Consider the following 60,948-nt stretch of genomic DNA (forward strand, 5'->3'; position numbering starts at 1 on the left):
AATAAATATTTTTATAATTTTAATAACATCAATTAGCTTACTATACCAATAGCATAATTGAAAAATGTGAAAACATAGGCAAAGCTAGAGGAAAATTGTTGAAGAGCAAGCGTAAAGAGAAAAAATACTTGTATATTATAATCCAATTAACTTAAATTCTTACGTAGTCTTAAAAGTTTTCACTCATTTGGAATTGAAATAACGTCATTACACTGTTATTCTACCAAGTCAATAAGTCAGTAACTTAAAACAGATACTCTAATGTGGATAAACCAGAAGGAGCTGGCCATGGAACATGAACAACGACCATGTTGTTCTCGAACTCAAACCCAACATCTTTCCCATCAATTTTGCAAGCTGTCGGCTTGTCCGAAGCAAAGGCTCTCATTTCACCGGCTCCCTTCAATTCAATTCGAACTGAGCTTTCATTGAAGGCTAATGACTGGATGGCACCACCGGCATTCAGCATGTTCACTGGTCCAATAGGGGCGAATTGGACTGATTTTCTACCAAATACAGTGACCGGCGATACGGTTATAAGCTCGAAATCGAATGGTTTCAGCGAGATTTCCATGTTTTCAGCCGGTTTTGAGAGGACTAGTTTCTTGGACTGAGAAAAATACATGGCGAATACTTGGACATCTTCAATGGAAATTGGGTTCTTTCCACTGTTCCACTCAATGCTTTTTGGATTCATCTCGGCCTTTACCGTATGCGAAAACTCGGAAAAGCATTGGTTTCTTCTAGTTTCTCGGCACCATCCGCCTCCTTGGCAGTTAAATGCGCCAATCACACCAGTATACTGTAAAATACAGAAAGCAAAATCGTTATATTTAAGCAAGTTTAGATAAAAATATCAAGTCCATTTCGATGCTTAAATGACTGACCTTATTCAAGTTCCAGATTTTGAGCATGGTTTTTCCATCATGGAGAGGGTCCTCAAATAGGCAATCCCTGGTTGGAAGAGCGTAGTACTGGCAGCGGAGGATCGAACCATCGGGTAAAACGAGGCGTTTGAGGAGAGCAAAGTTGTGGTTGCCAACGGTGTCACTGATGTAAATTGGGCCACCGGAGATGGCCCTTGAAGCAGCGTGGAACTCAGCACAAGGGTGGGAGGACTGGAACATGTCCCAATCAGGGTGGATAAAGTTGCCCATCCATAAACTGTTGTAAGCACAGTGCACCATGTGACAACCTTGGAGCCAAAATGTCCCATTAGGGTCACCTGATGGATCAGTGCACCAAAAGTCGTCCCCTATAAAAGCAAACAAAGCCATCAGATTAGATCAACCAGGCCCAAAGCCCAAAAATTAATGAACACTATTTATTTATTTATGTCAAAATCAAGCTTACCCAGAAAACAGGCAATGTCCCAATGCTACGTTAATTATACATTTATGTCTTTGATTAGATGAAGAAACATATATTTGTCAATTAATTACTTACCGACACGACCAAGACAAATGGCTTCTGTTCCAAGAAACATGAAATCGTTGCAGTGTTCCATACTGGCAATAACACCATTGCCTTTGAAATGCTTTTTAACTGAATCTGTTAAAGCTTTATAATAAGCTCTTGCAAGATCAACTCTTCCACCATAGTTTTCACACAACATTTCCAACAGCTGTTTCAAAAAGCACAACATAATTAAATATTTAAATTATGATAAAACCAGATTAAAAGATGGAAAAAAATATTTGTTTTAAAATTTTGTGACAACGATTTGTTGAGAAATAACCAAAAATAACGTGTGGCAATAAAATTATTAGGAGCAGTTACGTGCCGACCAAATGCGAAATATGTCAAAGTAACTGAACCAACCGAAAGTTTGTCTGTATATTAAAACTCTAGTCAAAGTAAAAGAAAAAACAGAAAAGAAAAAGTAAAGGATTAAGATTTGGTCGGTCATAGCATAGACACTTTCAATTTTTTATTTTCATGAATTTTCTAGAAATCTTGGATACCTATTAAAACTCATATTTAAAAAAATCATTTTTTTAAGAAACAATTACATCTAAATATTTTTAAATAAATCAAATTCTTTTAATTAAAAAAAAGGTAGTAATCACTTACATGAATCACGTCAACTTTAACTCCGTCAATTCCAACATTTTCCAAATGAGAATGGATTCCTTCATAAAGTTGATCAGCCATCTCCGGCGGCACCAATCCAATACCTGTATTGACAATCTTATCGACGGCAAGATCCTCCATCGTTTTCTTCAATCCCGGAGACAATTCCGGCTTAATAACCTTGGTTTCCGGCAATCCAGGGACATTAGGCCTTAAACCACCCCAATATCCACACAGGGCATGCCACACATAAACAAAGTCTACAGTGTTGAATTCCTCCTTAAGGTCCTTGATAAAGGCACCCATGCCCATATTAGTGGAACCATTAGCCAAACTCCTTGGGCTAACATAGTCCCTAAACTTGTAATTCTCTTGAAACTTCAAGAGCCTGCATGGCATTTGCTCCCCGGCCACGGCACAATTCATGCCTTCTTTAGTGATGGGGTCCTCATCATGGCTAATGGATTGCCACCCATCATCAATCAACACCAGCCCTGGTGGGCACCCACCGTCGACAAGACCTTTCACACCTTCCCAAACACCTTGAGGGTGCACGGTAAGGTAAAATGCGTCCCACGTGCACCAACCAAATTTGTCCACGATCCCTGGTGGGGTTTTCTCTTCTAACAACTTGAAGGTTCCAAGGTGAGTCCTAATCACTTTCATGGCATCCTTCACCAAAATGAACGGATCTTCGCCGACGTGAACGTAAACAACACTCCGGAAGCTGGCTGCGGCCACCTTCGTCGAGCCGCTTTCGACACAAACGTCGACGTTGTTGTCTGTTCCGGGCTGAAGCGAAGCCCTGAAAGGGCCCTCGATGAGAGGGAGGAGGAGGATATAAGGCCTGCCGGAGTCTGATCTATCGAGGATCACCATTTGAGTTTCGTTTTCAAGGTCGCTCCCGTTGGAACCAACCCAATGAGTGGTCCACCAGACTTTGAACCTGAAAATGCTCATGAACTTGATGTTCTTCAGCTTCCCAATGGGAACAACATGGCGGCTGTTGGATTCAACAGTGTCGAACCCTACAAAGGATCCAACACTGGGAATTGATTTGTCAGTGGTGGAAACATAAGGGGAAGGAGTAACAGTGATGTTAGCAGGGACATCAGTGAGAAAAACGTGGCCATTGGCAATGAAGTTTGAGCCTTCCAGTGAGATTAATGACTGGTTGTTATGGCCATCAACTAGGCCTGAAACACCAGAACTAACCTTCGTCAAGCTTGGAGCCATAATGAAAAACCAAACCAAAATAAATAAAAAAAAGGGTTTTTGCTGTTTTGTTTTAAGAAATCAAAAGAGATGGAAACAGTCAATTGACTGAGGTAAGGAAAAAACTGAGATTTTGAAAAGGAAAAAAAAAGCAGTGAAAATAGTTTGCTTTGACTCTGTGTTTTTAAAAGCTTCAAAATTTGCTTGCTTTGGTTGCTCAATCGAACTGGCCAATGCTCTAATTTATAGGCTTAATTCAGAGCGACGGTGGAGAAGTTTCATTTGCAAAAAAGAAGGAAATATTAAATTTAAAATAAATAAAAAATATAAAAAGGTGAGGGGGTGATTTGAAATTTACTTTATTTAATTAATTTTACTTTAGATTACCCAAGATACTTTTTTTGCTATTATGTATCATGTCAAAAGTTTGAAAGTCCAGAAGGATCGACAAGTGTAAAATATAGAGGCTCCCTAAATCTTGGTATTATGTTTTGACTAGATTTCCAAAAATAATAAACAATACTAACAAAATCAGTCTCAATAAATATGGCTCCATTTAAATTTAATAAATTTACAAAAATATAAAACTGCTATTCAAATTCGAAAACAACTTATTTATATTATTGTTTTGTTTAAATCATCAATAAGTTGTAATTAAACCCAGAAATGATTAAAATATTGTATTTTTTATAAAGTAAATTATGCTGTAGGTAAGCCATAGCATTGATCACTTATTAGCCATTTGTAATGGTCTCGTCGCGCTAACTAAGATCAATTTAATCCACTTAAATATGCTATGTGAATTTTCTAATTTCCATATTAAATGAAACGATGCGTTTTACACCAATAAATTTAAGCTTTTTTGCGCAAACCTAGCATGACACTAGAGTAGATGGAATAGATGTTGTCAAATTCATTATCGGTTTCGTCATTCATTTCGTTACCTTATAAATGTATAATTTTAAAAATTATTGTCATCTCCATTAATATTGGATACATTCATTTCTACCATTTTTTTAAATACACATAAATATTTAAATAAAAACTTTAAAAATATATTTATAAATTATAATATCTTCTGTTTTTTCTTTAGTATTGGAAACTGTGATTAAGGAGAGAAAAAAAGTAAAAAATAATTGGAAAGCTAGTGATGGAAATTAAAAGATCATCCCTCCAATATTTTGTTTGAGTAAGCATTATTTGCGAAATTGTATAAATATTTCATTTTCAATAGTATCTTTAAATCCGAATTTATAGATAGCCACGTTGCCCTTGGAAACAAAATTGAAGAAATTTCCGATGGGACGAAGAGGGATTACGAGTAAAATATAACTTCAACTTTGTTTCTACTTTCTAGAGCATTCATTCAAAACCTCCAAGGCTCTTTATTCCTAAGGCAACTTTATTTTTATTTAAAAAAAAAAAAAGAAGAAAGAAAAGAAAGAGAGAGAGAGAATCTGTTGATTAAAGGAAAGGAAAATTGAAGCAAACGATGTGAATTTCATAAATGGTTTGATTTTGTTAGTAATTCGTACGAAATTTTGTTATTAGGAAGAAATTTAATTTTTCAAAAATCTATTGTTTTATTGAAACAGTTCATATAAAATAGTAAAAGAGGAAAAAATATATATTGTATTAATATTGGTTATTTTGTAAATTTATTGATTGAATTAGTGTCCTAACTAAATAAACTAAATTATATGGTACTTTCACTATGTTATTTAGATATTGATTTGCATTAGGAAGATTGAGATTTTAAAATATTTTGCACTATAGAGTAGTTTTTATTTTTAAAATAAAGGTAAAATATCTAGTTGGTCATTTAATTTTTAGGGTGCTTTCATTTTGGTCACTCAAAATGAAATAATTACAATTTCATCACTCAATTTTTAGGGCATTTTCAGTTTAATCATCCAACCATTAAATCACTAGCAGAGATTAATTATACATGCCATATCATGTTTGTACTTTCATTTTGGTAATCCAACTTCTAGGTCACTTTCTTCTTGGTCACTAAAAAAAATACCATTTTTTAAGTAATGTTTGGGGTAAGAAAAAGTGATAGAAACTAAAATAATGTTAAAAAAAAAGTTAAATTGTACTTATTTACCCCATTGCGAAAGTCCTAAATTTATTTTTTTATATTGAAATTTACATTTCAAAACATAAAATTCAATTAAATAAATTATTAAAAATTATCCCTTGATAATATCAGCTAATTTATTACCATAATATTGAAATTAATTAGTTCAATGTCCTTGAATTTTAAATTTTTATTTTATGTTTTCAAATAACTCATCTTTAATAATGGTCTATGAAACCCAAATTTCTTTTGATTATATAATCTTAAGTTTTTCATGCTAAGCTAAAACAAAGAAAAATCATTACAATTATAATTGAATTAATTTTGTCTTCCATGTCAAACGAAACTCGAAAATTTTTCATCACTTCTTTACCCAAACAAAGAACTTAATTTAATTAACCGTAATGATTTTTTCTTTGCTTTTAGTTTAGTATGGAAGATTCGAGATTATATTGTAGATAAATAAAATTTTAGACCAATTACAAAGTGCCATGTGTCAAGAAACATACATAAAATAAGTCGGTACTTATCATTTAATGTAAAAATGTTAAGTTGATTTTATTTTACTAAAAATTGAAATATTTTTTAAAAATTAAATATTTAAATTACCATATGTATCTTTCCTTAATTAATAGAACATATAAATTAATAACGATTAACTTTTGCAGCTTTTACGATTTCATCCTTTTTCCTTAATTAACTAAGCAAACTTTAAAATTACCAAACTAAATTTTAATACGACACTCTAAAAACATTGTAAATATTAAAAAAATAATATTTATCAATTCACTGGTCAAAATTGTGGTCCTGAAACCACTGTTTCCGACACCACTGAAAATAGGTTGTTACATAAATGATGAGGTAATATTTTACAAAAAAAAAAAAAACTCTCATCTACTTGATTTTTGGTCTATAAAATGGGGTCACTGTCAAACTATTCACTACACATTCACAAATTCAAAAATCTAAAAGGTCTCTGAAGAAAAGATCTTGCAGACTCAAAGCTCTCTTCAAAATCTCAAGAAATTTATCAAGAACTTGAAGAAACCTGGAAAAATGTCATATCAATTTTGAATAAAGCTGCCTTCCGATCTTATTTAACCAATGAATGGAGGTAAAAACTCGTTTCAAGAGAAAGTCATTACAACACTTGAAGCATCCTACATTCTTTCAATAACAAGTCGAGATGACCCTTGAATCAAGGCTCTTCCCTATTTCGTTGCATTAGCACAAAGAAGATAAAACCCATTCTTCAATATCAAGACCAAGTCTAGAAGACCCTTGAAGCAAAACTATCCATCCAACATCAAGTCTTAAAGACTCTTGGATCCAACATCAAATAGGAGGAATGTTCTAATTCGAACTTTTCTTTAGAACTAATGCGATGTTCTTCAGAATTTCTTCAAATTCTTTAGCTTCTTCAAAGGTTTTTTGTGGATATTCTTTGGACTTTTTGAACTTGTGTATGTGTATAATTGTTTGGGGTGACCCCTTGTTATAGTGTCAATTACTTGAATAAAAGAGAGTTCTAGTATAATTTAACATTTTCATTTGGTTGTTCTACAATATTATTAACATCTTTTATTTATTATGTATTTTTATTAATTTGATTATTTAGAAATAACATAATAATTTAATATTATCACTTAACTATTTTATTTTTAATTAGTGATCATATAACCTTTTTATTGATTATATTTTAATTAATTTAAATTAATTAACAATAAATATTTATGACATAGTATGTAATGTCATCATTTTGTCATGGTAACTCTGGCTTTGACCCATGATAATTTCAGTTTGACACATATCATTTTGTAATTAATTCAAACATTTCATTGTCTACAAATACGAGTCACCTTTTTAGTTAATTTAAATGTGAATTTTCAGAAAATTCAAACCATTATAAAAATTCTTAAAAGAAATAAAATTATAACATATAAAATTAGCTAAAATTTTCTAAAAGTACAGTATTCAACTTTTGAATATATTAATTTTAAAAATATATTTTAGGTAGAATTTTAAAAATAAAAAAATCCTGAATATTGAAATGTTCTTTTAAAATTTTAAAAAATTCAAAAAAACAAAAATGTTGGAAGTTTAATGGTGTTTGCCGAGTAGACTGACGGTCAGAGTTTATTGCAGCAACACCGATCAATGACTCTCAACTCTGGTCAGTTTTCATTACTGGTGAAGGTTAAATTTTTATCAATATAACGAGTCAAATTATTTGATTTAATAAATTAAAATAATTAATAATATTCCTTAATTAAAATCTTTATTTGTTGATAAAAAAAAAAACTAAAGCATTTGTTTTAAAAATATCGTTTTGATTTTCGGAGAACTCGATGTACCTTTAAATCGACAATTGCCACGAGTAAGCTTGAGAATAAAAGAAATAAAATTATCCACCGACAGAACCAGATAAGGTTACGTGGAGGCTCATGTTAGTACCGCGTGGGAATCTTTCCCCAGTAAGAAACCAGTATTGGAGGGACGAACGTCATAGGAAACGTTAATGAAAAGACGGTGACCGTTGGCTCCTAACGACCAAATTATTCAACTACCACTCCACCCAATAGGACATTTCCACGTGTACGTCAGTTATTTGTACACATGTTATCAGGATAAAGGATTTGGTGACGAACACTCCCGCGGATAAAGCGTAAAAACGCAGGAGACCGGGCAACGGGATTTTCTTTTACAACGGTTCTTTGAAAGAAATTCTGATAATCTAGAAATTGGAATTATATTTTACTCTTAATTTTTTCTTTTTAATATATAACTGTTTCTTTACAGGAAAACAACGAGAATATATATTTTTAATTTTAAATATAATAAAAGCAAAATTGAATAATAAATTTATACAATGCATTCAAATGTACATTGATAATATGAAAGTAATATTCTCATAGATTATCAAGTTTGTTTCTACTCTGGAACCCTTAATGAATGGATGATAGAAAACCTCCAAACAATGTTATTTTTTTGGTTAAAATGAAATTGACTGGTCTTATCTTTTTGGGATGATTTCTTGGCATATATGAAAAAATTATAACAGTTTTATTTTTCAGGATATCACTTGGAGCATGGAAGAAATCATTAAAATCTCTTCTAGTTTGGCAAGACAGTATGTGTCTGTTTCGAGGCTGCCTTCATAGAGGACTCGTAACTCCCCTACTAGTCCACACTTGGCACATAATTGGGTGCGTTTGAACACAAATAGGTCGATCAAAATTGAGGATGATTTTGTAACAGCTAGAGGCTTAGTATGAGACTGCAATGGTGAATGGATTTTCGATTTCTAGAACTATGGGACATTTTAGATAGGTTGAACCTATCACTAGATCGGGGTTTTGAGAATATCTTAATTCAAATGGATAGTCGTAAAGCTATGCAAGCCATTCAAGATTAACAGTGTTAAAGAAATAATTTTTTTTTCACTTGAATAAAAAGATGTGTTAAAATAACATTAATTCAGTATTATATTTTATATTTAAAGAAACAATATAAAATTGATATTAATTGATTATGTTTTCACGTGTTTTCCATTGTTAACATCCACTAAAGAGTTTTAATTTTTAAAATTGACACATTTAAAATATTGTGATCGTTAATTTTATTTAGTTAAAATAATGAAGGACTTTAATTATACAAAAATTTGAAGGCAAATGAATAGTTGGTTGCTAGCCTACCCCTAATTTGCAGCAATGAAATTTAGACAGTTTACAAAAAAAAAAAAGGCCAAATGTGTACCAGCAATGGTAGCGTCACTATAAACAGAGTCGGTGCTTGGTGTTGGGTGACGCTTTTTTGAGAAGGCCCAATCATGTGTTGGAAGTTGGAACCCATAAAATTCTTTCAAACAAGAACAGGTCACTAACTACCGTCACCTAAACATTTTCCTAAATGAGTCGGTTGGAAGCACGGAATATTCGGTATTCTTTTATATTATTAATACTAGTCTTATTGTAAGGTGAAAATATAAAATAATGTTAAACATTTTACAACTTCATAATTATTAATACAATAATATTTAAAATTTGTTGAATGCAAATGAGACCAAATATATTTTAAAAATTGTTTAGTTGTTGTGCACTAAGTTTATTTTTTTAAATGTTTAGAAGGTGCGTTATTGTTTTAAAAAAATAGATTAGCTTTTATCCTCTCCTTAATTATTAAATATTTAATTTCGATTTTTAATTTTTAAATAAAGTGGTGTTGGATTGATTCGTGGTACTAACTCAATTAGAAGTTTAAATAATAGTATAGATCAATAGGCACAATCGGAGGAACATTTTCTTGATACCAAAATTAAATTATAAAATTTTAAAATGGTTAAAATAAAATTTACCATTACATTAACTTATAAATTTATAATTTATGGAGGGCTAAACTAATACTTTACCATTTTTGAAAGAGCTATAGTTGAATTATATATTTTAAGGTCAAAATATAAATTTACCTTTATATTAACTTATCAAATTATATTATTTTTATAGGGGTATACTAACAATTCACTATTTTAAAGGCCAAAACTCTTGTTTCTCATAAACTTGTTCAAGAACAAAGCTAGGTTCGGATACAGAGATTTTATATTCACTTTCTTTACTTAAATTTAACCTGACCTGAATTATGGGCTCAATTTTTTACCCAAACCCAATTCGCATAAAAAAAAATTAATGTTTAAGCCTTACCAGACCTATAAATATTTTACTGGTCTTCTTTAAATCTACTTTTAAAATCTACATTTTCAATATACTATCATAATATTACGTTAAATCTAATAACTAATAATATTAATTGTACTAATTAATAATATAATTATATACTAGAAATTCTATCATATATATACATGTAAAAATTACATATTTAAAATAGAAGTATGCATTAAAAATACAACAAATAATAATATGTATGATTCAAAATTAATAATAATAAATATATAATATGTACGAAATTTAAAAAGAAATTAAGTTTTACATAAAGGGTTTGGATAAAAAAGTTATATAGAGAAAGATTGGTAGCAAAATTTGGTGAGATGTTTCTAATAGCGACCACTTATTTACATTAATCAATGCATAAGTTTATTAACCATATATAATCACAAAATCTAAATGTTATTTCAAAGTAGTTTAGGTAACTAGTGCTAAATATCAAGCATATTGAAACCCACTTAAATATTTAAATATCAAGTCTTAACTTAATTAGTACGAGTATTATTGATAATGTAGGAGGACGTGAGTTTGAGTGTACTGAAGTGCATTATCCTCTTATTTATGAATTGGGGAGAAGCTATAGGTAGTTTTAGACATTGTGTCAAAAAGAGCTGATATGATCAAAACATATAATAAGATTATTCAAAAAGAAAAACAAAAATCTAAACATCAACCCTATTGCTCTCCACCAACACTCCCCACTTAAGCAACTGGATTTTCGAAATTGAGAGAGATCAAGAATTCTTACTATTTTTAGATTCATGGACCCAATTCAATTCAGTGGGATCTTCATTCACATTTTTTTCCACCCAGAACGTTTTATAAAACTCTTAGACCCTCGAATTTGGAGTATCCTACTTTCATGCAATTCACAGGGTTCAACAAGCAATCGATATTTCACGATCAATGGTGTAGTACTATTTGTAGTAACGGTCTTTGTAAATCGTATTAACAATCGAAATATGGTCGAAAGAAAAAATCTCTATTTGACAGGGATTCTTCCTATACCTATGAATTCCATTGACCCAAAAATGATACATTGGAAGAATCTTTTGGGTCTTCCAATATCAATAGGTTGATTGTTTCACTCCTATATCTTCCAAAAGGACAAAAGATAGTTGTTTGCTGGCTCTGAAAGAGAGTACTTGGGTTCACCCAATAACTAAAAAGTGTATCATGCTGAATCTAATTGGGGTTCGCGGTGGTGGAGGAAATGGACAACAAGCACTAACGGGGCTTTTGCTGTATAATTATGCAGTCGTAGATATATTTTCTATTAACCCTTGTTTATAATTTAATACACACATCAAGTTTTCTAATAAAATCTTATGACATTAATTTCATAACAATTAAAAAAAAGAAAATAGTGAATGTACGTGAAATGTTGTTTTATTATAGAGATTTGATTAAATTAGTTATTCTATTATTAAATGGATCAATTTAGTATTTGTATTGTTAAAAAGAATTAAATAAGGCCAAATTTGAATAGAGTTAACATTTACTATTTAGCGAGTTAGTATTTTTAAAGTTTTTTGGTTACGTAAGTGAAATCTTTTGTTTAGAATGGAACTGTTATTAAAAAGAAAAATAAAATTTAAGACATTTTTATATAGTAAATGTTAACTCCGTTACAAGTTGGACTTATATGATTCTTTTAATAGTATATAGACTAAATCGATCTATTTAATAATAGAGGAATCGATTTGATCCTGCTCCTATAATACATAAACCTCTTAAGTACTTTAACCTATATAATTATTATGTTTTTATAAATATATTTATGTTATGATTATCTTATTAAGTGGATGGTCATCAAGATCAACATAAGTTTTGATGTACTTTAAATTCTAATAGTTATTAGAAGTAGATCTCTACTTCATTTATACTTCTTATGCCTATAAATAAAGACTTTGGAAAAGCTTTGTAAATATTTCAATTGATCAATAAAATATGTTTCTCTTTTGCTCTCCTATTTTTTTTGTTCTTTACTCCCTGTTTATTTATTTTATAACACATTATCAGCATGGTTCTCTTTTAATTGTTTTTCTCCATAAGTCACAAAAATATCCCAAAATTTACTGTTGTCGATTGCCTCCTAGAGCTGCTGCTATTTCAATTGAGGTCTGCGCACCATATGTAATCATTAGAGCCTTGAACCACTCAGGTATATTTTACTATGATTTGTTTATTATATCATGTTTATTATAATTGGAGACTAATTGTGAGAACATGAATAGATAGATTTTGATTTGAAATCCACACATATTTGCGATGGTGATTATGAAATAAACAATCTATTGGGACGTTTATAAGTTCGTCCTAGTAAATCTATTGCATTCCCCAAAGTGAACGCAAGCATAAAAGAAAATAAAAACCAATATTATTCCAATATTTGGTAGTACAAAATTAGTCGAAAACTCTGAAAGAGTTAATATATTAGTATTTTGTGATGGTTAATCCATTTGTTTTAAAATATATTCATTATAACAGATATCATATTGTGATTGTGAATGAAGAAAAGATTATATTTCATATGAAGCAAAAGAGGATTGAGTTTTTGATTTATATTTATTACTCTTGTTATAAATTGAATTGATCGTGACTATTTTTGTGATCTTCTTTTGCCATCATCCCCATTAAGAGGTTGAAAGCAAAATATTTAACTGTGAAAGATCTACTTATGAGGAATAGAATATGGTAATCTATCTAAAACTAGTTATGGTTGGATGCACTTGAAGTTGCAAGTTTTTTTGAAAATTGTGAGTATAATTCTACGGTATTCAGAATAAATTCTCAATTAAAATTACATGAAAAAATATTACTGATGAGAACTTAAAAGAGAGAAAACTTATCTATGAAATGTAACAGCCCGTTTTCAGTGAAATCGGAACAGTGGTTTCGGGACCACAAATCCGAGTCCGTAAGGAAAATTATTTTTAATATTATTGCATGGTCTGCATTATGATAGAACTTTCATATAAAAATTTCGTTAAGAAAATTTTACCGATTACATGTCTAATTTGAAAAAGAACCAAATTTCATGAAATGAAAAAGTTGAGTTCTAGTAGCTATAAGTATCAAATAGCTATGGAATTCAAAATTTGAGGTCCTTATATGGAAAATAGACCATTAAGAGGAGTTAGTAGATAAGTTTGACGATTCATCCATGGAAAATTAGAAAAGAAAAGGATAAAATTGGAAAGATGAAAATAAAGATGATAAATAATAAAATAAAGAAAATATCATCATTTTATCACCATTTTTCCCAAATAAAATATGAAAACCCTAGACATGGAGAATTGAAGAAAGAAAACTTATTTGGCCTAATTAGGTGAGTATTCAAGTCTCGCTTTTAGTAATTTTATATTTTGAGATCGTAATAACTTAATTTAGCTATCTCGGGATTAATTTGCAAAGTTATTAAAGTACTAGAGTTTTTCCATGGATGAATATACAAAATTATGAAATTTATGGTAGAAATTGAAAGGTTGTTGATAGATAAACAACTTTTGTAAAGTGAATTTTCATGAAATTGTGATTTAGGGACTAAATTGAAAAGATGCAAAATTCATGAAAAAATTCTAAATTTTATGAATTTTATGGGCTGCAAATGTTATATTTAAAAATCAGTTAGGCTTGGAATAAGGATTAAAATACATGAATTTTATTTTCCGAGGCTAGGGACGAAATTGAAATTAAATAAAAGTATAGTAGCAAAATGATAATTTTTCCTAAGATGTGAATTGGATTGAATTGAATATGAATTGTATCTCGTATAGATCAGGATAGACCAAATACGGAGCTAGATCGAGGTAAAGAAAAAGTAACGAATTAGTAGCATACAAGTTCATGAACATTGTCGAGGTAAGTTCATGTAACTAAATTGTGTATATTTATATGCTTGAATTGAATCTTGTGTATGTGATTGTATTGTTGCTATGAATATGAAATTAATATTATATCTGACAATGCCTGACAAACATCAAGTCTCAATTGAATAAATGAAATTGGATGGATACATGATTTCTTGTATTGGTTGTGGTCCTACATATGTTGTGGACACACCACAGCTCGAAAGAGCGTCCCGTTATTAGCCCTCTTGAGCTTCCCTTTATATTGTTCTTGCGAGCTTCCCGTTATATTGCTCTTTGTGAGTTCCCGATTAAAAGCTCTTTGTGAGCTTTCTGATTAATGGCTCTCTGGAGCTTCTCGATATGGCTCGCTTAAACTTCTCGGTACATGGCTATCAAGAACTTCCTATTTAATGGCTCTTCGGAGCTACCTATTATTGGCTCGCATGAGCTTCCCGATTATGGTTCTTATGAGCTTCTCGTTATATAGCCCGGATAAGCTTCCCTTTATACACCTCACATGAGCTTCCTGTTATATGACAAATTGCCAAATTTTTTTTGGATGAATTTTACATGCTTACTTTAAATATAAATGAATGGCAAGTTAAATTCCTATTATACGAACTTACTAAGCATAATATGATTACCCTGTATTATTTTTCCTGTTTTATAGTAATTCAGAAGCTCGAAGTGGTTGGAAGTTGGTCGGAGTATCATCACACTATCCTTCGGCTCATTTTGGTATATGTAACGAACTAAATTTTGGTATAATGGCATGTATAGGTTCAATTGGGCCATTGATGCAAATATGTGTCTTGATTATAAATAGCCATTGGAATGGCTTGAGTTGGACATACTGTTGTTAAGTATGTATTTGTGTGGCTTCTTTATGTTTGTTGTGTTTGATGTGGTTGAGTGATGGATAAGTTATAGGCATATTGCTGTATGAGATGAGATAGTATAGTTGGTATAAGTAAACAAATAGATGTTTTCATTAATCTAGTAAACTTGAATGATGAGAAATGAGCATATATGACATGTTTGTGACTTGATTTTGGTTAATTTAAATGTCTTGGATTGGCTTTTGTATGTGTTAAAATGTTAGTGTAGGTGGAAAACCAAATGGGTGAGGAATATGGGTTGGAAATAGTCTTATTTCGTCCACATGAGTAGTGACACGGGCGTGTGTTTTGGCTGTGTGTCCTCTACATCTTTAAAATTTTAAAATAGAATGCTTAGAATTGATCACATGGCCTGGCACACGGGTGTGTAGCTTGGCCATGTGACCCCTGCACATATACACGGCCTAGCACATGGGCGTGTGACTTGGTCGTGGACCCAAGTCAGAGAGTTACACGAGTACGGACACGGGCTGGGACACGGTCGTGTGTCTTATTTTGAATGGCCATACGGCCTGGGACACGGGCATGTCACACGACCGTGTGAGCCACACAGCCTGACCACACGGGCGTGTGTCCCTGCACATTGGAAAAATTTCAAGAATTTGTGAAAAATTCTCTGAGTACCTAGTTTAGTCTCGACTTGTTTCTAATGTATGTTTTGGGTCTCGAGGGCTCATATAAGGGACTTTATGAATAATTTCTGACATGAATATTAAATAATATGAAATGACTGTATTTGTTCTGTATATTCTGATAATGCTCTATAACCCTGTTCCGGCGATAGATATGGGTTAGGGTGTTACATTTATTGGTATCAGAGCTACGATTTAGCTGATTCTTAGACTAACGTAGCGTATACGAGTCTAGCTATACATGCCATTATATAACATGCGATAATGTGATATCTCCTGACCATTTTAAATATGTTTTTCATATAGTAATATCGTCCAACCGAGCAGAATTTGAAGAAGCTGAGAGTAATGCTCAAACTTTAGTTCAAAGAGCAGCCTCAAGTAGTAGAATGCCCGTATCTGAGAGCCGAGGAGGAGAAGCTAAAGCCTTCTTCCAAATGATGAATGAATGGTTTACCTAATATATAAGAACAAATCCGGCTGTATAACAACCTCCCCCTCCTGTCTCTCAACCGGTTTTGATATGCTAAAAGGTACAAAACTTGTAAGAACTGGTAAGCCTACTGTAGATAAAATTCGCAAATATAGGGCAAAAGAATTTAGAGTAACAGCCGAAGATGATCTTGAAAGGGCTAGATTCTGGCTAGAAAATAATATCAGGGTTTTAGATGAATTATCTTGTACACCAGCTGAATGTCTGAAATGTGTTGTATCATTGTTAAAAGACTTAGCCTACTAGTGGCGAAAAACCTTAATTTCTATCATACCGAAGGAAAGGGTCACATACGAATTTTTTGAAACTGAATTCAAAAAGAAGTATATCAGTTAGAGATTCCTTGATTAGAAGCAGAAGGAATTTTTAGAGCTTAAACAGGGTATATAACAATATCTGAGTATGAAAGAGAGTTTGTCAGACTGAGTAAATATGCCAGAAAATGTCTCGACTGAAATCGCAATGTGCAAGTGATTTGAAGAGGGTTTAAATGAAGACATAAAGTTGTTAGTTGGGATTCTGGAATTAAAAGAATTTGTGGTACTGGTCGACTGAACCCATAAAGCTGAAGAATTGAGTAAAGAGAAGAGACAAGATGAGATGGAAGCTGGAACTACAAGTAAAAGATTTACGGTGAAATCATAACAACCGATTTCAAATAAATCAAAGAAATACCACGAGTTCCCCAAAACCCATCATCCGAACTCTAAAATATTATGGGCTTAAGCCCGTTGTGGTTAAAACCACCGATAACAATATGCAGAAATTTTGCCAGTAAAAATGTGATAAATCGTCATTCCTGTAACACCCCTTACCCGAGACCGTCGCCGGAATCGAGTACGAGATGTTATCCAATTTAACTTACCGATTCGGAGCATAAAAATTTGCCTTTAAAATTAAATTCACTGTTCACAACAAAACTGTCTACCTGCGTGACTTTCACTAATTTAATTATAACTCGAGTTACAGAACTCAAAATTTAAATCCGTAAATTTTCCCTGAAACTAGACTCATATTACTACTTACCATAAAATTTTCAGAATTTTTGACTTGGCCAATTAGTACAGTTTATTCATTAAAGTATCCCCTGTTTCACAGCTCGACAGATCTGACCTCTCGGCACTAAAAATCAATTATCTCTTTGTACAGAATACATATAAGGTTATTGTTTGTTTCTTTTGAAAATAAACTCACTAAGAAATCTACACATATAAATTATGACCCATAATTCTTTCTGTACAATTTATAATGATTTTCTAAAGTCAGAACAGGGGACTTCAAAAACCATTCTGACCCTGTCTCACTAAAATTCAAATATCTCAAAATACAGAATTCGTTTTCCTACATCGTTTCTTTCATATAAAAATAGACTTGATAAGCTTTAATTACATATATAATTCACTCTCTAATTCCATTTCTACTATTTATGGTGAATTTTACATTCACGTCACTGCTGCTGTCAAAGAAACTGCTTCTTTGAATTAGTTACCATTTACACATACATAATACCAAAACATAATCTTTACTAACCATTTCAATAGCTAATCTTAGCCATATCATTTGAACATGCTCAAAATGATTAAGACTCTATACATGCCATAGTTCAAACATTTTGAAAAGCACATAATACCGAGATGGCTATGATAGTGTGATCTGAGCTCCGACGGTCCACTATTCGATCAAGTTCAAATCACTATAAAACAAAGGAAAGAAAGAGATGTGTAAGCTATAAATAGCTTAGTAAGTTACATGTAAACAATAATTACTCATTTAATAATTAACACTTTTAACATATAACTAATCAAAACATTTCTTAGCAATTTCAATCACTTACACATGCACAATCTTACCAATTCACTTGCATATACATTTTCACACTTAACATTTCATATTCACTTTAATTCATTATTAATCCCGTTGAACACTCGGAATATACACAGATACGTAGAGATTTAGCACATAAGTGCAACACTGATATGTAGCCGAAGCTACCACTGATATGTAGCCGAAGCTACCACTGATCAATAACACTGGGAATGTCCACGGGCCTGCTCACACAAGCTGTCAGGTGTCTGCAACACATGCTAGATCACCCAGCACCCGGGACTCACTGTAACACTGTAACACTGTAACACTGGTCTCTAGTGACATGTCACTTGTATCCAATTCTATTCCTAAGTTCAACCGGGAATTTACACTTAACACTTTATTACTTGAATAATTCATGAACAATTTTCCTTCCACATTCAATATTAATTCACATATCAAATATAATTCACAATTTATAAAAATATAACTATTATTTACACGTAACTTACCTCGGATGCAAAACGACTATTTTTTGTAATTTAGTCGATAACTTTCTCTTTCCCGATCACTTCCACTATTTCTTCTTTCTTGATCTATATTAACACAATTTAATACATTTTATCAACATTTCATTCAAATACAATTCATACACAACATTTTGGCAAATTTACATTTTCCCGAAACTTTTCAAAAATTCCACTTTTGTCCCTAAGCTCGTAAAAATAAAATTCACTAAATTTTTAAATTTCAAACTTCACTAAATCATATTTCATGCTCATAACAGCCCTCAATTTCACAAAATCACAACTTTATGCACACTTTACCATCTTTCACAATTTAGCCATTTTTCAACATTTTCATCAAAATTCATCTAGTAAAACTTGTAATTAACACTTCAAACATTCATTATCTAACATCACTAATCAATTTACAATTATATCATGAATGGGTCAATTTTAAACTTTAATTTCATTTAAATTAAATGGTAGAAACATGAAATTCAAGCTTCAATAAGCATAAAAATACGAAAATAATCAAAAGCGGGCAAGAAATCACTTAAAATTGAGCTTAGGAAGTTCAAGAACCCTAGCTATGGTGACATGAATTTTTTGGCAGCAAACGTCTGATTTTAAGAAGATGAACACTTGTTTTCATCTTTATTTTGTCTTTTATTCAATTTGGACAAAATGCCCTTGACCCATTACTTAGATATTTTTCTAGAAATACCCTTTTGTGTCCATAACACTAATTCATGGTCTAATTGCCACATAAACACTTCCAATTTCATGCAATAATTCAATTAAGTCATTTAATCACTAATTAGACACACTTTGCATTTTCTCAATTTAGTCCTAAAAATTCAATTAAGCACTAAAGCATTAAAATTTTCTATCCATATTTTCACACAATATTTCAATCAATCAGTAACTAATAAAAATTTATAAAATTAAACTATTTCACTTCGGATTTGTGGTTACGAAACCACTATTCCGATTAGGCCCTATTTCGGGCTATCACAATTCCCTTCAGTACTTTAGGTGCAGTGCATTGACTATGAATAATGCAGACTTAATATGCCACCGGTACTCCACGGAACTCCTCTGTCAAGCACAAAATCCCAACCCAATGCATATGCATTATGTCACACAATCTCATACATAATCATATCTCAATACTTTTCACAGTCATTTGACATGCTCAGCATGTCCTCAATAATCACATACTTTCAATAAATGGAAACAACATTCCAAACTTTCAAATTACCATTATGTTGATATCAATCAATATCGTTCAATTTCACTTACTTTACGAATTTTCATTGTGCATAAATAACACCCTTTTCAGTACACAATATAAAAAATATCTCATGCGTTTGAATCATACATAAGCTTAATATCTTAACACATTATATAATTCAATCAAACCTTCTCATATCTCATAACTCAAATATGCAATTACAAACTCAATCAAATATTCATACTACCAAACTAGCAATTTTGCCAACATGTCAATCTTTTAAAGCTTGAAACATACCTGGTTTGGCCCCTCACAAAATCAATAATTTGGCTATTAAATCATCCAATAAGCAAGCTAATTTATCAAATATAACATGATATTTAACATTTTCAAACAATTTTATGAGTTTAGGACCCTCACCATATTTTTCGCTTCCTCGCAGCACACTAGCAAATCTTCCAATTTTCCTTAATAATTCATTAAATGAACTAAAACCAAAATTAAGTATAAATTCAATAAATTTACCATTAAACCATCCCCCAAACACCCACATATGAGTTCAAACCAATTGTTAAAATTATAACTATTTTATGAATCCAAACTAGTTAGATTCCTTACACTGTATCGATGCGAACTGTACATACAATCGTTCTTCACCTTTACGGATGATTTGGGGTGTTTGGGTCAGCACCTAATTCAATAATATACTGGAAAATAAGTATCTAATTAATGATTAAATTCCTTCATTTAATCAATTCATAACCTTTACCCAACAACTATGTCAAAATAACAAACTAGTTACCCTTAATTGCATTTACGCTTCACGATTTATGGGTTTCGAATGGCCAATCGATTAAGAAAGTTTTTCCCTAATTGAAATGAGTTTAAAAGCTGATTAGGAGGGTTCAAAATCTCAAATTAAGGCTGGAAAAATATAAGCAAGAACCAAGAAACAAAATAGCCCCCTTTCTTAAACATAGGCGCATGCACCACCAACCATGGTAGCCAAAATTGGGGCTGAATTTTAAAATGGTTTGAGATCTCATTAAAATCTGGAAAAATACCTTTGAAATCATTTAAAATCCACTAAATTCCAGATCTTGAAATTTTGGTTTTTAATTGACAAAATTTATCAAGAAAATGAAGAGAAAAGAGACCTTACCCAAGCTAGTCGAAAGAAATGACAATGACACTTTCTTGGTAATGTTCGAGATGGATCTTGGAGTTCAAGATTTTAGATTTGGGGCTGATTTTAATGAGGAAAAATGACATAAATATGGTGGAGAATATGTTAACAAATCTTGTGGCAAAAAGAAAAAGAAAAAAAGAAAAGAAAGAGATGGTAAAACTAGGTGTAGGCGACGACAACAATGGTGGAAAGGAAAAAAATTAAAATCAAAGAGAAGGAGAGGAGGAGAGGAATGGATAGGGAAACGAGGAGGAGGATTAAAGGCTGATTATTAGTAAAAAAATAATATTTATAGCTAGGTTAACTAGGCTTGGATACCCCACACATTAAAACAAGGGGTTTTTGTCAAAAAATTAAATTATTTGCATGAGAATGGAATTGAAGTTAGGACCTCAAGGATAAATTCACTAATGTTTAACCATCAAACCAATTACTCATTCTTGATATAAATTTGAAATATTTATTTTTAAAAAATAAGACATGCCACAAACTAGGGTTTAAGGCAAAACTTGCAAAATAATAAAAATGGTGAGAGAGAAAGGATTTGAACTTGGGTTTCAAGGAACATTTCACTAACATTTAACCAACAAACCAATACCTCATTTATTTCCTAAAAATGCATAGCTAAATTTCAAAAATTAAGGCATGACCACTCTCTCTCGATTCACAAACTCGATTATACTAACCCTTGATTTTTAGTATGTTACATGAGTCATAAAGCTCCTATACTTCCTACTTGGAAAGGAAAGTAGTTGGCCTTAGCTCTTCTGAGGCCTTGACCTCTAGCAAAAACCCCATAATAGACCCTGACAACTTCTTTGATGTTTTTCTAAGACCCTTATGAACTAGTCTGTTCCGTGCATACCACATAGCCTAGTAAGTCATCACCATTAACTTTCTAGATCTTATGTCTACTTGTATGAATGCCTCTGCTAACCAAATTCTATATTCTGAGTACTCTAAGGCAGGAAACACCACAACATTCAAAATATTTAGCGTTTGTTTGGAAATAGAATAGTACCTCAAAAGATGGTCAACTGTTTCTTTAGCTTCGTTGCACAAAGGGCACGGAGTATCAACCTGAATCTTGCGCTTTATTAAATTCCTGAAAGTAGGCAAAAAATTGTTAACAAATTTCCACATAGTAATTTTTACTTTTTCTGAGAGTTGAAGTGCCCACAATTTTGTATAAAAAATTGTATTTAATTTAGGCATAGATATGTGATATAAGCCCTGTTATGTATATCCTATTATAGTAGTAGTTTGTACCCGCTCTTAGTAGAGTATTCCCCTGACCCCTCATAACGACACACAAGAGTATCCAGAGGCATTGACTATGCAAGTGGAATAAATAGAACTTTCTCAGCCTGATTAGTATTAATGATGGCCCTAACACGTCATTTAATCCAAGTACATGAGTCTGAAATGATCAGTTGTGTAACATTAGAGAATTTGACATCTACACGCTAATGTTTTATTCTACCATTTCCAGGGCCAAGAACCCACGATTCATTCCATATGTTAACCTTTTCACCCGTACCAATACACCACCCAAAACCTCTCTTAATTAACCCCCTAGCACTCAATATGCTTCTTCAGGTAAAAAAAGGGTGAATACCTAACCTAGCTGACATAAATTCCGTTTGTGGATGACACCTACCTTTTAGCACTTTTGCCAACAAACTAGCTAGATGAGTTATAACACGCCAACACAATTTAGCTAATAAGGCAACTTTAAATTTGGCCAAATCACAAAAGCCTAATACCCGTTCTGCTTTCGATAAGCACAACGAGTGCCATGTGCTCCAATGAATACCTTTAAGAGACTTATTATTCCTCTACAAAAAAATTGTTAAGAACATTTTCTAATTTTCTACGTAACATTTTTGGTAAAAGAAAGCAATGCATTGTTTAAAATAGTATTACTTGCAGTACCGCTTTAATAAAAATCTCTTTCCTACCCATTGACAAAAATCTCGTGCTCCAACCTTCAATTTTCTTACTAAACCAATCGAGATAGATCATAAAGGCTTGCTTCTTACACCAACCAACCATCATAGGCAATCCCAAGTACTTTTCTAGTTTCGTCGATACCCGAACTATACTCTCAATTTGTTATTCTTAAATTAGCCCTAGCCTTAGCCTCTTGAACTCTTGTGGACCCTAGCAAATTGTGATTAGGATTGGGATAACAATTTGTCCTATTATCTCCAAAATGACGCCTAATTCCTTGTCCTATTATCTCCGAAATGACGCCTAATTCCTCCTCTATCCTTATCCAAACTTTGACTCATTGTTCCATTCGACTCTCGCAACTATCTGCTGACCATTGTTGCTCATCTTCTTGTTGGAGCGCGTAATGAAATGTCCCACTCGAATATAATTTTAACAGGATCCACCCTCACCCTTACTGGGCAAAAACTCTACCCATGTTCGAGTTTACCATAGAGAAAACAAAATAGGCTAACCTTTTCATATTGAAATCTAGCATAAACCATTCGATCGGTTCCTACCATAATCTTCTTTTTTCGCTTCAAAGGAAACTGGACATCCAATCTAACTTCAATTCGCATATGTTTCTTTACGCCTAAAGCTAGAATTTTCGTATCATAATCAAGAAAAAAACCCCAAAACAACCCAAACTATCGTGCCATTGCTTTCGACATCAGACTCAGAGGCATATCATGTATCTACACCCAAAACTCCACATAGATCAGTGGCAATGTAATCAGATCCTCTCCTGGTTGGATCTTATGCATCAGTAGTAGATAATTGTTAAAAAACCACTTCATCCCCTTCAGAACCCGATTCATGTAAACTTTATAGAAAAACTAAAATAAAAAACGCTTCTACCCCAGATATGTAATGGATATGCCCCCAATAGGGTTCCATAGATCAACCATGGTGTTTACCAGTGAAGGAAAATGCACCACACTATGTCAGAAAACTTCCAACCAAACAAAACTTGTACTATTCTTCTAATTCAGTTGCTTTCTCTTGAAACGCCTCCTCCTTCCCATCAATGAGATTTAAATTTGCCATCTCGTCCTCTATAATGCCCACCAAAACCCTCAAACAAAACTGTAAAAACCTTAAACGATAGTGAAAAAACCCTAAAAAAATAATTGTGTCAAAATGACAGATGAAACTTCATGCCAAAAAGGGCAGACACAAATTAGATATGAATGAATAGTAAAAATTTAGTAAAGAATGTTAAAATCCTTAATTATAGGCACATATGTATAATATATAATGCTATTATAAAGTGTGATACAAAATTAAGTGATCAATTATGTTATAAGTATCGTAGGTATTAAAATGCATGGAAATAATGTGTAGATATCATAAGTTGTATTTATAATTTGATGATGGGCCAAATTATAAATACTCAAAATTGATATAAGAATCAATTATTTAAAAGAGGTAGTGGTCCCCAAGAAATATATATATATATATATCGTATTTTTTCCATCCCATCACAGAGTTATACAAAGAGAGAAAACTATTTTCTTGGAAGATCAATTCCACATATAGTTTTGTTCTTAATGATCCGACATGATAGTTCCTTATTTATATCGATTCTTTCAAGATTTACAAAGAATGTACTTTATACTTTATGGTTGTTGTTGTTGTACATGAAAAGTTGTTTATAGATGGTAAAATGAAAAATAAAATCGATTCTATAATAAACTTTGTTTATAATGAAATGATGATATAGTATAACTATTATAGAGAAAGCTAACTATATCATGTCAATCGAAATTTATAAGATTACACTTAAAATAACTAAACTTGACTAATTAAAAGAGAAAATCCTCTTCATTCTAATTTCAATAGTATTCAAAGTTAATTAAGATTATAAAAGGTGTGTAATGCTTATTTAGAAAAAAAAACTAAAATTATGTTAAAAGCGGATAAAAGTATTGTGAAAGTTTTTATACTTAGGAGCAGATTGCATTTTGGCCCCTCTATTGAAAAATGGACAAATTAGCCTTTTTATATTTCGAAACATGCAAATTAGCCCTCTGTTAAATTTTATCCGTTAAATGGTAACGTAGAATGTTAATTTAAATGGTTATTGACTAATTTGGTCCCTAAACTATAGCTAAAATATTAAATTGATTTTTTTTAAAATACTTAACAATAATTCTAAAAAATATAAAAAATAAAAAATCTTTAAAATAAATATGAATATATTAAAATTATTAAAAAATATTTATCGAATTAATTAACATAATTTTTAATATATTTAATAATTATTTTGACATAATTTAAAAAATGAATCGGAGAAGAAGATATATGATGCATAAGTGGCTCAATCGAAAGAGTTTGAGCAAGCAAAGGTTTCACTTGAACATTCCAAGCACCAAATCAATTCTCTCCTGGAAAACTTGCAGAAATGGGAAAACCCATCAAACGTTTCCTCTCCAACTTCCATGGGGGATGACCATTTAAAAAGACTTGAATTGGAGTTTCAAATTACCAGAGAGAAATTGGTTCGTGCGCAAGACGATGAGCGAGCGTCTTCATTAAGGGCGACGAAACTAGCTGAGGAAGTCAGCTTTCTGAAAAGTGAACTTAAATCCATTGCCGATGCAGAAGAAAACAACGAGAAAGCCATGGATGATTTCGCCTTGGCATTGAAAGAAGTGATAACAGAAGCAAACGAAGCCAAGAACAAGCTGTCTGCAACACAATTTGAACCGGAGAAAACTAAAAGGGTTGGTAGGAAATTTGAAGATGAAGCTGAAAATGGTGGCAGGAAAATCCTGTTGAAGTAGAAGTAATAGTTCGGCGGAGCATGCTCAGTTAACACAGATAGCAAAAATGATTGCGGTGGAGCAGAGCTAACTAATCCGGTGAAGAGTATTCACTTCTTAAAATTTCGTTATTCTGATTATCATGCGGAAAGTTAGAAAAATTTGTTTGGGGTGAAATTATAATTTTTACGATAATAAAAATATAATTTTAATATTTTAATAGCTTATATTTTTATAATTTTTAAAGAATTAAATAAAAATTTATTATTTTTAAAATTAGTTAAAGTGCAATTTTAACTCTATTAATTTAAAACTTTAAAGGATTTAAATAAAAAAATTTACATTTTAAGGGGCCGCCCCTCCAACTCCCTTAACTATGCCTTTGCTGATTATATAATTCGTCTAGTTGATGAGTGTGATATTTTAATGGATTCGATAAATGAAAAGATATAATTTCAAATACGGAATGTTCAAATTGAGAGAGTTTTAGTCATTTATGTTATAATAAATTAATCTATTTATAAATAATTTAAATCGTTGGAAAATTATTTGTTATAATATTAGTAGAGTTTTATACTCTATACACGAGTTAAGTGTTGTTAAGTATTTTATAAAGGAGATTATTTGATATCTTGTTAGTAAAATTTTTATTTTCCACAAGATCAATAGATTGACAAATATCCTAAAAAAGTATAATAAAATATTAAAAAAACACGTCAAATTTTTTAAACTACTTATGGAATAAAAAATTACATTAATACTAACTTATAGTAAAATATTAAAAAACATAATACAAATTTTAAAATTGCTTATAAATAAAAAATTACCCCACTGATATATCTTTTTTGGACGCTCCTTCTTGGTTTTGTGAAACCGTCAGTTTTGAGCATTGATGGATATTTTTGGGACGGAGAAAAAACGAAGGAACTAACTAGGTGTAAGGGTCGGTGTCTCATTGCTTCTAGAATTCTCTTTGTTTTGGTTTTTGTGTAATTTATTTATCATATGTGTTTTAATTTTGTTTGGTGTTATGAACTTATGCCTATTTTTATAATTTTTTTTTATTTTTGGATTAATGAGAAGCAAAAGCCCAATCTACTTATTTCAAGAAAAAAATTACCCCACCAATTTATCAAATAAATAGTGGCCCAACTTAAAACATTAGGCAAACATTTCAGATTATAAATATAATATCCAAATATGATTCAGGGCTAGTTTAACATTATTTTTAAAAAGTATGATTTTAAGAAGTATTTTTGAAAAATTTTATTTAAGATTTAAGCATTTAGATTATGTTTAACAGCGCTTGTTAAAAACACTCTTGATGCGGAATCCCGGATCTAGACACAAGAGAAACACAAATTAGAAATAAAACGAGAATAAATAAAATTAGTTAAAATAATAATAAATAAATAAATAATAAAAAGGATAGATTTGCTCTATGGAACCCTTGGTTAACTTGTAACCAAAAACGCCAATGATTGAGCGGCTCCCTACGAAACCCCTAGAAGAATAACCTCTAGAAACACCGATGAACGGGAAAGAAATTTGAATATTTGCAACTCCGAAATACCCTCGAAAGTAACAAACTCCAAACTAAATAACAAGAGGAGAATCACTCTACTCCCAAAAAATTTGCCTCACACAAATTTGAAAGAAAACAAATACTCTTCTTTTTATTCTCCCCTCAATGTGTAGAAAACAAGCCTATTTATAGGCAAATTACAAGAGTAATTGAATCCTAATAAAACTCTTTCAAGAGTAATTGAATCCTAATAAAACTCTTTAAAATTATCTAAGAAAATAAATAAATAATAACCTAACCAATAAAATTACTTAACTCATAAATGATGTGTCCCAACCAATGAGAATTAAGTAAATAATAATAATAATAATATACATAAAAGATTAATCCACCAATTTATGGGCTTTCACTATTCCAAGATTGGTCCAGTGAATTGCATTCTCGTATTTGTCAATGTCACGAACATGATGAATTAAATTTGTAGCAACAAAGTCTTGGACAAAAGCATTCATCTTTAATTTTAATTGTCGTGCCTTGCTTCGAGTAATTGGACCACTAGGAAAAACAACCCCTTGAGTGTCACCTCCTTGGCTCGTATCAACTCTTAACATGAAAAGCACTTTTGAAATAAAAAAAAACTAAATAAACCACTTTTGAAATAATTTTTTAACTTTTCAAAAGCATATTTTCTCAAATGGAAAAGCTAAAACCTTTAGCTTTTCTCTCCTACAAATATTTTTAACAGCTTATTTATGGAGAGATGAAAATGTAATTAAGCTATCAAAAATATTTTTAAAAAATAAAAAATAAAAAATTTAATTTTTCTATTCGGGGATAATACTTTTGAAAAATTAAAAATTTCTTTCAAAAGTTATTTATTTAATATTTCTTGCACTGTTAAACACAGCCGAAAAAGCGGGGAGGAGCATAAAATTGTGCGCGCCAGAAAGGATGAATTCAAGTTATAAATATCCAAGCGTTTATTCCAAAATTTAAGCACAACCTCTTGTGCTTTTTACAAAAATATAATATTAGTTTTTCTGTCAAAAGTGTTTGTAGGAGAGAAAATTAAAATTTTTATTTTTTATTTGAGTAAAAAGTAAAAAATTCTTTATTTAAAATTCATTTTATTTAAAAATATTTTTCATGTCAAAGTTACTTTTAAAAAGCCCTGTAAGAAAAAGAAAAAACGGGGAAGAGCATAAAAATGTGTGCATCAAAAAAAAAAAAAAAGAATTCAAGTTATAAATATCCAAGCTTTTCAAAATTTTAAACAGAGACATTTTGGGCTTTTTTACAAAAAATAATATTAGCTTTAAAAAAAAAAAAAGCTTCTTCTTGCCTCAGATTGATAGCAAGAGAGTTTGATTATGGATTCATATTCACTGAAATCCGTGTTCGATTTACCAGAGCCTTTCCGTTCAATCTTTAACTTCAGGTAAATGTACTTCAACTTTAAATTTTGGCATTTTGAGAGTTTGAAAATAACATTGTATGGATTTAGCTTGATTCTGAACGGATTTAAATATTGACGGCAATGTGGTTTTAGTACTCAACGTCGTTGATATTCACAGCCAATATATACTGCAATTCATTGTGGTATCATTTATTATGTTTATAATCACCATAAAAGCGGTGCGAGTTCACGACTGCAATTTAAATCTCTTTGTAAATGATTACAAGCATAACTTGATATCATTTTTATCTATTTTCTTGAAAGGCTGAAGCAAATCCAGGATTCCATGGTTTTTATTGTTTTTTGCAGGTACTTTAATTCACTGCAGAGTGAATGCTTTCCTGTTTGTTTCCTCTCCGATGTAAACATGGTAATTTCAGCTCCTACCGGAAGTGGGAAAACCGTGCTCTTTGAGCTCTGCATTTTGAGGCTTCTTTCAAGGTTTATCTCTGGCGATGGAAGGTTTGTCCATATAAAGGGAACACTAAAAACAGTTGAGTCTCCACCACTCATGGGCAGTATTAAGTTTCTAGGCACTTAATTTAGTGCTTTAGTACATAAAAGCACACAAAGCGCCTTTTCTCTTGACTTAGTCTTCAGTTAACTCATGTTGAGACTATTCTTATTTTTTGTTTTGATTTGGTCTAAAGATCTACATAGCTCCATCAAAAGCTTTAGTACAAGAGAAGCTGCGTGATTGGACTCAGAAGTTTGGTTCATTGGGAATAAGTTGCCTGGAGTTGACAGGTGATAACGATTCTTATAGCACAAGGAATATTCAAGAAGCAGATATCATTTTAACCACTCCTGAGGTGAGTACACTTACCTGTCATACCAAAACCCAAACCGCGAATTTACTCCTTTGTTGCAATGTGATCCTCTTTTAAATGGTTCTGTTGAGGCAAGAATTGCATGATTTGATGGGTTTTCTTTTTTTACTTAGAAATTTGATGCAGTGACTCGATATCGCATAAAAGATGGAGGCTTGAGCTTTTTCAGTGACATATCACTTTTACTTATTGATGAAGTTCACCTACTGAATGATCTTCGTGGGGCAACTTTGGAAGCAATAGTTAGCAGAATAAAAATGCTTGCTCGCAACCCAGAAATGAAATCAAGTGCTCTGGCTTCTGTTCGTTTTTTAGCTGTGTCAGCCACTATTCCAAATACTGAGGACCTTGGTAAAACTTTCCTCTTATAGGTGCTAAAGAGTTAATCTGGTTTTATTTGAAACTTTTACTTCCAAAAGATGGAAAATGACTTAAATTTTAATAACATACACACTGCATACCAACAAGCACAGCTGAATGGCTCGAGGTCCCTGTCCAAGGAATCAAGAGGTAAGTTAATGATGGGATTTCTGCGTTTTCTTCTCTTAATTTGCAGTAGAATCATATTCCCATTAACTTTCTAATGTTTTAACAGGTTTGGAGAGGAAATGAGGCCTGTAAAGTTGACCACTAAAGTTTTTGGTAAGCGTTTTCCTTTTAGATGTTCCATCTTCAAAATTGTCTTTCCAAAGTTATCTCAAGTGCATTTCTTTCACAACAGTAAATGCCTTCCTTGCAGGGTATGCCTCTGCAAAAAATGACTTCCTATTTGAAAAGGCAAGTAATTGTATTTATATTAGTAAGTCATACACCTTCTTACTAGAAATATTTAGACTGTAAGGGAAGATATAAGAACATATATCATTAGTCAAAAAGTTCAAATTCATCTAACACTAGTGATTGTCTCTATGTGTCATCACCAGCGCCTCCAAAACTATATTTTTGGTAAGATTCAACTTCTTGACTTAATGTCTTATTAAAGGTTTACTGATTGTTTCTGGTATATGCACTCAAGTCATCTTTTATCGTAAAAGAGCATATATATAACTATTGGTCGAAACTGATTGCAGATATTCTAATGCAATATTCAAGAGGAAAATCCGCTCTAGTTTTTTGCTCAACTAGAAGCGGGGCACAAGAAGCAGCACAACGCCTCTCTCAGATTGTAATGACCTTTGGTTATTCAAATCCATTTATTAAAAGTAGTGAACAGCAGGAAAGGCTACGGGAGGCTTCCCTGTCATGCAGTGACAAACAAATGCAATCTTATATTCTTTATGGAGGTAAAGGGTGTACTTATACTGCTATGACACTCATTGTCCTGAAAAATTGCTTGTCAAGTTGATGTCCCATTCTATGTTTGCAGTTGGTTATCATAATGGTGGGCTTAGTCTCAAGGATCGTAATCTCATTGAAGGTCTTTTTCTTAATGGTGATGTACAAGTTTTATGCACCACAAATACTCTTGCCCATGGAATCAACCTACCAGCTCATACAGTTGTAATAAAGTCAACACAACATTTGTAAGTCAGACTGTTTCCCTCAACTAATTTTTGTTCCCATAGGAGGCCAGAGCATCATCTATTGTATCTAATGTTTCAAAAAATTCATTTTATTCAGCAACAAAGAAAAAGGCCTTTACATGGAATATGACCGATCAATGATACTACAGGTGTGTTATTACATGGATCTTCAATAGTTCTGAGTTACTTTTAAAGTCGTAAATCACTAGATTTTCTCTACTCTCCTACCTGCTGCTTATCTCTATCCCCATTAGGTTGTACTTGCATTGATGTCCATGTTTTTAAGTATTCTTGTATATGGATATATTTAAATTAGTTTTTTTCTATTCAGATGTGCGGGAGGGCAGGTCGGCCCCCATTTGAAGATACAGGGATGGTTATAATCATGACTAGACGAGAAACGGTAGTTTAACACTGTGATTTGTTCCGATTCCCTAGCATATTGCTTTACTATCACTAATTTAGCCATGCTTGATTATTTCTAAATTGTCTTCTATGATTTTCATACATGATCTCAGGTTCATTTATATGAGAATCTCCTCAATGGATGTGAAATGGTAGAATCACAGTATGTCAACAACTTTTGATATGTTGCTCTGACCTTTCAATTTTCTTAAATACTTGTGTTCGATATATATTCAAACATGGGTATAAGGATATACTCCAAATACATGTAAAAACTTAAAAAAAGTTAAACATATCCGTGATGGACACATATTCGTATTTGACACTCACACTTAAGTTTGAGTGATATAAGATTTGTTATTCTTGACTTCTGCAATAGTGTGTGCCTTCTATGAAAACTGGGCGATATCTTCTAATTGTGTGCTTTACATTTGTCTTACCAATGTAGGTTGCTCTCATGCTTGACGGAACACTTAACTGCAGAAATAGTTCAATTGACCATCTCTGACATCACAAAGGCAATTGAGTGGATGAAGTGCTCATATTTATATGTGAGAATGAAAAAGGCATGTATATAGCCATCTTTTGAATCATATAATTTATTTTACTTCAAAATTTGACACCTTGAATGCACAATCAGAATCCTGGGAATTATGCAGTTAAAAAAGGAATTCGAAGAGAACAAGTAGAGAAACATATGCAAGGTCTACTTCTTTCCATTTTGATTTATTGTGTTTGTTTTGACATCATATTACTCATCAATGTTGTTTAAACCAGAAATTTGTGTTCAAAATGTTAATGAGCTATCATGCCACCAAATGATCCAGACTGATCAAGATGGTTTTGCCTTGAAGCCACAAGGTATCTTGAAAATTTTAAGCTTTCTCTTAGTTTTCCTTAAGTATAAACATATCATTAATTCCTACCCTTTATTATCACTTCCTTTTTTCCAGAGCCAGGAAGATTGATGACAAAGTACTATTTGAAATTTAACACCATGAAACACATTATGCAAGCACCATCTAACTGTAGTTTGGAAGAAGTACTACAGATTATCTGCCATGCTGAGGAGATTGCTTGTATGTATCCCTATCTAGTAATAGTTGTTTCTTTTTCTTTTTGGTTAAAAAAATTGTTGTTTTCTCGATGATATTTGGATTCGGGTGTGAATATTGGATATATATGTTCGTTATGAGTATGCATAAATTTCTAAAATTTCTATGTATTCAAAGGGGTCCTTGGAAAATCGTAGTATCTATGTCCAGATAGACAAGTTACTTAAAAACAGTAAATTTTGTACATGATCAAGAAAGTATGAAAGTGATACACTAATGTTCTGAAAACGAAGGGATACAGCTCAGACGCAATGAGAAGAAAATTTTGAATGACTTAAATGGAGACAAAGATGGCCGCCTCCGTTTTCATGTCACCGGTGATAAGGGAAAACGGAAAAAACGCATTCAAACTAGAGAAGAAAAGATATTTGTTTTGGCAAATGACTGCTTAACCGGGGATCCTTTAGTTCCTGATTTATCCATGACCCAGGTTTATTGACCTCAATTCGATTATCCTTTTACTTTAATTATGGATATAACCTTTTTTAGAAGAATTACTTCAAAGTTGAACTGATGAAATTATGAATTGGCTTGTTTGCCTTAGGATGCAAATTCGATATGCTCAAATGGGGCTAGAATTGCCAAGTGTATGAAAGAATATTTTATATACAAAAAGAACTATAGAGGAGCCCTGAACTCGTCCCTTTTAGCCAAGTCGTTATATCAGAAACTCTGGGATGACAGTCCATACCTGCTGAAACAATTACCTGGCATTGGCATGGTGACAGCAAAGGTTTTCTTTGACGAGTACTAATTTGTTTGATAATGCTACATTTATTCTACCTACCTATGTTACTTGGACCCAGATGTAAGTGTTGGGTATTAGTATATGTCCGAATGGACATGTTCAAAATTTCTAACTTGTTTACATAAACTTAAAGAATTCATGGAATGTCATATCCTCATACCTATGTCTGGATATGCGTTGGACATAAAAACTGGACAAAGATACTTGGGAAAATAAAAAAAAGGGGTGAGAGCAAACAAGGATTTCTAAATATCTGTTAGATTCAATGTCCTCTCATTATATTTATGCCTTTTATTCAGGCACTGCATTCAATGGGAATTAAATCATTTGAGACATTAGCTGAAGCGGATCCAAGGAGGATAGAATTAGTTACTGGTAGAAAGTTTCCTTTTGGAAATCATATCAAGGAGTCTCTCACGTCATTGCCTCCAAAAGTTGACATTAAGATCGAGGTAAGTGAATGCCAGAGGCAAGGGAAGTCTAAGTTAGCAGTAACATTGACTAGGCTATCATCACAAGGGGTCCAATCAACCAAGCGACACTATGCTGACATGGTAGGTTATCCGAATGTTTTTTCATACTACTGAATTAGTCATTAATGAAATATAATTTACTAAACATATTCTCTTACAGATCGTTGCTTCAGAAGAAGATAACCTAATTCTTTTCCATGAGAAGATAAGGTGCTATTAATATTAATTTGGATACTACAGTTTTGAGCAACGATGGTGTTTTTTCTCAAACAGATTTCTTATTTAATCGAATATTTTAGTCAAATAAAAGTCAGGGAGACTTTTTGTTTTCCTTTATGGATTTTGTTATGCCAAATGGTGAACTTTGGTGGAAAGCTTAATTCTAGATGCTACCTGTGCTTGTTTCCTCTATATTACTTTCTAACTTTATCTGACTTGGTTGCAGCAGAGTGGATGAGTTTTTAAGGTATGCAATCTTCTTCTCGAACTCCTTATTTTGTAAACATCAGCCTAATAATAATACGTTGAAACAGGTTTTCGTCACTTACACGACAACAAGCGTATAAATTTAACAATTTAAAATGTTTTGAGTCTTGTTCGTGTTACTTTTTCATGTTCTATCATGTTTTAGTTATTATTTATGCCAATTTAATATGTTTTGAGTCTTGTTCGTGTTACTTTTTCATGTTCTATCATGTTTTAGTTATTATTTATGCCAGCCAAGTTATGAATTGGACGTATAAGTTTAGAGTTCAGACTAGGTGAAGACTGAAATGAATGCCCTTAAAACTAATGCTTTTTCAGAATCATTTTTCCCTAATTGCAGTGGACTTATTAAACTTACAGAACCGATTGGCAGTTCTACTTGATTGAGTTCATAAATGAGTTTAGTTCAATTTGCTAGGTCTTTAATTACTTAGTGTAGAATGTTTGGTTATACTTGCAGCCCCTACAGCACGACAACCCTCGTGTCAAACCCCCTCGGAAAGATGACCATAAAGGCTGATCTTGTTTTTGAAGAATACAGCTAAGTTTCTAAAAGTCATAAATACACTGTGCATAAATTCCAGGTTTAAAGACTCATTTTTGCAGTTTTATCCATGCAGTTGGAGTTGATCTCCATGAAAAACTTCTGCTGGTTAAGGAGAGCAATTCAAATGCCAATCTTAAACGTGCAAGGAAACCAACTCAGTTTTTTGCTCCTGAGGAAGTTTATGTTATAGAAGATGACAAAGCAGCCACACATAAATCTTTTGCCCAAAGACCTCCCGATTCGATTGGATCTAAAAGGGAAAGTTCTTCAATGTGAGAAACAGCGAATTCTTCTGGATTTCAAGTAACTCATTTCATTTACACCCTTTCATCGTGTCATCTAATTCCTTTTTTATTCCAGGCCCAGTTTCAACCTCTTGGATGAAGAACTAGAAGGTATGGGATTATGCTGTGATTTTCATTAGATATCCTAGCATCTTTTTTGCCTATTTCACGCAGTATTTCCGCCTAAAAAAATTCTGTAGGAGAGTTTGCTGCTGGAATTGAAAATGATGATTGTAAAATCATCACTGAGCAATCAATATTTGACCATATACGAGAAAAAGCCAAGAACTTTCCTCTCTTGACTCCAAACAATGCCTATTCCCCATCATCTGGAGGCTTAATTCTCACAAGAAAACGCTCCTCTGACCAAGAGAAAAGCAAAATTCGTCAACATATATTGCTTGATCCTTTACCTGAATCCACAGGGCACGAACAGGTTGCTAATGATCACAATAACTATCTAACTGGAAAGCATCATGTTATTGCTGGGAGCTCAGTTACAATTAATATCACGGATGAATCAGGTGCATTTTTTATGAAAAATTTGTACGCAAGTCGTCATTTCTTATTCTAGTTTGGTTTTTAAACCGTTACTTGTTCTCTCTAGGTTATCTTCCATCTGAACCTGAAGCGTTCTCGTTCAAAAGTCTGACTGAAGAAGCAATATTTGATCACATACGAAAAAAGTCCAAGCATTTTCCGGTAATCAACACGCCAAAGCCCGTTGATACCGACTGTTGCATTTGTACTGAGGAACACAACTCTGCCAATCAGCCAGAATCTGGCAATGCTACATTAGGAACATCAAAATATGCAATGGTCATTTCAGAACCTGAACCTGGCGAAGTCAACAGAGACGCCTGTGGCACCAAGGTCGGCACAAAGACAAAAAACAATGTACTCCAAGGAAGTTCCGGTGGAGCAAATGGAGAATCGGCCGTTTCTCCCAAAGTTTCAAGCACTAAAACTGCCACATCATCCGTTCAAATGCTATCATTTGATATTTCAATGGCGAAGAACAGCAAGCATCTAGCAGATCTTGGAAGCTCTATCCAGGATGGTCGGAAAGACAAGCCATCTCCAAGTGACTCAAAAAGGCAGAGCCGCTCACTGGCCTCTACAGACCAAGCCAGGGAAGTAGGTTCATTTCTTGGCTTTCAGAGTGTTTTTTCATTTCTCTGATTTCTTTTCACCTTTCTGCACTACAAAATTGGCAGTTACGTTTTTCTAGTTTGTCAATTTAGCAATGAAATACTTCAATTTCATCGGAAAAATTGAAGTATTTCATTGCTCTTTCGATCTTCATTTTCTTTAATAGGGCTGAAAACTGATAGATGAAACTTGGCTGAATCCTGGTAATCGCGTTTTGGTCGTGTTAATATAGTCAAGAGCAAGCTAAAGTTTAGTATTTTTAGAAAAAAAAAAGTAATTAAAAAACTGAGTTTGTCTTTATATACATTGACTCTTGCTTCGAAAAATTTGTAATGTAAATTTTCAGTGCTAAATTTGAAGACAGTAATGGGAGGCAAAAAGGGTCACTTGGCAGATTATCCCAATGGAGTAATTATGTAAAATACTGATGTGAATGCCATGAAGTATATTTGACAACATTTGAGCCATTTAAAAGTTCATTTTGAAGTAAAACTTTGAATCGAAAGAGATATGCCATAATGGAGCACTAGATGACGATAAATCAAGAAATGGGTCTGGCCACCTGTAACAGAATTATCACAGTTGTTTTGAATGATAACAGTAAAACTGACATTACCAGATCGAGGCACAGGCATGAACGATCCACTGGAAAATGACAAAAGCACCCGTCCATAAGATGAAGTAAGAGATTCGAAACCAAGGGAACTGCTGAAAGGTAGTTAATAGATATACACAATTCAATGTTACTATGATGAAAAGAAAAGCGGTACCAGTTAAACAAGATTGAAAAACAGCAATTATTTCCCCTGGCTATTCAAGGCTGTATCACCGAGAAGTAGGATGACATTGAGTGTATGCATGTTCACGGTCATCTGAAAAACGGAGGTGCGGATTAGGCTTTGTCTTAGTAGACTACAAGCAAGGAAGAAATACAAAACAAGTTCAAGTGGAAACATCAGCCAACAGTTTTGATAGAAGTATTATTAGAAAAATAATGTACCAAAAATAAGTATATTCTTAGCAAAAATAGAATGAACGGATCTTCTTTAACTGGAGATGAGGAGATATAGAGAAATGGCTATGAAATCGTCCTATAAACTTGCGTTACTTGGATTTTGTTGTTAATGTCACATTGGGTATGCATTGAACATCGGTATTTCGAGAAAAAAAGTGAAAGAGTTGGAACAGCATAGTATGATTCTATGAACTTGAGCTACATGATGTGATGATCATTTCTAAACTTTGGATGTGATTGAATTCCTATTATACCGAATATGTTCGTACGGGTTTTTTACCGAAATAAAAAAAAATGCCGAAATAGGTTGTCAGATAGATTAATTACCGAAATGGTATGTTTTTATTAATGGCGCCTATCTCACCGGCGCCAATGAATTTTTTATATTAATATTTTTTTTCTTTTTAATCGCGCCTATCTGACAGGAGCCAATGAATTTTTTATATTAATTGTTTTTTCTTTTAATAAAATATTATTAATTTTTTTTCCGGATCAGTATATGACCCGGGTATAGATACGAGGCGCGACTAGTTGCGCCTATCTCGGAGGCGCCAATGGTGGAGCCTATCTGACAGGTGCTATACCCCCGAAAATCAAATGAGCACAGACATAAATTTTAGTAGAGGAACATACACAAAATTTAGCAAAACGGAAATAAGAAGATAAGGAGAAAAAAAGAGAAAGGAAAACAAGAAGAAGGATAATGTATTTTGGTTTATTTCTTTTTAAATAGAATGTAGAGTATTGTTAGTAATTTTATTATTTGAAAGTTATTTTGTTAGGTTATTAATTTTGTTAGCTTCTGAATGAAAAATTTTGCATTACAAATTTTATGTAATTTTTTTGCATTTCGAAACTGTTTTAAGAATTTTGAAAATTTTTTAACAGATCTAGTATTGAAGATGGAGAATCAGTTTTTTGTATGCGTTTATTTCGATGGAGAAATTTTGACAACAACCGTGGGATGTATATTTGAATGTCGCAAACAAGTAGCAATGAGATTTAATAAAAATATCTCGTTTGATGATATGAAGGGAAAAATTAGTGAAAAATTTTATAGACATTGTGGGAGAAGGATATCAAAACTTTTCTACAAGTTCCCAGTTTCGACGGATCCAATAAAATTTATCGAAATAGAACTTGTAGACGATGAAGACGTGGAGACAATGGTCGCTCTTTATTGTGGGACTCGGAGCAACCAAAATGCACCGATTCAGTTATTTGCTGAGTTAGCTGGTGTGGAGGCAACTGAAGATCCCACTCCATCAGGTGAAGAAGATGGAGTTCAAGAGCCGTGTATGGTGGTTCCGGTATCATATGTTGATAGCCAATCAACTATACACGGGATCAATATTGATCTTAATGTTGCACCCGAGACTGATGTGGTTGGTGATGATGTATACTATAGTAGTGATCCTGTTGATCACGAAGTTGATAGTGAGAGCGATCCCGACGTGGACGAGGTCCCGAATGATATTGACGATGAAGGCGTGAATGAGGATGGAAACGTTAACACGTCTTCAGTCGAAAACCAGATTCGTGGTATTGTGATACACAATAATCCTAAGGCACACATGTCTCAGATAGACCCTGATGCGGTGTGGGTAGCTGAGTTTTCAATGTACCCTGAAATACTACCCGCTCACCGGATGACCGTATATTCTGATCCAGAAGAGTTGTTCGTGGGCCAGAGATTCGAAAGTAAGGAATAATGCATATTTGCCATTAAGCGGTATAGCATGAATATATCAGTAGACTACAAAGTCGTCGTGTCTAAACCAACATTATATATTAGAGAGTGTTGGAGGTCGGCAGAAGGATGCAATTGGCAGATACAAGCTACATTTATCCAGAAGTTGCAGATGTGGGAGATACGAAAATTTGTTGGGCCTCACACATGTACTTCAATACGTATGACAGATCGAAAACTTGACTCCAAAACTATCTGTACGTGCATCATGCCAATGGTGAAAGACATGCCGACCATTAAAGTTTCGATACTGATTGTCGAAATACAAGCACGATTCCAGTATCGAGTATCATACCAGAAGGCATGAATAGCTAAACAGATGGTAATTGAGTAATTGTACGGAGATTTCTATACATTGTACAATGAGTTATAGGGATGGATAGCCGTTATGAGGGAACACGTGCCGGGGACTATCATTGAGTTACAGACACGACCTTATTACGGGCCGAATTACCAACTACAATCGAGAAAAAGAATTTTTCATCGAATGTTCTGGATGTTTGATCCATGTGTTCGAGTATTTCTCCACTACAAACCGTTTGTGTAAGTAGATGGAACCTGACTATATGAAAAATACACACAAATCTTACTTCTTGCGGTTGCTCAAGACGACAACAGAAACGTGCTCCCGATAACATTTGCCATCGTCGATAAGGAGAACATGGAATCGTGAGAGTTTTTTCTTACCAACTTGCGGAGGTATGTTATTAGTAACGATAATATTTGCATCATCTCTGATAGAGGGAAATGATTAATTGCAGCTATTAGGCGTTTTCTGTGTACCATGGAGATCCGTTTACTGCATCCGGCACATCGCGGCTAACTTCCAGCGAGATTATAAGAATGCAGACTGGAAGAGACAAGTTGTGAGAATGGGTAAAGAATTACCTTATCTTTTCAATATAAGTTTTAATGTTTTAGAGCAATATTGTAACTTATATTTTCTTAATATATATGCAGCGCATGAGCTAGAGCCACACATTTTTTGCCAAAGAATGGCCCGACTTGAGATTGACATGGAGGGTCAAACCAACACATCTTTCCGACAGTGGTTGGGTACCATAGAGCCGTGGCAATGGGCTCAAAGTTTTGACGAGGGCTTTCGTTATGGTCAAATGACCACAAACTTGGTGGAGGGGGATCAACGCTGTGTTATTAAAAACACGACATCTTCTGATTTCATCTGTCTTCTCGGCTACATTCTACAGGTTAGAAACAAGTCAACCAGATGGAGGCGGGACACGTCTTTGTCGAAGATGTTAGGGATGCAATGGTTGCAAACCGTCGGATAGTGAGGTCAATGACAGTAGAAGTATATTTACGACGTAATAAAACGTTTCGAGTTACAGAGACCATTAGTCGTCGACCCGGTATACCACCTAGGTCCTATGGAGTTGATATCCAAAACAGACGGTGCAACTGCAAGAGGTTTCAAACAATTCATTATGTATGTGCACATGTCGTGGCAGTTTGTGCTAAAGTTCGGCTCAATGTAGAACTATTTATCGATGAAGTGTACACCATCAAACGTACGTTGCGTGTATGGGAAAACGAGTTCCCTGTGCTTCCTGACCTATCTACTTGGGAGGTACCTCCAACGACCTTCGAGCTTGTCCTAGACAAAAGGTTGCGTAGGAACTCGAAAGGTCGTCCGCAATCATCCAGAATCCATAACCAAATGGACATTAGGGAGAAATCCGACGGGAAGCTGTATGGCGTATGCAGATTAGTCGGTCATAATCGGAGTAAATACCCACTCCAAAACTACCATGTTGGACAATCGTCTCAATCGGGTAGAAATTGAGATGTAGTTCATTACATGTTGAGAGGATTGAATCATAAATTTGTCTACACTTTGTTGCAGTTAATCTAATTTGAAATTGCAAAATAAAAAAAACCATAAAATTTTATTTAGAAAAAAGGCAAAAAAGTCATTATATAAATAAAAAGTCGACTATTTAAATTGCAAAGGGAAAAAAATTAAATTGATAAATAAAATGCCAAAAAAATTCATTACATAAATATGAAGTTATTTATATTACGAAACCCCCTAAAATTGATGGTTTGATGGTGTGGTTCTAGGGGTATATTTTTGTGGAGCTCGACGTTTACGTTGTAGGTGATTATGGTGATGAACGTTCTCATCATCCATATGTAGGGGTGTGAGAAACATAGATAAAAAATCATGTCTCAAATGCCATCGATGAACTTGAGCCGGGAGGAGTAGAGTACGGCGGTGGATACGAGCCTGCGAAATAGTCATCACCCTCCAAATCTGGATGATAAGAATTATCCCTAGAATGTAGTTCCGTCTATGCCTCCGGCTTCGGCTCTAGCTCTGGCTTCGGTTCTGCCTCTGGGTCTGGTGCATGATACGGATCTGGAAGGGGTTGCCCAATTCGTGCCGTATGTGGAGGGACTACCATCAACCGCCTACCAAACATAAATGGTTTCCTTATCTCACAGTACCACTGTATGTACTCTAACGAGGGCTGCAGATCCAAAGCACGATCCATCTGAGGTACCCTCCCTAACCGGTTGTTCCACATCGTAATATATTCTTCATGCACTTCTCCCCAATCATGTCCATACATCCCCCTCTTGTTCATCCCTTAGATCTCCCCCAATTGTACTGGCAGTGTCGGCATATACTGTATGCAACTGAACTGCCGAAGTACTTGATTGCCATGATACCACTCCACTATCTGAAAATTGATACCGGGTGCGCTAATGCACCACAGGTTTAAGTCGATGTGGGCAGATGAGGGGATAACTGCCATAATTTCTGGAACAGAATACGCATCCAAATGAACTGCACAGTTAATAACATTGTTATATTAACGCGGGTCAAGTGAGTAAAATAATAAAATTAAGTTTATATTGGAAAAACTTACCCCCTCTCCAGTATGATTCTCAATCATTAGACAGTATATCAGAACCGTGTATGACCTCTTGATACCCGGATTAGTACTCCATCTACGAAAACAAATTGTTAGAACAATATAATCTAAAAAAAAGTCAACTAATTATTATAACGAGTAAAAATTCATCACCTATTAACGAGTGGAAATATATATGATTGGTGACTAATGGATGCCAAGAATGGCATCCGGTAAAATGCCCACGACTGCAGCAATATGAGGCATCCGCCTATGTCCATCGCAGAAGAATCTGTCGTCCAACAAAGTTCGCGATACAGTATGGTTAAAACTGCGGACCCCCAATTGTATGAACGGGTGTTATGCAAATTGGATAATAGGGGTAAGTACATCAAGTGGACCTTACCGCCGTTTGCATCCGACATGAGTACACCCCCTATAAGGTGCATAATGTAAGCTCGAACGGCTTGCATCACCTCCCATTCATTGGCAGTACTCGGCAAATGCTCAAAATTGGCCTTTAGCCATGAAAATCTCAAACTGGTAAATTTTCCTTCACTTGGCGAGCGTCCAAGTAATTCATAGCAAATGGTAGTCGGCCTAGAGATTGAACTTATACCCGTGACTGCATTCCCGTCGATGGGAAGCTTGAGCTGTAGTGCAACATCCTCTAGAGTGACGATACACTCTCCGCACGGCAAATGAAATGTGTGGGTCTCCGGACGCCATTGCTCGACTAAAGCGAAAATCAAGTCGTATCGCAGATCAAAAGTCTGGATCAATGCCGCTGATTTGAACCCGACTAACTCTAAGTATGGTATTAGGCGTTCATCTGGCAGAAACCCTACACTATTAACACGGCCCCTCAATACGCGGTACGGACCCTGACATTATTAAATTAGCAAAATAGTTAATACAATATAATTTCATTCAACAAATAACATGAGTATCAAATAAAAGTTTTATTACCATCTCATTAATAGTACTTGATATGTGATTATTATTATTAATCAAAGAACCCATTTGCTGCAAATCTGTAATTAAAAAAATGAATTCATTTAATTTGTTTCAAAAATACAATAAATTATTCCAAATTTCAAAAACAAAACACGGTAAATAATATCTAATAATTTCTCATAATTTACCTACAATAAAAATTTATGTCAAATTACAATAATAATATAATTAAAATTAATATAAACTATCTTAAAAACATACTAATTAAAAAATATATAAATAGATACATACCCGAGTAGTTTATGTTCAAACAACCTATTAAATTATATAACAACAAATTTAATCAATATTTTAATAAATCAATAAAAACTGTTAAATAAATAAAAATCAAATAAAATTATATTATATAAAAATTACATTATATAAAAATTAAATGAGTTAACAGCAACTATATGATTAAAAGAGTCAGTTATGATTAAACTTTTAATGAAATGAGTTTTAATTTTTTTATAAACTTATATGTTAAACTCACCAAATACTAAACTAAACACAACAATTTATAACTTAATCCTATCTGATAGGCGCGATCCGTTTTTTACCCGTATTTTGACCCGTTGGCCGTATTTTTACTTGTATATATATTTAAATATTTTAATAAAAATAAAAAAAATTAATATTTTATTTAAACAAAAAATATTTTTTAATATAAAAAATTGATTCGAGTCTGTCAGATAGGCGCGATTAAAAAAATTTTTAATATAAAAAATTGATTCGCGTCTGTCAGATAGGCGCAATTAAATTTTTTTTAATATAAAAAATTGATTGGCGCCTATCAGATAGACATGATTACAAAAAACATACCATTTCGATAATTGATCTATCTGACAACCTATTTCGGTATTTAATTTTTTTAATATATTTGGGTAAAAAACTCCCAAGTTGGTATAAAAAAAATTAAATGGGTTAACAGCAACTATGTTGATATAAAAAAAAAGTTAACAACAACTATATAATTAAAAAGTTAGTTATGATTAAACTTTTAATGAAATAATTTTAATTTTTATAAACTTATATGTTAAACTCACAAAATACTAAACTAAACACAACAATTTATAATTTAATCCTAAATTACTAATAAATTAATTTTTAATTTTGTAAAGTAAGAGATGAAATTCATAATTAAGAGATTGTGAAGGTGTCAATGATAAATTTCTTTGTGTTCTTTTTAACAAAAAACTTTCATTTATAACAAAAATTCCAAGGTAAATCCCACTTTAGTACTTTAAATCCCACTTATCTTTAGCATAGATAAAACTAGTTTTATACCCATCCATCTTTATTATTTATGTTCTTAAATAGATCAAATGTTATTAATCCCTTAGCGGGATTTATAATTTCATAATAAAAGATAAAAGATTAAACAAATTTAAATTTCGAATATGATATTGAAGTCTTACAATATAATATTGAAGTCTTACAAATTTAAATTACTAATAAATTAATTTTAAAATAATTAAAACACAAAAATTATAACATAATCCTAAATTACTAACAAAATAATTTTAAAATAATTATAAAAAGCAAAAAAATTACATTCATACAAAATACTAATCCAAGACTATAAACACTAAACATAAATAATTAATAATTAATAATTAATAACAAAAAGATCACAATATCTTAATTAAACTCTTTAAATTATAAATAGAATTATTTACTAAAATAATACATTACCTTCGTTCTTTCTTTCTTCTTCTTCTCCTTTCTCTCTTTTCTTTCTCTTTTCTAGTTGATACATGAGGTTTGGGAGACCATACTTATAAGTCCCCCATTTGTAATTTTTTTCCATTGAAGGGACAATTGCCTGGTGGAAGGGACAGAGGCAGCAGCATGGGCATTGGCGCCTACCTATCAGGTGCAATTAGTGGCGCCTATCTGACAGGCGCGACCCGTTGACCCGTTTTTTATCTGACCCGTTGACCGTATTTTACCTATATTTATATTTAAATATTTTTAATAAAAAAATAATATTTTATTTAAACCAAAAAAAAATTAATATAAAAAATTCATTGATAGACGCCATTAAAAAAAATACCATTTCGGTAATTAATATATCTGACAACCTATTTCGGTATTTAATTTTTCTTTTTAATATATTCCAGTAAAAAACCCTGTTCGTACACAGGCAAGATCTTGAAAGCAATAACCAGATGAACAAAGGGACATAGAACTCACAAAATTAAATGCATAATCTTCGATGGTAAGAAACGGAAAAATAAGGCACCAATAAATGAGGTCAGTAAGCATTTATGTACATATGAAAAATCAAAATGAGATTTAACATAAAAGTCCTGAGGAGTACTGTAAAAGTCGCATGAAAATCTCGAAGGCTTTGCAAGAGAATTTACCCGGAATATAACTTGAAAGAGAACTAATGATGCCTGCAGCCTGTGAAACATCGCACCGTTCCTGCAGATTTAAAGCTTTCATCTGTACATTAGTATCTTTTCTATTAGTTAAAGGTGTGTAGTATCCTTTCTCGCCATCTAACTTAACATGCTGTACGTTCATTTTATGATGCTGGTAACACCCGTAAATAGAGAGCAATGTTCCGAACTGCAAAAAAGAGATGAAACTCATACGTACTGCAAACAGTCGTATGGATACAACAGTTTTGTTGTGGCAGCAGAAACATTGGCACAGAGACTAGGAAAAAAATAATTGTGAGGCTTACCCCAAAATAAATGGTAACCAAAGTAAAAGTACACCTATCCAGAACCGAAAATGTTTTCTACAATTTCCTATATTTGTTTTATAGAAAACAGCTTTGTCATTAATATTTAAAATTATTATATTGATAATAATTTTTTTTTATTTTTAAAATATTTAAAATATTTAAAATATTATATTTTTCAATATTATTAAACATACATATTTAATTATTTATATTTAGTCATAAAATAAATATAATTTATTATTTTAATAAATTATTTAATATTTTAATTTTATTTTAATAATAAATTTTAAAAATAATAATTTTAAAAATGTTATTGAAAATATTCAATATTAATATTTTAATAATAAATATTTATTACAATTATAAATATATTAACAATAAATGTTTTGTAGTAAAATATGTCATAAGTACATGTACACTTCACATATTTGCAATTTAATCTTTGTACTTTTATTTTCAAGAATTTAGTCCATTTATTTTTAAATTTGAAAATCAAGTCCAACTTAGATTTTTAGTCAATTTTGTAGATGTCACATTTTAAATAAAAATACTTGATAGTCATGTAATTAAAATGACGTTATAATGAACTGAATTTAACATAACATTTTTAATATATGTAAAAACAATGTAATATATAAAATTATAGAAAAAATAAATTCAATAAAATGATTAAAAAATAAGAAAATCTCAAATGCATGTTTATTTCATTAAAAACAATTTTTATGAAATATTTTGAGAAATCTACCAAACAATAGAAAATTTTACATAAAGTCATCCAAATACAAAAAAATATTAACTTTTCCAGAAAAGTAAATCATTTTCCAAAAGTCATTTTTAGTGAAACAAACGAAATCTTAGAGTATGTTTGGTTGGGGGAATAGGAATGCATTCCTCTCTTCTGTGGGCCCACCACCAAACCAACGTTTGGTTGGCTGTAATGCCATTACAGCCTGATTCCATTCAGGCCCTATTACATGAAAAGGCTGTAAAAGGCTGTAATAGCCATTGCCCACATATCCGATTGGCTATTCCATCCCGCTCTTTTTTTCCATTTTCCAATTTCTGCCCTCCTTCATCTTCTCCTTCACTTTCTTGCCATATTTCAGAGTTTCTCATTCATCTTCTCCCACAGATCTGTAACTTTCTCTCCTTCTGTTCCCATATTTCAAGTAATTTTTTCCTTCTTTGATTTTTCCATTCTTTTTAACGTTTCTCTTCTGTGTTTTTTGTCGCTTTTGCAGCCATGGTTCTCGAGGTAAGCTATTCAATTAGATTCCTGTTTTGATCTCCTTCTTCTAAATCATCAATTATTTTAGTATTTTCTTCTTCTTTTTTCGTTACTCAAAAGGGTTTTGTTGATTTTTCATTTTTGGTTTTCAAATTTTAAATCAGTCAATTAGGCTACTATAATATGCATTGATAACTCAGAATGGATGCGAAACGACGATTATTCTCCATCTCGATTTCAAGCCCAATCTGATACTGTTAGTCTTATCTGTGGAGCTAAAACCCAGGCAAAATGATTGCCTTTTAATGGAATGTAAAATTATGGGAATTTGATTTCGTTTCATGAATTAATGGCAGTCTAATCTGAAGAATATGGTGGGGATTTTGACTATGGCGGGAAAAGGAGTACGTGTATTGGCTACTCCTACTAGTGAACTTTGAAAAATCTTGTCTTGCATGCATGGTACTTATTTTTTTCAGTCATGTTTGGAGACTATTAGAACCTTAGAAGTACGTGTATTGCTTTACCATTGCATTCCTAAAGAGAGAACTTGGGTTCGAACTTAGAACCTTAGAGACAAACCCAAAAGTTAGTCTTTATGAACTTATAACGGACATGGAGGATACTTTGTTTCCTTCTAATAAGAGAAATTGACTTATATGTTGAAGGAAAACAACATTAATAGTTTTACGGCTTGTTATTTGGATCATACGAGTACTTTACTTTACTTAACTTTAGCAAATCTGTACCATGACCTATGTAAAGCATGCAGTTCTGTGAGAAATCCATGTTTGATAACCTCTGTGAAAGACGAGCAGCTTTTTTATTAGAGTTTAGAAATGAAGAATTTGTCATTGCTGTTGGGTTTCAGGAGTTATATTTAGTGTAGCTTGTCATTTTTATGCAAAAGTAGCATGTAATTAATGAGTAATCTATGATATTTTATTTACATATTTCTGAATTAAAGGTCATATTCCTTCCACTCTATTATCTATGTCATCATCGTTACCTTCTTATTCTCTATGTACGTTTCAATGCATACATGTCTTGAAATGGGGGGAGAGATGAACCTAGAAGCTGGAATTCAGATTGCTTAGTTGGCTCTAAAACATCGCCAAAACAAAAATCAGCAGCAAAGGATTATAGTTTTTGCTGGAAGGTATGTTATATTGGCCGTTGATTTGCTGGAAGGTATGCAACCATCAAGTACTTTTGAAAGATTAAGATGCAATTCACTGGAGAAATTCAATGCATTTACTTTTATTGATCTGTTTATGCTTTTTTTTTTTTGTTGAAAATCCAATGATGATGAGTAATGGATGTTTGGTTCTGGAACATCTTGTTTGAAGAAATTGTAATGACAGTTGAAGAGGATGTGAGAGGAGACATTGATGTGATGATTTTGCAATTATAAATTTGTCATTGAACCATATTTGACTATGATCTTAAGTTTTGGTGCTAAATCACCATTGGTACAACAATCTAATAGATTTCTACTTCAAATTAGACTATGTTCCTAGTTTGCATTGTGTGTCACTTTTAGAAGGAAATCTGATTAAAAGCATAGAACATATGTGCAGACCTTGAGAGAAAATTGCAAAATTTTACTGCTGTATACTCCCTTGGCCTCAAAGCAGATGGTTAAAATGCTTAAAACCCCTATAGTTTAATCCTTGAAATTGTTGAGTTTACGGTTTTCCTTTGAAATGATTGGAAAGTGCTTGATGTGGTGCAGGGACTCGTAGCTTCAGCAATGGTGTTTGCTATACAAATATATGTTGTTGATAGAGGAGGCCCTTTGTCTCAATGTATTTGCCTCTGCAAACCTTACTTGCGGCTTTAATAGTTGTTGTTACATTGGGTGAAGAATTCTACTTGGGAGGGTAAGCCTTAACTTTTAACCCATACATTGTTGCATACAATCATACTTTGCAGGGTTGGAGTGACATTGAATATAGCTTGCGAAATATGTGAAACTTGCAGGGTAGTAGGAGCAGCATTGATAATAGTTGGATTGTATCTGGTTATCCTAGGAAAAAGTGAAGAGAGCAAGTATCTGTCTGAAAATGAACCAATTTATTCAGTGTCTGAAAATAATGACATGGAATCCACCTTCATTCGGCCATTGCTGGGAAATAAATTGCAGAGCTGAGGCAAATGGATGAATTTTCATATCAGCTCCATGGCAAAGTCAGTCATCCAATCCACACTAATGCCATTTGAAGCAGCTTGCTGCTATTGAAATTGAAAGACAACAAATGTAAATGATGGAGTTTCCAACAATTGAAATGGGAAAAGAAAAGTTGAATTGTATTTATATATGTTTATTTGACCCTGTTGGTTTGGATCATCATTTTGTGAAGAAATTCAATGGTAGTTGCAACTTTTTATGTTGTAAAATTTTATAACATATGGATTATGACATAAAAACTAATGATATCATGTAACCTTTTGTTAATATATGAATATTATGTTTATGCAAAATTTAATTCTCAAGTTATTTATTACTTCTAATATTTTTTAAATGTAGAATAATTAAATTATTTGTTTCATTAATGATATTTTAGCACATTAAATATATATTGCGGTTTAAAAATAATAAAGTAGATTATATATTATTTTTATATTATTATATATTATGATTTAAGTAAATTCATATAAGAATAATTATATTAAGAATTTTATTAAATTATATATTTTATTAAATTATATTTAATAATAATTATGTTAAAATATGATTAAAATATTTATTATTTATATTTATAATCTTATTTAAATTTAATAACAATAACAATAATCATCTACCTAAAAAAAATTCTGCTAAGGGTATTCTAGTCATTTTAGTTTTTTTTTTTCCTTATACTATTACAACATCATTCCATTCAACCAAACACAAGAATACTATTACAGTTCTATTCTATTCCATTCAACCAAACAATTGAATTACTATTACACCTCTATTCCATTACAGCGAACCAAACGTGCCATTAAAATATTTTGTATTACACACTCCGGAATTAGCTAAAAAGCAAGGCAAAATGCCCTATGATTCTAATCGAGATGAACAACACATTGGATTTAAAAGCTACAATAAATAAGCAGTATTAGTAACTTAATACAAGGCAAATTCAAAGAAGAAATATGCGACCTCCATTGGTGATGATTTTTAAAACAATGGTTGGGAGAGCTAAACAAAACGCAACGAACCGATAACCCAACAGCCAAATGGGATGGATTTGTTGAAGACAAGGCCTCCAAACATCTTCAACACTTGTTTCAATCCTTCCTATAATCAATGATACGACAATTGGTGTTGAAACAATCGATGAACATGTCCAATTCAACCAATAACTCAAGCTTGTTGTATCTCAAGTGGTCAACAGCTGCATCCTTCTAAAACCACATAACCCCAGTATAAGTAGCATCATAATATTAAACTTGCTACAACAACAAAATGTTTAAGCTTCCTTGCCACATGGCTTCAAATGCAGTTCTTGAATACACATTTTTATGTATTCATTAATCAAAACAGAAACAGAAATGGGTATTTGAGACCAGTAGCCATTTAATTGATGAAACCCAAATCAATTGAAAAGAAAAACAAGTCATTGCTACTGCATCAGATTCCCGTAAAACTAAATTAAAACGAAAAAGAAAAAGATAAGAAGAGATTACTTACATAAAGTTAGAAGAACCTTAATTTTACATTTCAAATTTATTTGCTCTAACATGACATTAGCTATATTGTAATAATATTTTAATTTGACATGTTTATTTTTTTAACTTAACTCAATTTGATTCAACTTGAATTTCAACTCACCCTACTTGATTCGAAAAAATTTAAAACGAGTTGAAAAGGATAAAAAGAGACTCGTCAATTCAACTAACTCAAAAATTTTTACTCGATTTAATCCAATACTCATCCTTACTTTTCACTGCGTTAAAACACATGCTTGCAAAATTCTCCCCCATAGCTCTCTTAAATAACAACAACAAAGAAAAAGATGCTCCTTAGATTCCAAACCATCACAACATAAAACACATTCTGGTATCCCCATGAGATCAATTTATTCTTCATAGTCAATCGATCTTGAATTTCAAGCCAAGTAATAAAAACATGCCTTGGTATTGAAAGGTTGCACCAAACAATTCTATCCCAAGAAACTGTACACTAAAAATTATGGGTATAAAAATAAATTTACGAGAAATTAACTAAAATTTTAATGTGTGTATCAATGTCACTTTTTAAGGTTTTATTCGTTCCTACCTATATTTTGGTATGCAAAAGCGTTATTAGAAAATAAAACTCAATGATACAATGAAGCTTGATGATTGTCTACGTTTTGCACTGACGGAAACAATTCACTGAGCATTGAGCAAAGCATTGCAAGAAAATCGATCTTTATAAAGAATTTTTGCAGTACCCATTTATAGAATAATCTAAGAATAATAGAAGATGATGGAGAATCAAAAGAAACAAAAGTTTCTATGTTTTTAGTGGGTAAAACAAATGAAATTTGACTCCTATTTATAGGAATTCTTATACATCTTCCTACCTTTTCAATTATAACTATTAAACATTATAAATATTTTGAAAATATTCCAACAATTTTGTGTGCTTTGTACATATTTGAAAATCCTTTAATGCATCAAACATCTAAGTCTCAATTACTTTCTTCACGCCTAATTATGCCTTGATGTTAGGGGTGTGCAAAATTTGGATAAAACTGAAAAAATTCGGTTAACCGATCGAATTCAGTTAATCGGTCGGTTAACCGAATTTTTTCGGTCGGGGCTGATTAATTCGGTTCGAAACAGGTCGGTTAACTGAATTTTTTCGGTTTAATCGAAAAAATTAATAAATAAAATTATCCAACCCAACCCAATTACCCAACCCAACCCAATCATAAAAATTGCAAAAAATTTAATAAATAAAAAAAAAATTCTAAAAACTAAAAGTCTAAAGTTGTAATAGGCATTCCATCCGCATGTTCCGATTTGGTTTCGTCACAAATTTTTCTCTTTTTCTCTAATTTTTCTTGTTCTTCTCTGCAACTTTGTCAACCCTCAACTCCCTGCAACTTTCCAAAAAGGTAATAAATCTCCATTTCTCTGCTTTTATTTATTTGTTTTTGGACTAGGGTTTCTTGAGAAACTGACTGAAACCACTTCCATTTTTAGAGTACGCTAGATGGGTAAGTGATTATCTTTTTATTAATCTGTAGATAGGCTTTTATTTCTGTAGGGTTAGCTTTTGGTGTGCTTGTATTAATTCATGCTAGCATGTACTTGTCTTAGATGCGAAAATCATAGCATCATTGTAAAACATTATTCAGTCAACAAATCAGGTTTGGTAACAATCTGAAAAGGATTAGTAGAAAGTTGATGCTCGTATGTTGTGGGATACTGTTGAGGATTTAGTATTGTGGTGCTTTTGTTCTCCAATGGCTGCCCTCGCATTAGATGCAAACTGGGTTCATTAATACTAAGATAAATTTATACTAAATGTGGTTGAATTTATAAGCTGATTTCTTGCAGAGTTTGGTTAGAGAAGCATGAACAATATCGGTCTAAACATAACATACCCATATGTTTCTTTAGCTTCAGTTGGAGAAAATGAGTTGAATTTGTATCAAGCTATGTAGGGTCTTTCACTGTAAAAATTTGCAAAGTTGTTCTGCAAACCAGCATGACAAATTAAATTATAATTTAAATGTATCAAGCTGTTGTTTTAGTGTTTCAAATTGAGCATTTTCATGCTATCATAATTTTCTTTCTTGAATTTAAACTGTGAGAGATTCAATAGGCTTCATTCATTAGAGCTGCTCAAGAGGGGCCTTCTTTCATGCAGGTTCATTTGATTCCCTGCAGCTTTTGGTTACTTAATCTTACCATCTGTTTCTTTGGACAATTAAAAGGGTTTAGATGAAACCAAGATATCAATTTGCTTCATTACATTTACATCTTTGCTTATATTAGATTCTTGGCTTTATAAGTTAGTCTTTAAGGCTGAATTCGTGAATCGGTGGTCGAGTACAGACCACATCCGAAGTTTCGGTTACAAAATATGGTGAATCTAAGTTAATTTACTGGCAATTTAGCTGGCTAATAAAATCGAAATGATATGCAGATTTATATATCAGACAAAAGGAACAAAATACCAAACACAGAATCCTGCATAAAACATATATGCCAACTAGTTGGAAAGCTAACCATATGAATGTGTTTGAGCATCACTCCTATTTAGATTAATTGTTGTTTAAGATCAGGCTAAGTTCATTAAGGTCGAAACTAAGTGTGACTAGTGGTCAAGCCCAAGTTCATTTCTAGTCAAAGTTGATGTTGGATTTTTAAAGGTCCAAAAGATTCAAACTCCACATGAGTTTAAGTCTTAGGCGCAACTGCGCAAGGAGGCCTTCACTACTCCCATATGATTTTTGAAAATGCTTATAGTTTTGTCCTATAGTTTAAAGCGAGAGACATGGACGAAGATGCTTTACTATTAAGTTGTGGAATTTTAGACTGAAATGTATTCATTTAATACCTTGTTCTGCAATTTTGCTTTCTTTTATCATTTGGAGCTTTAATATTAGACTGAAATGTATTCATTTAATATCTATGTAAAGTTTGAAATTTTAAGTATGAAATTGCTGAACTGAATATACTTAAGTTTGTTGAGGATATGGACTGCTACTGATTGAAATAATAGGGAATTATGAGAGGTTAAATGCCAACTTTGGCCGCTGTCCAAATGTTGGACTTTCAACATTTAATTTCCCTATTTAAAGATGTTTAAACTTGCTAAAAATGCAACAATTGCATATGCTATTTATTTAATTAAATAAATGATACTGAGTTCTTTACCTTTTCTTCCTTGGTTGTTTTGTTGCATCTTTATTTAATTCGGTTAATTCGGGTAGTTCAGTTATTTTTAACCAAAAATAAAAAATATATAATTTTCGATTTCGATTAGGTTAATTTTTTTGAAAAAATTTCAATTCGGTTAACGGTTAAAAATTTTGAAAGGTCGGTTAATTCGGTTAATGTTATTTCGGGTCGGTTAACCGACTGAACACCCCTACTTGATTTAACTTGATCCTAGAAATTATTCTTACCTTTTAATAACATAAAAATTTGTCCAAGCTACCCAAATAGATCCAGATTGCACCCACATAAATCCCCAAATTTTGCAATTTACAGGCTTTATTCTATGTGACTAGATCTTTAATAACAAGTTCCTCTTAGATTTAGGGTGACAAATTCCTTTCCTACTCGCTTTTGCTCATTTGGCTGACCCTTCCATCCCTTTCCAAAGAAAAGAATTAATGACTTTAGAGGGAAGCAATGATACTCTACAACAAAAATTTTGAAGGTTGATTGTAATAATTGTATCCTTTCAGCAAATAAAAGGTTTCTAGTGTCCAATTGCGAATTCTGTGGAATATTTTTTAGTAAAGAATTGCAATTCGTATCCCTCAAGTTTCTTGCAACTAGAGGCAATTTGTATCCCCTTGCCTAACTCCCTTAGCCCCTACAAGACTTCCATTTATAGCTTAATGTTGATGTCGCATGGGATTGTGGAGCTTGGCTGTGTTGCATGTGACGAAGATGGGCTGATCCTCAGTGGTGTGGTATGCCTTGAGACCAGCTGTTGGGACGTAACATGGGGGGTGGGAAGCCCATGCTATTCGCCTAGTGCTTGGTTCACAAAGGATACGGGCTTGTTATTATTAAGTCAAATTATTTCTTCGTTATTTGGGTCACTTTGTTTCTGAGACCTCATAATATTCTTCATCTTTCAATTCTTTAGCTTTTAGTTATGTTAGTAGAAAGATAAACTGTTGGAACATTTTCAAATATTTATAGTGTTCTAATAACTATAAATGAATGTGTGTAATTAATCAAAAGATTATATTATTTGATTTTTGAAAAGAATTATAACTATTTAAATAATATTATTTGAATAGTTATAATATTAAATGAATAATTATGTGTTTATTTTAAAATATGATTATTCAGAAAGACACCTATTGATGAAAGATGTCTTTATGAAGAGACATGAAAATTCATATAAATAAAAATGAGATTTCATTTGGAAAACAAACCAACAAATTCTAATATTCTTTCTGTCCTTCCTTCATTTTCTAATATTATTAGATCATTCTATAAAGTATTATTGCAGAAATCTTTTGTAGAAATTGAGTTTTTGTTGTACATTGCTTGGTGCGTAGTGGACTATTCTCGTCAGTGCAAAACGTAAATAGTCATTGGCTTCATTGTATCCTCAAGTTTAATTTTCTTGGAATTCATTTGCACACGAAGATAGGTGATGGCGAATATAACCTTAAAGATAGTGGCTTGATACATGCCTTGGAGCCTTATCCTATTTCTTATTTTTCTGTTTGAGTTCTATTCGTGTGTTTGAGATTTTCCTCACTGGAGATTTAAACTAACAATTTTAAGGTTATATTATTCATGATGACTACCACAACACATGAAAGTGGAACACTAAGGGAGTTGGCTTCCAACTTTGTCAAACTTAATCGATTTGATGGTGACAATTTTTTACGATGGCAGAAAAAGATGCACTTCTTATTATCAACTTTGAAGATTGCTTATGTTTTGGAACTCCAAGACCTAAAGAGAATGAAAACGAATATGTTGCTGCAACCTGAGAAAGACAAAAATGGGACAATGCTGACTACATATGCATGGGCCACATATTGAATAGTTTATCTGATGGTTTGTTCGACACCTACCAAAATAAGGTCACCACTAAAACATTATGGGACAAATTAGAGACAAGATACATGGCCGAAGATGTTACAAGTAATAAATTTCTTGTCAGTTGTTTCAATAATTATCAAATGGTTGATGGTCATTCTGTTATGGAACAATTCCGTGATATTGAAAAGATGCTGAATCAATTCAAGCAATATGATATGAAAATGGATGAAATGATTGTTGTATCCTTTATAATAGACAAACTTCCTCCATCTTGGAAAGACTTTAAAAGAAGTCTAAAACATAAGAAAGAGGAAATATCTCTTGAGGCTTTGGCAAATCATCTTCGTATTGAAGAAGAATATCGAAAACAAGATCAGAACCTAAATTCTGGAAATGCCAAAGTGCATGTTACGGAGGAAGTACAGACTACTAAACCATTCAAGAGAAAATTCAAACAGACTAATAGAGCACCTAAGTTCAAAAAGAAACAAAAGGGCTCATGTTATCATTGTGGAAAGCCGAGACATTTCAAGAATGAATGTCGATTTTTTAAGAAGAAATCATCTTCTAAGGCTAAAAACAACGAAAATTTCGTTGCAATGATATTTGAAATTAATATGGCACAAGATGATAATTCATGGTGGATTGATACATGAGCAACCAAACATGTGTGCAAAGATAAAAGCATGTTCACAAAGTTCACACAATGTGAAAATGACAATGTCTTGTACATGGGAAATTCTTCCACCACAGCAGCAATCAAAGGTAAAGGGTCTGTTGAACTACAATTCATTTCTGGAAAGGCTTTAACCTTAAATGATGTATATTATATACCAGGAGTTAGGAAGAATTTAGTGTTTAGAAGTCTGTTGAATAAGTTCAGTTTCAAACTTATTTTTGAGGCAGATAAGTTTATTTTGTTTAAGGGAGGAATTTTTGTGGGGAAAAGGTATATGTATGAGAATATGTTCAAACTCAATATTATTAATAAGAATAAAAATACTATTTCGCTTATATGGTTGAATCCTTTTGTTTGTGGCATTATAGATTAAGTCATTTGAATTATAGAAAATTGAATGACATGTATAAGTTAAATTTAATTCATGTTTTTAATAATAATATTGAAAATGCAATACATGTATGTTGACTAAAATTACAAGAAACCCTTTCCCTAAGGTTAAAAGGAAAACAAAATTGCTTGATTTGATACATAGTGATTTATGTGGCATGCATAATACTCCTACATTAGGTGGAAAAAAATATTTTGTTACTTTTATTGATGATTGTTCTAAATATTGTTATGTTTATTTATTGCATTCAAAATAGGAAGCGCTTGATAAATTTAAAGTTTATAAATATGAAGTTGAACTTCAGTGTGAATCATTTATCAAGTGCTTAAGATCGGATAGAGGTGGAGAATACTATAATCCAAGTTATTTTGAATCCACCAGAATTGTCCATCAAGTTTCAGCCTCTTACGCACCACAACAAAATGGTGTAGCTGAAAGGAAAAATAGAGTTTTGACTGAAATGGTAAATTCAATGTTATCATATTTAGGTCTTGGACAAGATTTTTGAGGAGAAGCTGTTCTAACAGCTTGTCATATATTCAATAGAGTTCCTAATAAGGAAACTAAAATAACCCCCTATGAACAATTAAAGAAAAGGAAACCAAACCTTAATTATTTGAAGGTTTGGGGTTGTAGAGCTATTCTCAAAGTTCCAACACCTAAATGTAAAAAGTTAGGTGAAAAAGGAATTGAATGCATATTTATAGGATATGCACATAATAACAAGGCATATAGGTTCATGGTAATTGAACCAAATGATTCAATTTCAATTAATACTATTATTGAATCAAGAGATGCTATTTTTGATGAAAATAGATTTAATTCTATATCAAGACAATTACAGCCATAACAATTGATCCATTCTTCAAATGAGAATGAGATTTTATTGGAACAAATTGATAATAATGATGAATATTGTCAAGAATTAAGGAGAAGTAAGAGGATTAAAAAGGTCAAAGATTTTGGACCAGATTTCATTATGTTTCTTGTAGAAGGAAAGGGTGAAAGTATATGTAATAATATACCTTATTGTTATAATACAGAATCTGATCCTATTACATTTGAAGAAGTAATGAAATCTCAAGACTCTGCTTTTTGAAAAGAAGCAATAAATGATAAGATGGATTCAATAATGGGAAATCAAACTTGGATCTTAGTTGATCTTCCATCGGGTTCCAAACCAATAGGTTGTAAATGGATCTTCAAAAAGAAAATGAAGGTCGATGGAACCATTGATAAATTTAAAGCAAGACTGGTAGCCAAAGATTTTACACAAAAATAATGTATTGGTTACTTTGATACCTATGCTCCAGTAGCAAGAATTGCTACAATTAGACTCTTAATATCACTTACCTCCATATATTATTTGGTTGTTCACCAAATGGATGTTAAAATTGCATTTTTAAATGGTGATTTGGAAGAGGAAGTGTACATGGAGCAACCGAAAGGATTTGCAGTTCCAAGACAAGAGTATAAGGTATGTAAGCTTATTAAATCTTTATATGGACTTAAACAAGCACCAAAATGGCACCAAAAGTTTGACAATGTTGTTTTAGCTAATGGCTATAAAATAAATGAATCCGATAAGTGCATATATAGCAAATTTGAAAATATAAAAGGTGTCATAATTTGCTTATATGTAGATGGCATGCTCATTTTTGGCACAGATTTGGAACAAATAAAAAACACAAAGAAATTATTGTCAAACAACTTTGCTATGAAGGATATGGGTGTAGTAGATGTTATTCTTGGGATTAAAATAACCCGAGATAAAAGTACTATAGCTTTATTACAATCACATTATATTGAAAATGTGCTTAAAAAGTTTGATATTTTCAACTGTATACCAGCACCTACACCCATGGATCCTTAAATAAAATTAGTATCTAATGCTGGTAGGAAAATTGATCAATTGAAATATGTAAGTCTAATTGGTTGTCTTATGTACATAATGAGTTATACAAGACCAGATATTGCATATGCTGTTGGAAAATTGAGTAGGTACACAAGTAATCCAAGTAGTTTGCATTGCCAAGCTTTGAATAGAGTACTTAGGTACTTAAAGAAAACTATTAACTATGGATTGTGTTATAATGGATATCCTTCAGTTTTAAAAGGGTATTCGGATGCTAGTTGGATTACAAGTTTGGAAGATCATGCATCTACTATTGGATGGATCTTCATTCTTGGTGGAGGAGCCATTTTTTGGGGTTCCAAGAAACAAACATGTATTACTGATTCCACCATGGCAGCATAATTAATTGCATTAGCCACTGCATGTAAAGAAGTAGAATGGTTAAGAAATTTGCTTTATGATGTACATTTATGGTCTAAGCCAATTTCACCTATTTCTATTCGTTGTGATAGTGAGGCTACTCTAACAAAAGCATATAGCCAAACATATAATGGAAAGTCTAGACACATTGGATTAAGACATAGTTATATCTGACAATTAATCTTTGATGGAGTGATCACTATTAATTATGTGAGGTCAAGTGAAAATTTGGCGGATCCTTTGACAAAAAGTCTTGTTAGAGATGCGGTAAAAAGGACATCAGAAGGGATGAGACTCAAGCCCATTAATTAGAGTCACCCATGATAGAAACTCGACTCAACGCTTGGTATAACGTCAAGTCTTGAGTTCAATGAGACAAAGTACATCATTATTATGTGACTGTTAGCACTATAAATAAATTCATCCTAAGATTAAAGTGATAGGTACCCGTAATGATAAGGGAATGATGAATAATGTACTCTTAATAGACCCATAACATAAATATGTTAGAGTGTTATAATTATGGGAACACTCTTGATGGGATCTACCTATGTGAGTGGAAGTGTGGCTGCTTTTAGGAGCTCAAGGGCTTGGCTCTGACAGCACTCATGAAAAGAGGACACAAACACATGGCCATAATAGTGTCCCTAGATACTATGCATTGACCGATGTTGAAATCATTGTGTGAGATGTGTTCGGTTAATCAAATGGAATAGTTGGTTCAAATCTTAGTCTACCATGCAATTTCGATTAACTTTAACATGTATTCACTAAGTGAAGGTTCAATCGTAAGATACATTCATTTATGCAAATTGATTTCCAAGAATATCAAAATCTAAAATATTTTGAAAATGGGGGGAGATTGTTGGAACATTTTCAAATATTTATGGTGTTCCAATAACTATAAATGAATGAGTGTAATTAATCAAAAGATTATATTATTTGATTTTTTGAAAGAGAATTATAACTATTTAAATAATATTATTTGAATAGTTATAGTATTAAATGAATAATTCGTGTTTATTTTAAAGACATTATTATTCAGAAAGACACCTATTAATGAAAGATGTCTCTATGAAGAGACATGAAAATTTCTATAAAGAGGAATGAGATTTCATTTGGAAAACAGACCAATAAATTCTAATATTCTTTCTTTCCTTCCTTTATTTTCTAATATTATTAGATTATTCTATAAAGTATTACTGCAGAAATCCTTTGTAGAAATTGAGTTTTTGTTATACATTGCCCAGTGCATAGTTGACTATTCTCGTCAGTGCAAAACGCAAATAGTCATTGGCTTCATTGTATCCTCGAGGTTAATTTGCTTGAATCTAATTTGCACACCGAAGATAGGTGGAGGCGAATATAACCTTAAAGATAGTGGCTTGATACACGCCTTGGAGTCTTGTCCTATTTCTTCTTTTTTTGTTCGAGTTCCGTACGTGTGTTCGAGATTTTTCTCACCGGAGATTTAAACTAACATAAACAAGGTAGCTAGTAGGATTGGGCGCATGGGTTTGCTTTGTGAATATGAGACTTGTTTTGGAGTGGATTACCCCCACGGGATCCAACTGCGGATGTTACTTGAGTTAATGAATTGCCTTATGGCCTTATCTTTCCAGAAAAATGGTTTAAGTACTGTAACTTCTAACCTTACAAACACTTCAGAGAATCCTAACCCAACGTATAGAATCAAAAGCTTTCTTAAAATCAACTTTTATGCACATCTTAAAGATAGTTTCTTCTTACCATACCCATTCACCAATTTCTGGGCAAGCTGAACATTGTCTACAAAGCTTCTTCCCTCTATGGTTGTTAGATATAATCATAGGTAAACACTTCTTCATTCTATTTGAGAGAATTTTAGTAATGCACTTATAAACTGTAGTGCAGCACGAAATGTCTGAAATCAACTACTTGACTAGGATTGGGGAACTAAACATTAAAAGGCCCTAATATAGCACCAATTTAAAATAGAATTAAAAAAATCTGAATTGCACTCACCACATCAACTCCAACAATGTTCCATGAAGTTTGGAAAAACCTAGTAGTAAACCTATATGGGCTGAGGACCTAACTTGGAAAAACCTAGTAGTAAACCCATTTGATGGTCAATGTTAAAGATCAAAGAAGAAAATTATTTATATTTTGATTTATAAATTCATGATATTTAAAATTGCTTCATGAAAAAAAATTGAACTATAGAAGAAAAGGGGTAAGAGTTTTGTATTGGTGCAAACGACGCAAACAAAGAAAACCACACATCAACATTTTTTGTAACTTAATAACTCAAAATGAAAACTT

The 60,948-nt window shown here is 32.4% G+C and overlaps 2 protein-coding genes, 2 long non-coding RNA genes and 1 pseudogene across 6 annotated transcripts; 3 read left to right on the forward strand and 2 right to left on the reverse strand.

Annotated features, from left to right (window-relative positions):
* Positions 1-112: 112 nt before the first annotated feature.
* Positions 113-3,524, reverse strand: LOC105780472 (probable galactinol--sucrose galactosyltransferase 5). The gene is made up of 4 exons (XM_012604832.2): positions 2,074-3,524; positions 1,447-1,624; positions 888-1,255; positions 113-802 (listed from the first exon to the last, which is right to left on the reverse strand). The coding sequence occupies exons 1-4, from the start codon at positions 3,307-3,309 to the stop codon at positions 245-247; spliced, it is 2,340 nt and encodes a 779-aa protein (XP_012460286.1). The 5' UTR covers positions 3,310-3,524; the 3' UTR covers positions 113-244.
* A 24,645-nt stretch (positions 3,525-28,169) lies between these two features.
* On the forward strand, positions 28,170-36,404 carry LOC105779888 (DExH-box ATP-dependent RNA helicase DExH17). Of its 3 annotated transcripts, none has more exons than XM_052629633.1 (27): positions 28,170-28,425; positions 28,753-28,936; positions 29,094-29,255; positions 29,387-29,624; positions 29,747-29,783; positions 29,869-29,915; positions 29,995-30,050; positions 30,197-30,218; positions 30,344-30,556; positions 30,640-30,796; positions 30,894-30,945; positions 31,128-31,199; positions 31,315-31,364; positions 31,650-31,767; positions 31,842-31,905; positions 31,979-32,062; positions 32,155-32,280; positions 32,550-32,746; positions 32,861-33,049; positions 33,364-33,618; positions 33,698-33,747; positions 33,986-34,003; positions 34,484-34,563; positions 34,644-34,842; positions 34,931-34,965; positions 35,055-35,378; positions 35,462-36,404. In XM_052629633.1, the coding sequence occupies exons 1-27, from the start codon at positions 28,358-28,360 to the stop codon at positions 36,034-36,036; spliced, it is 3,672 nt and encodes a 1,223-aa protein (XP_052485593.1). In that variant the 5' UTR covers positions 28,170-28,357; the 3' UTR covers positions 36,037-36,404. The 3 variants fall into 3 exon arrangements, with proteins under 3 accessions (XP_052485593.1, XP_052485594.1, XP_052485595.1); XM_052629634.1 differs by having other exon boundaries at positions 30,013-30,050; positions 33,983-34,003; XM_052629635.1 differs by having other exon boundaries at positions 30,013-30,050.
* Positions 36,405-36,474: 70 nt separating this feature from the next.
* LOC105778936 (uncharacterized) lies at positions 36,475-51,000 on the reverse strand (annotated as a pseudogene).
* On the forward strand, positions 46,607-48,961 carry LOC105779889 (uncharacterized). Its single transcript, XR_001129147.2, has 3 exons — positions 46,607-47,731; positions 48,308-48,455; positions 48,556-48,961. It is a non-coding gene; the product is annotated as an uncharacterized LOC105779889 (long non-coding RNA).
* A 479-nt stretch (positions 51,001-51,479) lies between the features above and the next one.
* LOC105779891 (uncharacterized) lies at positions 51,480-53,232 on the forward strand. The gene is made up of 2 exons (XR_001129153.2): positions 51,480-51,665; positions 52,111-53,232. It is a non-coding gene; the product is annotated as an uncharacterized LOC105779891 (long non-coding RNA).
* Positions 53,233-60,948: the final 7,716 nt, after the last annotated feature.

This window comes from Gossypium raimondii, chromosome 4 (assembly GCF_025698545.1).
Source record: "Gossypium raimondii isolate GPD5lz chromosome 4, ASM2569854v1, whole genome shotgun sequence".
NCBI lineage: Eukaryota > Viridiplantae > Streptophyta > Magnoliopsida > Malvales > Malvaceae > Gossypium > Gossypium raimondii.

Bases quoted from the DNA above. Each gene is read 5' to 3' on its own strand.
- LOC105779888 (XM_052629633.1), top strand. From the start codon at position 28,358: ATGGATTCATATTCACTGAAATCCGTGTTCGATTTACCAGAGCCTTTC. The intron at 30,557-30,639 runs GTAAAGGGTGTA...CTATGTTTGCAG, and splicing joins ATCTTATATTCTTTATGGAG to TTGGTTATCATAATGGTGGG. The intron at 31,768-31,841 runs GCATGTATATAG...ATGCACAATCAG, and splicing joins TATATGTGAGAATGAAAAAG to AATCCTGGGAATTATGCAGT.
- LOC105780472 (XM_012604832.2), bottom strand. From the start codon at position 3,309: ATGGCTCCAAGCTTGACGAAGGTTAGTTCTGGTGTTTCAGGCCTAGTT. The intron at 1,256-1,446 runs GTAAGTAATTAA...TTGCTTTTATAG, and splicing joins CATTTGTCTTGGTCGTGTCG to GGGACGACTTTTGGTGCACT. The intron at 803-887 runs GTCAGTCATTTA...TGTATTTTACAG, and splicing joins AAATCTGGAACTTGAATAAG to TATACTGGTGTGATTGGCGC.